The following is a 70,590-nucleotide window of genomic DNA, read 5'->3' as shown; positions in this document are numbered from 1 at the left end:
AATCCCATTTTCCATCCCCTTCAGGAAACATGGAATTAAATCCCACTGCCATTACTCAGGGGGACAGGAGGTTATAAACATTCCCTTAGGAAGGGAAGGATGAGATTTGCCAACTTCCATCTCCGAGCACCTCTTCAGTGGTGACAGCAAACAGGAACAGGTCATTCCTTGTGGTTATCCCGGCTGGAGGATGATGGATGGGTTGTCCCTTGGTGTTATCACTTTGGGATGCAGATAAAAGGGATCAGCTCTTGAGCTGGGAAAGGCAAAAAGCAAGTGTGTGCCCAAGCTCTTGTCCGAGCGTGAGCCCAAAGCAATGTCAGATGTCAGCAGGCAGCTCAAAAACTCACGGAATTCACAAATGGCAAAAAAAAAAAAAAAAAGAATAATGATGGATTTCTTTTAATATGGAAAAGTTGTGCTCGGTGTTTCCAGCAAAGCTGAAGATGAAGAAATCCCATCCTTCTGTGAAATATTCATTAAAAAAATGACAATAACAGAGTTTATTTTTAGCCTGTTGAAAGCTTTCCTCGCTTTGTACTTTCCTCGTCCAGCGACAGCCACAAACCAAACTGAAGCTTTGTTTGGAGGGGAAAAAATAAAAGCCAGGCACGGGAGATGCCAGGCTGCTCCTGGCACTGCCCTCCTGTGCCCACCTGGGGCAGAGGGAGGGGTCCCTGCCCATGCAAGGGGGCACGGGATGGTTCAAGGTCCCTTCCCACCCCACCCATCCTGGGATTCCGCAGTTCCACGATGCGATTGTGTAAAATATCTCGGGACGATCTTTTGTCTCTGAATTCTTTCAGGTGATCTCCGGGATAAATCTGAATTCCTTCCATTGATGTATTTAAATCGTTCCTTCCTCCTGTTCACCTCTCACCGTCAGATGAAGACGCTGAACTCAAAGGTGATTTTCTTCTTCCTTAAGAACAAAGTATTTGGCTCCCTCCTGTGGGCTCTGGAGTTGTGAATTCCCAGAACGCTGATCAGACACGGCAGCAGCAGCGGTTAATGCTGAATTCACCCTCCCTGGCAGGACCGGGGGCTCCCAGAGATTTTCTGAGCCCCAGGATTCCCGGGAATGCCACAGGAACGAGCCCACGGCACCACGGGGACCAGGGGGATGTGCAGGGATGGACCAGAGCACCGAAATTCCCTGGAATGACACCAGCAGTGAACCTGGGCTCCCCTCCCTGCTGACACCGCCTCGACAAGCAGCAGGCAGGGTTAATCCCGCTTTTCATGCAGAACAAGGGAGATGTTTAATAATAAGGTAATAAAAATGTAGATCCGTGAGCAGGGATCTCCTGCAGCTCTCTCTGATGAGATCACGCTCCCCTCGTTGAAGCCAGACTGGGGGAGGAGAGAACAGGGAAAATACAAAATGAAATAAATAATTCCTGCTCAGGTGGGGCAGAGGCGGCTCAGGTGTGGCTGGAGCTGCTTTGGGAGCTCTTCCCTCATTTCTGGCATTTTTAGCTCCCTGCCTTTACCTGGAACAGCCCCGGTGCAGCTCACCTGAGCAGGCTCTGGATGGCAGCAGCGCACAGCGCTCAGCTCCGGGCGGGAATTCCAGAATTCCATCCCTGCCCCGCGCCGGGACAGCCTGGAGACAACCGGGGGACAGGTACTGGGCATGGGGACAACCTGGGGACAGCCTGGGGACAACACTGGGACAGATATTGGCACGGGGACAACCTGGAAACAGCCTGGGGACAATGCTGGGATAGGTACTGGGCACGGGGACAACCTGGGGACAGCCTGGGGACATTGCTGGGACAGGTACCAGGCACGGGGACAACCTGGGGACAACACTGGGACACGCATGGGGACAACCTGGGGACAGCTCTGGGACAGGTATTGGCACGGGGACAATGATGGGACAACAACGGGACAGGTACTGGCACGGGGACAACACGTGCCTCCGGGCACGAGGGGACAACAACAGGACAGGCAGCTGGCACGGGGACAGCCTGGGGACAAGGCCAGGACAGGCACCAGGGACACGGAGGGGACACGGCTGTGCCCTGCCCCTGCACACACCCTGAGCCTTTCTGACGTGAAAGGAGAGAGGAGGTTCAACTTCGTTATTTCTCCTGGGAAATACCACCCCTTATTAATTAATCCACACCCTCATTAATTGGTCCATGCCCTCATTAATTAATTCATACCCTCAATAACTGATCCATACCCTCAATTATTGATCCGTACCCTCATTAATTAATCCATACAATATCAAACCCAGACCTTACAGTGAAGGCAGATCCCCTTCCACAGGCATCAACAGACAAAAAAAGTCATTTTCAAACCTCCTCTAACAGTACAAGCTCCAATCCTCACCTCCCAAGCACATCACCTGTCCCAATCTACCAAAAAACCCAAGGACTAACACGGAAAAATGGAATTATTTAGGTGGGAAAAGCCCTTTGAGGGGTTTGTTCTGCAATCACAGTAATTGCTCCGAGGGGATTTTCTCTGCTGTGACATCCCACGTTCCCTGAGGCAGCTGAACCAACCATGGATAAGGAATTATTTCATTTTGCACGTGGTTTCCACACGTTTCCCACGGCTGTTCCAGCTTCTGGCACGTGGGATTACCAGGAACCAGCAGTTCCTGTCTAGCCCTAATCAGCAGGTAATAAAAATTCAGTGAGGACTGGAACGGCAGTGGCGTCTCCAGCGGGGACACTGGGTGACACCGGGACAGGGCTGGGTCCTGATCTCTGCCCTGCATCCCCTTTATCTCTCATTTACGGGGCCCTTTCCCAGGGGAGCTGGCCCTGGATCCCTGGAAATGTCCAAGGTCAGCTCGGACAGGGATTGGAGCACCCCGAGATGAGATTTAAGGTCCCTCCCAACCCAAACCACTCCAGGAATCCAAGATTTTACACTTCAAGGTAAACCCGCTCTCCTCAAAACCACACAAGTTTGGAAATTCAGCTTTCTCTGCTTGAGTTTTAGGCTTTTTTGAAATTATCCAAACTTTGCTTTTGGCCAATGAATCCCTCCCTCCGTGCCTGAAATATCCCAGTGAGGAGTGACCGTTCCAAGGGGCTTTAAATCCCCCCAGGAAACCTGAAATTCCCTGAGCACCAGGGAATTTGGGAAGCGCCTTCTGTGCCATCAGCTGTCCCGAACGATGTCACCGATGTCACCATGAGATTGGTGATGCCTTTTGGGGCTGCCTAAAAACAGAGGCCAGGCAGAATTAAGGGAATAAAAAGCAGTTTATTTCTATTTATTGAAGGGCCTCCAGGTGTATTTAGGGCACAAAAAGCCCCCCAGAAATGGACCACGGCTCACGGGTTTCACACTTTGATAAGTTTGGTTCATTTTCACATTGGGGGTTTGATGCCTTTTTGGGTGTCCTAGGGTGACATTGGGGCTACCTAAAAACAGAGGCCAGGCAGAATTAAGGGAATAAAAAGCAGTTTATTTCTATTTATTGAGGGGCCTTAGGGTACATTTAGGGCACAAAAAGCCCCCCAAAATGGACCATGGTTTTTCACACTTTGATCAGTTTGGTCCATTTGCAGATTGGGGTTCATCTTCCAATTCCAGCTGCAGGGGGTGAAGTCGTTCACCCCAAGTTTGCTGCCCCCAACTCCCTTTTGTCCCCAGCCCTGGGGGCTGAGGCAGGGAGGTGTCCTTGACTGCCAGGCCTGGAGAGGAATTGCTGTGTCTGCCCCAAACGGGGAGGCAGCAGCTGCACCGTGTGTGGGGTTTGGAGCTCTGCACTGAAGAACTGCAGGGTCACAAACAGATGGAAAATAAAAACTGAAATCCTGAAGCATCATTGGGTGGCTCTGTGGGTTTTTCTAAAGGAACTTCTCACCTGAGGGCACAAATCTCCCTCGGACTGACTCACCCAGAGGAGGTGCCTCTGTTGTGTGGGATTTTTACAGCTCATTCTCAAAGCCTCACGAAAAGCTTTGAAATAATCTCTCTTTCATCTCCTCTCCTCCCACATCCTTCCTCTCTCCCGACCGTTCTATTTTTAGCAGTTTCTCAGTGTTCCTGTTTTGTTCTCTCAGCCTTGCAAGGGGTTTGGTGTCAGAAAATTTGCAATATCTGAGGGTGAGCTGTGCATGAAATCTGCTTTCCTGGAAGCACCAGGAGAAACATGAACCAAGGGTTAAAACCCTGACATCCCTTGAGAGTTATGGATCCAGTGGAGCAAAACTCCTTTTGTTCTCTCATCCTTGCAATATCCAACATTCCTAGAGTTTGCTATCAGAAAATCTGCAATATCTAAGAGTGAGATGTGCATGAAATCTGCTTTTCTGAAAGGAAAAAGATGAACCAAGGGTTAAAACTGATAAAATTACTGATAAAATTGAGCACAGTTACGCTGGCAAGCAACAGCACTGGGGTCTGCTGCATCAATAACAGCACAGACGAGTTGTCAGCAGCGGAATTTCGCACTGAAGGAGAGCAGGATGACAAAAACAAAAAAAAAAGAGAATTAAATGTCCTGCACCTCTTTCCTGCCCCTGCAGGAGAACGGGCAGCGCTGTCGGACACCCAAAATGAGGAAACCACAGACAATTGCCCAAGATGCAGGGAGGGTAAAGTAAACAAGATTCCTCTTGCCGTTAATACCTGCTGACTTCAAAGGGCATTAAAGGAGCTTTTCAAGGCCAATTCCGTGTCACCGCTCAAGAGGAACACGGAGATGCCACGGGCACAGGGTGTCCCTTGTCCCCCTCTCACCGGGGACAATCCTGCCCGGGGAGCGCAGGTGGGTGGAGGGGAGATGCTGGAATTCTGGAAGCTGAGAATTTTGGGGTTTAGTTTAGAATTTTGGGGCAAGATGGAGGAGTTTGGGCATTGTCTGGGTCCTTCTTCTTCCTTTTTCTTGGTTTCGGGTGGTTTTTTACGGTTGGGTGAGAGAGGCATTGCGGGCCTTGGGTGGTCATTATTGGGTCAAAACCATAAATAATACAGATGTCATCTCGTTATGGGGTAATTAAAACTTAAAAGACCTTGGGAAGAGTTAGAGGTACCATTTTCTGCCTTGTGAGAGCTCACAACTCGTGAGTTGTACTTTAAATAAGAATTAATAAATATCTGAGTCCCAATGTGAAAACGGCGTTGATCTGACACAGAGACAACGAGAATCCTCTCAGGAGGATTGTGAGGATTGGGAATGCGAGCAGATGAACAGAGCTGAGGGCAGGCAGAGCCTTCTCCTCGCACAGAATCTTCCAGGGAAGGTTTCAGCCGCGTTTATTCGGACTCAGCGCCTTCGGTGACGCAAATCTGGAGTCAGCGGCTCGGAACCGGCGAGGGGAATTAGTCAGCAAAGTGAAACCTGGCACGGCTCAGCCCCGCAGCCCGGGAAGCAATAAATCCTTATCTAAAGGACTTTTTAAAAAGGTTTGGAGCTGTGGAGAGCGGGGGCCTGGCTGTGTTGACTCTCTGTGGTCACTTCGGCTTCTCATTCCCCGCTTTTCCTCTGGTTTACCTCGTCCTCGGTGAACGAAGCCCTGAGTGAAAGGGACCTTGGAGTCTGCAGTGCTGTTCAAAATATTTACGAATTTCAGTTTTGAAAAACTCCTCCCAAGTGCTTCAGCCCCACTGAAATCCTCAAATTACATTAATTTCTAATTTTTTAACAGAAGCCTGAAATGCCGCTGTCACCTCGGGGCAAGAGAAGGATGATGAGGGCTCTAAATCACTCCAAATTCTCTGAATTCCTCCCCCAGCTCAGTAAAACTCGGCTTGTCCTCCTTGGCTTTTAGGCTCTGTATTCCCAGGGAAGCTGGTGAGTGATCCCTGCTGATCCTCACTCCCAAATCCCCCCTGGAATTCTGCACCAATCCCAACATTACCCCTCCAGCTCTGTCATTGCTTGGCTCTTCTGTTTCCCACCTTGTAGAACAGATTAATTAATATTTATGCAGCTTTTAAAACGGCTTGGCCAGCTTCCTGCAATTAATCATTTACTAAACTGCTAATTGAGGCAGCTCAGCCTGAGCGTTCTGGTGTCGCAGGGAAAATTTCAGCGTGTCCAAAACTGCTTTAAATGTCTTTAAAAGCTGCAGCCTCACATTTGGAGTCTCCTGGGTAAAACGTGGAGTTTGATCCTCAGCTGGTTGTTCTTGGATGAAAAACAAGAGAAATGCTCACAGAAAAGATTAAAAATGATAAAAAATGGGGTTTTTTTGTGTTTTTGCCCTAGGAATGAGAGGTTTCTGGTTGAAAAGGATGAATCCCTTTTCTGTGTGCACCTGTGCACCTCCAAGCACAGGTGAGTGTCCCTCTCCGTGTCCCTCTCCGTGTCCCTCTCTGTGTCCCCAAGGCACCTCAGCTCTGCCAGGGTGGCACCAATGCTCAGCCAGGGAAAAAATCGTTGTAATTCAGATATTTCCTGTCACAGAGTGATGAATAAATCTCATTTTATGTGAGAAACAGAGCAGGGTGTGAGTGAGGAAGGCAGGGAAGGTGCCTTGGTGTGTCCCTGCTGTACGTGGGAGCAAGGAGTGGAAAGGAAACATTCAGGAAATGCATCCCAACCCCCCAAAAATTGGATTTTTATGGCCTGCTGTTGCCATCTGGGTGGGTGTGCCCATGGGCAGTGTTGTGAGGATGAGCAGGAGCACAGGACAGCAGAGTGGAACAAAAAGTTCTTTAATGCTTCATCCTCTGCAATAACTCCACTCATTCCCTGAAGTTTTGGAAGGATAAAATCCCAAGGTTCAGTTTTAAAAGGAGGCAGAAGTGAGGGTTAAAGATTTTAATAAAAAGAATGGCAGATATTGATCTCCTGACCTCACCATTCCTTGACAAAGCTTTTCCAGGGAATTCTGAATCCAAAGAAATAACAACAATTTCTGGCCGATGCCGCTGTCGTGGTGATTTGCTCCCAGCACTGATTTTTGGAGCCGTGCTGAATAAATTTCAGATATTCCAAACAACACCTCCCGAGTCCCAGGCTTGCTGTGGTTCAAACAGGGGCACACGTGGCAGCTGGGGACACGCTGCAGGCTGTGATCCATGACCGGGATCGTTTCCCATCAAACTCATTCAGACAGGGCAATTTACGGGATGAATTGCAGCACAAACAGAGCTGTTTGGAGAAGTCGTTATCTTGGCAGTTCTCTGAGGGACCTGGCTGCTGATTTCCCTGCCATCAGAGGCTGGCTGCCGTTCCAAGAGGTTTTTTCAGGAAAAACAGGCAGTGGGAATGAGATTTCTGGGATAACTCCAGGTCTGGTGAGCTCCACTGCCTGCCCAGTACAGGCACTGGTGTCACTGGTGCCTGCTGGTGCTCTGATGCCTTCATTTTTATTTCCTGTATTTCACCCCTGCGCTGCCCAGGGTGCAGCTCTGAGCTCACACTCAGGCTCACTCAGCTCCTCACACAGCAGGGACACAAAACAAATCCTGTTCCTGCTGCACCCCAAGGACAGCTGGGACAAGGGTTCAGCCCAAAAGCACAAACAAGGGGGGCTGAGGGAGGAACGAGAAGGATGGGACTGCAGAACCTGGGGCTGCAATGGGACAGTGAAACCCCAATGTGCAAATGGACCAGAACTTAGAAAAGGGGGAGACCTCGGGACCAGTCAGCCATTCTGTGTCCAGTTTGGGTCCATTTTGTGCCCATTTTGTGCCCATTTTGTGCCCATTTTGTGCCCATTTTTGTGCCCATTTTGGGTCCATTTTGGGCCCATTTTGGGTCCACCTTGGGTGCAGCCCTGGCCAGGCTCTTGCCCTGCCCAAGGTTCACCCTAAAACCCTTTCAATAAATCTCTGCTTTATTCCCCAGCTCTGCCCAGCCTCTGTTCCAGCTCAGCCTTCCCAAGGCATCAGCTCGTGGGCAGGGATGGCCTTGCAGGGCTGCAGCATTCCCTGGAATGTCCAATCCAGCTATGCAAGGTCAAAAAATGGGGGGGAAAATGATCAATAATGCCCAATCTGCCCCAATCTGAGGTGATGATCAGGCCAGGCTGGAGCTTGGAGCACCCTGGACAGCGGGAGGTGTCCCTGCCCATGGCAGGGGTGGCACTGGATGGGCTGGAAGGAGCTGAACCATTCCAGAATTCCACATTTCTGCCCTAATCGGCGTTAAAAGGACCCAGAGCAGCCGATGCCACTGCAGGGATGTCCCTGCTTTGTTCTGCCCCGGGTTCACTCTCCAGGAGCGCGGAATTTTCTCACACCCCTCACACCAAAGCTCCAGTGGGGATTTTCCAGCTCTGGCGGAGACGCGGAGCGCAGACAGCGCTCGGCATTGTTCACCCGAGCTGCTCCTCCGAGGGGAGGCTTCTCCTCTCCCCAGGATAAACGCGGGGTGCCAGGGCAGGGATTACTCAGAACGTGACGGTGACACCAACAAAAAACTCATTATGTCAGTTTAAAGGGAAATGTTTAACCCTGGGCTCTTCCCCTTCTGTGAATAATGACGGAGAAATCAACTCTGAATTCAGGTTCATCCACCACCCCCTGGGATCAGGAACGTCCTGAGAGCTCTGGATTGATCCAGGACACTCTCTGCTACCAGATTTGGTGCTGAGGAGGGGGTCAGGGTCTTCTAGGAGAGGGTGGGACAAGGAGAAGCAGCCTCGGGCTGTGCCAGGGCAGTTCAGGTTGGATATTAGGAAAAATGGATATTAGGAAAAATGGATATTAGGAAAAATGGATATTACAAAAAATGGGTATTAGAAAAAATCTCTTCCCTGAGGAGGGGTTAAAGCTGGTCCAGGGCGGTGCTGGAGTCACCAAAAGGAGCAGATGTGGAGCTTTGGGGCAGGGATTTGGGCACAGGTTGGACTGGATGACCCTGGAGGTCTTTTCCAGCCTTGGTGACTCTGCAGCACCAAACTCCTCCTCCAGCAGTGACTAAAACCCTCCAAAAAGCGGAAACCAGCGATTTTAGAGAACTCTGTGTTTGGGAATGACACGTCTGGCTGTTGAGAAAGGAGCTGGGGATTAAAAACCCCACCAGTTTTCCCAAACATGGATATAAATCACCCAGGAAATTCACCTTTTCCACCATCCCTCAGCTTTTCCCTCTTCAATTCCATCCTGGCCTCTCCTCTCCAGCTCCAGCCCCTTTTCCAACTTGACCAAAGCCCCGTTCCTGGTGCCTGTGTCCACTCTGAGCCCGGCCACAGCGATTCCCTTGAAGGATCCCAGAGCCACATCCCAGTTTCCAAGGAATTGCCAAAACAGATTGCAAAATCTCCTGCATGGTGGTCAAACACACACACAGGAACTTCTGACACTGCTTCATCACATGCAGCAGAATCTCATACTCAGGAGATTTTAAAAGGGTTTGTTTTCCTTTTAAAATGCAATAAAAATTTTAAAAAATTTAAATGCAATATAAATATAAAATAAAGTGCAAAATAAAGCCTGAATTGAGGAATAAAGTCCTAGGAGTTATTTATGTATTATTGAGCAAGAACTCATTGCAATTCAATAAAACAGAATTTCCTCTGATAGTTTTCCACTTTTGTTCACATCCTCATTGGACTCACCTTGGAATCCTTCATGAAATTGGGTGCTTGTAACATGAATAAACAATATAAAATTTTTATTATTTTTTTTTTAGTGTTCTATAGCTGACAAGAGTCCTTAAAAGTTACAGGGTTCATTTAGTAAGAACTTGGGCAGCTGCATTTCCAAACATCTTCCTTAATATTTTGTCCTCATTAATTCTGTTTTACCACTTCATGGCACCAGTAAATGTGGAAATAGAGCAAAATCAGCTTTTCTTGGAGCATTCTGGCACCTTTTAGGCCAGGACTGCCCAAGACCAAGGTGCTCAGAAGAAAACCAAATTATTTTTAAAAGAAATATTTGCCTGAAGTTTTATGAAATTTTAAAAAAATTTAAAAATCTGGCTTCAGATTTGTAACTTAAAAAGCTTTCAAGGTCACCTCGCCCTTCTCACGTTTTTATGGTTGAAAACAAGAGGAAAGAAACCACATTAATATTCCTGGGAATCAGATCTGAGCTCAGAAATATCTCTCAGATTTATTTTAAGAAAGGAGCTTGGAAATGTTTAACCCAGAACGGCCACAGGCACAAAGCAGAGACTGCCCGGGGTATTTGCTCACGGGTTTAATCCTCTCTGGGCCGTTCTCCTCCTCTCTTATCAACACAGACACACCAGGAAGGCTCCAAATGTTGGCTCTGGATTCCAGCGAAATGAAGACTCAGGTGAGGAGCCACAAGTTCAAGTTCCCAGCAGAATTTCAGGGGTTTTTTTTGGGTGTTGTTTCAAAGTTTGTTTGTTTGGTTTTGATATTTCTTTGGTTTCTTTTGATATTTCTTTGGTTCCTTTTGATATTTCTTTGGTTCCTTTTGATATTTCTTTGGTTTCTTTCGATATTTCTTTGGTTTCTTTTGATATTTCTTTGGTTTCTTTTGATATTTCTTTGGTTTCTTTTGATATTTCATTCTGTTCTTCACAGGTCAAAGCCCATTGAATCACGGAATTGTTGAGGCTGGGAAAGACCTTTAAGATCATCAAGTCCAGCCACACTTCCCCCAGTGCCACGTCCACGCATTTCTGGAACTTTTCCAGGGATGGGGACCCCATTCCAGGAATTTTTCCCTAATATCCAACCTAAGCCTCTCCTGGGGCAACCTGAGGCCATTTCCTCTCATCCTGACTCTGTGTCCTAGAAAAGAGCCTGATCCCCCCCTGGCTCCACCCTTCTGGAATGTTCTCCAGAATCCTCCCCCTGAGGGTGGCAATGCCAACAGGACCAGTTCATAGGCTGGGTGTGAAAAATCCCTGTGCTTTGTGGATGTGAGAAATTCATCCCTGGCAGCAGGAAACCCTTAAAAATCTCAATTTAGGCACGGTGGGGCCAGGAGTTGGTGGCACCAAGGGAACAAGTGTCCAAAAAGTGTCTGAAAAGTGTCCAAAAAGTGTCCAAAAAGTGTCCAAAACTCAGGCAAAGCTCACAGGAATGGTGGGATTTGGTTGAAGGTTGGATTTGATGACCTTGGAGGTCTTTTCCAACCTTTTTGATCCGATTCAAAGTTCCAAACCCAGGACAGCCTCTGCCATTCCTCCATCAGAGCAGTGCAAATTCAAAGCCAGCCCCGCTTTGGACTGGAAGCAGCAGGAAAGGAATTCCTGAGGTTTTCTCTCTGGTTTTTCTTAAAGCTTTTGTGGCTGTGTTTGAGTGGGGTTAGCAAACACCCTGAGATCTCTGTTTGCCAAACCGAGTGATTGCTGACAGCACCTTCCCTCCACAGCAGGGATTTGGGAATCTTTCCTGCTTCAGAACCTCAAACAAACGAGCTGAGGGAGAGTGGTGGCTTCACAAAGCCACAGCCACGAGCTGGAATAAAACAAGGAATGACCACTGGAATTGGAATTCCTGCACATGGAATATCTCCTGCAGAGCTGGGGAGTTGTGTGAAGCTGGAGTGAAATTCCTGCTGTGCTCTGCCTTCTCTACCAAATCCTTCATTAACTCTGCCCTGTGAAAATGGTGTTTATTGTTTTCCCCAATTGAACAGCAAAAATAACAGGAAAAAACGGGTTTGCAGCTCAAAAGCAGCCACATCATAAATGTGGTGTTCTGTAAAATGGACCAAATTCAGCTAAAAGCTTTTGGAAGTTTGTTTTACTCCATTTAATTTTCAGAATTTGGCCTTCTGCAGGTAATAACTGGGGAGGAGGTTTTCTTTGGAATGTCCCTGTGCACACTTGGGCAGGCTGCTTAAAAACTGCTCCTGTACCCACAGCACTTTAAAGCAGTCTTTGCTTTGCCTCCAGTTAAAATACTCCAGCGGGCCAGAAGTCACAGGGAAAGCAGGAAAAGCTGGTAAATATATTTTGGCTGAATGACATCCATTAAATTCTGGCTTTGTTCCAGCTTAGAAAGCAAAATAAAGGCAAGCTGGGAAGGTTTTATTCTCTGACAGGGCAGGCCAGTGGAATAACCTCCTGCTCCTCTCTGGACATGTGGAGATGCACCACAGGATTTTGCCACCTGCCAGTCCCCAAAGTGTCCCCCCAGGGCTGGCTCCTGTCACCTGCAGCCCTCCCACGTCTCCTGCTGTGGCAGCTCCAGAGCCACAACCCAGGCACGACAGGGCAAGGGCAGCTTTTCCTTCCAGCATCTGATTCCTGCAACCCCCTTTGGCAGCTTCACAGGATCAGAATCACAGAGTCACAGGGTTGGAAGAGATCTTTTAGATCTCTTTCTTTTCTTCTTTCCTTCTTCCTTTCCTTTTTAGATCATCGAGTCCACCCCAGCCCTGACACCACCTCAGCTAAACCACGGCACCGAGTGCCACATCCAATCTTTTATTAAACACATCCAGGGATGGGGACTCCGCCACCGCCCCATGGTGGAGCAGACCCTTCCAGTACTTTATCCCTCTTCCAATAAAACACTTTTTCCTGACATCCAACCTGAATTTCCCTCGCTGTTTCCCTTGCTTGTGCTGTCTCGTGGGTAAAATCCACCTGCAGCAAGAGGCGCAGCCCGGAGCAGGATGGAACCAGTGCCTGGGAATGGCAGCCTGGTCCCCATCATATGACAGGAACATTCCTCAGACAGATGAAACTCGAGAGCTCGGCTGTTTGTCTGGAAGCCTCACTTCTTTTCTGGCTGATTTGGATCTGGAAATATTCCATCCTCTGGCCAGGGGCTTATCTGATGGAAGACAGCAGTGCGTGGAGTGAGCAAACAGGGCTGAGCTTGCCCTTTGTTCCTCCTGCGGTGCCCGGGGCCTGTCCTGCTCCCAGGGCACGGGGGGTGGCCCGGGAACGTGATCCACACGAAACCAGTTCTGATCACAAGGCCAGGGATCACTTCTGGTGGGTGTTTGGAGTGCAGGAGCTGTCCCCGTAGAGCTGAGCCCTCCATGGCCAAATCACTGTGCTCTACTCTCATTACTCATCAATTCCAGTCAAAGTCAAATAGTCAAAGGACTATCTGCAGTCCGTCCGTCCGTCCTTCCGTCCTTTCCTTCTTTCTTCCCTTCTTCCTTTCACTCTCACTGTCTTTCATTCGTGGCCAGGGACAGTTTCCACCATCCCAGGGTTCTCCAAGCCCTGTCCAGTCCGGCCTTTGACACTTCCAGGGATGGGGCAGCCACGGATTCTTTAGGAAAGCTGTTCCCAAAATCTCACAGGAGGGTGTCAGGGAACCCTTGGGGCCACTCAGGTGCTGTCCCAGCCCTCCATGGACACCTGGAACTGTAGGGTTGTCTTCATCCAGCCCTTTCTCTCTGCTGGTGGCTCCCTGACCACGCTGGGGGATTTTGATCGCTGATTTTGGTCCCTGATTTTGGGCACTGATTTTGGTCATCGATTTTGATCGCTGATTTTGATCCCTGATTTTGCTCCCTGATTTTGCTCCCCGATGGAAAGCCTCGTGCTGCAGAGGGAGCTGGGGCCCGACAGTCGCGCCTTTGTTCGTGCCCTGGCCTCGAGCGCGGGCCGCGATGACTCAATGAAATGATCTCTGTTTGCTCTCGCTGTGTGGGAAGAGCCGAGTCCATCAGCCGGAGACTGAGACAGATTATCCAGGTGAGAGGGTTCTGCTTCCCCTTTCTTGTTTGCCAGGACAGAAAACCCCGCGTGCCCTTGGCTGCTCTGCCCAAATTCCTGTCAGGGATCACAGACAGCTCAGGGGCCTGAGGCAGGTGAGCAAAAAGCAGGTGCAAAACCTTCCTTGCTGTTCTGAGGTGATTTTTTGGTCCAAACTTGTCCAAAACTGGGACACATGGGAAATATGGGGATGAAAGAGGGAGAGGATGGGCAGAATCGTGGGATAATTTGGGTTGGAGTGACATCAAAGCCCACCCAGTGCCACCCACGGTGTGGCCTGGCCAGGTTCACCCCATGGATCCGCTCAGGTGAGGTCTCACCTGCAGAGCTGCCCCAGCCCCGGCCCGGCACAGGAGGGACCTGGAGCTGCTGAGAGAGCCCAGAGAGGCTCCAGGATGGGCAGAGGGATGGAGCAGCTCACAGGGGGAAAGGCTGGCACAGCTGGGATTGTCCAGCATGGAGAGGAGAGGCCTCGGGGTGGCCTCGTTGTGGCCTTCCGTGAGTAACTGTAGGGCCTACAGACAGAGGAGACACTGCTGACAAGGCAGGAGAAGGGGAGATGACTCCAAGCTGACAAAAAGTAGGTTCAGATGGGATATTTGGAAGAGATTCCTGCCTGGGATGGTGTGAGCCTGGTGATATTTCTGGGCCTTAGAGATTTTAGCCTGGTGGTAGCTCCTAACTCCTTTCTCAAGGGGAAAGTTCCTTAGGAAAGCTTCTTCCCAAAACAATCTTGGCAAAACAATTATCCTTCCCCAAAATCACCTTCCCCAGCAGTGTCATAGCCAAAATCCCTGCCTGGGCAGACCCAAGTTTGATTCTCTCTGAGAACCAGAAAGGCCAACACCAACTGGAGAAGATCCTTTTGGTTTTGCCAAGATTGTTTTGGGAAGAAGCTTTCCTAAGAAACTTTTCCTTTGGGAAAGGAGTTAGCAGTTACCAGCAGGCTGAAATCTCTAAATAATCTCAAAAATATCAGGATGGAATTCCCAGAGGAGCTGTGGCTGCTCCATCCCTGGAAGTGTCCAAGGCTGGGTTGGAGTAGGAGCTGTCCCTGCCTGTGGCAGGGGGTTTGGAGCAGGAAAATGTTTAAAATCCCTTCCAGTCCAGGCCATTCCACGATTCTGGGTCTGCCCAAATCTCTCTGGACTCTGAGCACGGAGCCCTCGTGCGTGGCCAGCACAGCCCTGGTGGAGCCCAGCCAGCAGAGGATTGTGCTCAGCCCCACGTAGGAGCAGGCAGAATTCCCTGTCCCTGGGGAAAAGGGAGCCAGCCCTCACGTAGGAGCAGGATAAACAACACCAAAAGCAACACCTGCAAAAAGAAAAAAAGGAAAAAAAAGTCTCCTTAATTCACAATGATCTGCTTTGTCACTCGTGCCGTGGAGAACATTAAACAGCTCGGACGTGTGCACACAATTACACAACAGGGGCCACGGCCAGAAATGGGGCTGCAGGTGTGATCTGAGGAGAATTAACAGTCAAAAAAATCACTTTAATCGAGTTAAGAACTTACAAGAAGGTCACGGCTCTTGAGAAATGCATGGCAAGGTCCCGTGCCCTCAGTTAACTCCTCACAGCCTGCAGTGGCTGGAGCTGCACAGCCTCCATCACCCTGGGACAGGATAATTAAGCAGAACATAACTAATGAAGGAGGAAGATGAAGTAACTGGTTTTTTGGCCCTACATTTCAAAGAAAAGGGAAGGAAGGAAGGAAGGCACACGCTTGTAACACCAAATATGTCTATGATCTTCTCGGGGCAAAAAAGCACCGCCGAGATGTAAAATATTTGTGATGAAGTTTTGTTAGTCAGGCTCAGATGACAGACTGTGACCTGATTAAATACACAGCAAAAATAACTCAGCTGGCACTTACTGAGGTAGTTTCAATCATCATTTCAGTGAGAAAATATTGTATTTACTTTACATTAAAGCCTGGTAGTACAAAGAGAGCCAGTGCTGCTCTGAAGCTGAGGAGCAGGTAATGAGCAGCTGGAAGGGAGGGAACTTTTCCAAACACTGAGATCTAAAGCAATAATTGGATCATTTCCTTCTACAAAACCCCAGAAAGTGAAATACTGAGGGCCAGTGGTTGAGGAAAAGGAGGATTATTCACTTTGGGAACGTGTGAGACAACAGAGGCAAACACAAGGAAGAGTTTTGTGTGGAGAAGGGGTTTGAATGAGGAATGGAGCTCATCCAAGAGCGGATCCAAGGTCCTGGAAGGCCACAGAGAGTGTTCTGTGACTCCAGTGGGGTTTGGATGGCTCTGGAAGGGGCTCCAGGCTGTGGGGACACTGGAATGCAGCTGGGAATGGGTGGAGGAAGCCAAGAGGAGCCAAGGGCTGGGACACAGAGGTGAAGCCGTGCACTTTTATTTGTATTCCTGAGAAAAATAACCTGCGGAGGGCTCGGGATGGAGCTTGGGAGAAGGGATGGAGGCAGAGGGGGCAGGTGACTGGGCAGTGATGCAGCGGAGCCGTGGGTGGCTGTGCAAGCCCAAATCCCTGCCCTGGTTCCCAGAGGAACAGGATGTGGTGTTGGGGTAGAGCTGCTGAGCTGGGCTGGGGTGGATGGGGGCAGCAGGACCAGGAACAGAACCAGGAATGGAACCAGGAACAGAACAAAGCACAGAGCCAGGAATGGAACCAGGAACAGAATCAGGAATGGAACCAGGAATGGAACCAGGAACAGAACAAAGCACAGAGCCAGGAATGGAACCAGGAACAGAATCAGGAATGGAACCAGGAATGGAACCAGGAACAGAACAAAGCACAGAGCCAGGAATGGAACCAGGAACAGAACCAGGAATGGAACCAGGAATGGAACCAGGAACAGAATCAGGAATGGAACCAGGAATGGAACCAGGAACGGAACCAGGAATGGAAGGGACAGAACCAGGAACGGAACCAGGAACGGAACCAGGCACGGAAGGGACAGAACCAGGAATGGAACCAGGAATGGAAGGGACAGAACCAGGAACGGAACCAGGAATGGAACCAGGCACAGAACCAGGCACAGAACCAGGCACAGAACCAGGAATGGAACCAGGCACAGAGCCAGAAGAGAACCAGGCATGGAACCAGGATCTGAACCAGGCACAGAACCAGGAATGAAACCAGGCACGATCCTGGCCCTCAGCTGCTCAGCCCTGTCTCAGGGGTTCAGGGTGAACATGGGTCTGCTGGAGGAGACTTTGTTTACTCCAGAAAATCCCTGTTTGGTGCCTCAGCACCTTTCCAAACCTGGTTCAGGACGAGATTCAGGACAAGGCAGAAGCAGAGAAGTGATTCACACCTGATTTTTTCCTGAACTCTGCTAGGTTCTTCACATCCAACTCTCCTTTTGACCTTCAGTCCAGGCGGGACTTGTGCAGATCCCCAGTGTAGGGGTGAAATCCACCCTTTGCTGCTTCTTTCTTTTAATTGCTCAGAGAGCACCTGGGTTAAAAACACCAATATTCAGTAAATAAGAGTTGAGACAAACTCGCCACCCAATTTTACCCCCTTAGGAACACGAAAACTGCTCGCTTGGACTTTGCCCAGTTATTTAGTGGATTCAAAAAAAACCCCCAAGCCAGCCGAGGCCTGAGGAGCTCCTCTGTGAGCACCTCCAGGGGAAGAAGCCACGATCAGATTATCCGGGAATCGCTGAACCGAGAGCAGGAACATCAAAAGCTTCTCCAGCCACAGAGGAAATTACATCCCGTGCCCTTTCAAGCCTCCCTCAGGCCTTCATCGCCTCTCATTCCCTTCCTCCCGCCAGCCCTTTGTCGGGATGGAGCTCTCCCTTCCATCTTAATAAGAGAATTAACTCTGGAGATGGAGGCGGGGGTCACACATCATTTTCACGTGCGTCATGCACAGAGAACGAGCTGAGATCAATGCTTGGCCAGCAGCCATTTGTTTTTAAAACCAGTTGTTCACAGTTATTTCTCTTAATTATTTATTTTTTTTTTTTTTTTGCGAGAGGCGAGGATGCAGTCCAAGAATGCCCAGCTGATTTTTATTTGTAGAACATTTAAAACACTGAATTGTCTGCCCTTCATCTCCACAGAATTTAAAAGGCACCAACCTAAATTTAATGGCACAGGTCCTGTCTGATTTTGAGCAACTCAAATGAGCACCTGGGCAGGGAGATGTCCAAATCCCTCACGAGTTCTTTCCCTGGAGGCTCTTTCCCAACCTGGGATGGCAACAGGAGTTGAAATATTTGACTGAAGTGTCCCAAACAAGCAGCTGCCAAAAATTGTTATCAATTAGCACCATCCTACACTTAATAAGAGCCCAAACCCATCTGTTTGCAGCTCCCAATCTGTCCCAGAACGTCTGGAGACGCGGCAAAAATCTCAGGGGAAAGTTTGGCTTAAAAATGTTCAAAAAATCAGAACTTTTCAACAGAGAAGCAGTTATTTATTAATGCTTATATGAGAAGGGCAACGGCAGTAAAATTCCAGTAAAAATCTGTAGATTTTTAATAGATATATTGATTCATTTATAAATTAACATAAATTATGAATATATAAACTACTGTGCCATGCGTATTGCTGACACTGCCATATATGAATATTAATTTACACCCAGATGATTCATTCCAGTTCTCTGTGCTCTGTTTTAACCAGTGAAAATTCACCTTCTGTATTGACACTGAGCAATTTTATTACTCCTTTCTTACAGCTGAGTCAATGGAGTCATTTTCTGGCGGGGGATTTTGGAGTATTATTGGATGGAGCTCACCTGGATCCTTCACTGCTCTGCCTCCTTTATTTAATCACCTGAGCCCGGAGCAAACATTACTAACAGGGATGACAGGGCAGCCAGGGCTCTGCTCAGTGTTTATTCTGCCAGTGATTCAGGGGTAAATACCCAGAATTAAAGCTTCGCCCCCAGCCCTGCTGACCCGTTTTTACCCCAAACTTCCCGGGAACTCTCCCATTCCCTGGCATCCCACTGGTTTTATTCCAGCTTTTATCAGCCGGACCATGAATGGATGGAATTAGGACCAGCCCAACCGTTCTGTAACTCAGTGACAGCTCCAGTCTCCATGTTTATTGATTTATGGATTTACTGATTTATTGATATATTGATTTATTGGTGTAATTCATCCTCTTTTGGCCGTTTTTAGAGAAGCCAACCCCGAGCAGCCGCCGATCCCCATCCCGACGTTCGTTTGGGGGCACGACCCAAGCAGCAGGAACACCCCTTGCTGTAACTCGCTGTGACTTGGGAGTTGTGCAACACCTTGAGCAAACACTTCCTCCTGCAGGAGCAGGAATAAAACTGAGCCCGTCCCAGCCTCTCGCTCACAGCCCGGCCAGGGAACGTCACATTCCCACCCCACGGAGCCTGGGCCTCCCCAGCACAGCCCAGAGCATGAAAATCCTCCTCGTTCCTGCCCTTGTGCTGCATTTCCTCCAACAAGGTACTGCACTCCTTTTGTTTTAGCCCTTTACCTATGGACAGTCCCTTTGTTTTAGTCCTTTACCTATGGATAGTCCCTTTGTTTTAGCCCTTTACCTGTGGATAGTCCCTTTCTTTTAGCCCTTTACCTATGGATAATCCTTTTGTTTTAGCCCTTTACCTGTGGATAATCATTTTGTTTTAGTCCTTTACCTATGGACAGTCCCTTTAAGTCCTTTACCTATGGACAGTCCTTTTGTTTTAGCCCTTTACCTATGGATAATCCTTTTCTTTTAGTCCTTTACCTGTGGATAATCCTTTTCTTTTAGTCCTTTACCTATGGATAATCCCTTTGTTTTAGTCCTTTACCTATGGATAATCCTTTTCTTTTGGTCCTTTACCTGTGGATAATCCTTTTCTTTTAGCCCTTTACCTATGGATAATCCTTTTCTTTTAGCCCTTTACCTATGGATAATCCTTTTCTTTTAGCCCTTTACCTATGGACAGTCCTTTTCTTTTAGTCCTTTACCTATGGACAGTCCTTTTCTTTTAGTCCTTTACCTATGGACAGTCCTTTTCTTTTAGTCCTTTACCTGTAGTTTTGCTATGGATAAGGCTGTGTGAATTTTTAATTATTAACTGGTAGATAACAGGGAGGAACAGTGAGTTGAAGCCATTGGGAAATGGAGTTAGGGATAATTGGGGTTTTCTGTTCAAAGCAATTCTCTGTGATTGTGGCGTTAGAGCAGCATTTACTTGTTTGAAAAGTGGCCGTAAATTGCTTAAAGACCCACGAGTGGTTGCTTTTGTGAGCCACCAAAGCAATATTTATTCTGCAATTTACCCAGTCACACCAATTGATCAGCATTTTGGCCATAAAATAACAGATTTCTGTATGAATTCTATGCAATCACCTGATTTCAAGCATTGAGCACCCTTTATTTATCTGCATGATGCTTCAGGTTAAATTCAAGTGACTCCACCTCAGCAGACCCCACTTTTTTCTCCCCAAATTTTTTTCAATTCCTGTCAACAGAGAACAGGATTCTTCAGGGCTTGGCCTGCATAAACATGCACAGGATTTATATCCATAATTAAACATATAATTAGCATTCAGGCACAAATCTATAATTTGTTTCTTTGCACAAAATATCTAAAAATGTGCACACCATTAAGGTATTATCCTTTTTTTTACCTTGACAAAACCACAACTTCATTGTCAATAAAATCCTCCCTAATGATTTTTTTTTTGCTGGTTGAGACCTTTGGAAAAAGCACACAATTATTTGTTCCTTATTACAAATTGTTGTACGAGGCCCAAGGAATTTCTTTCCTCCTCCAAACTCGACACAAAGCCTGAAGGTAGCAAAGAAAATGCACTGATCAAAAACCTCCCTCGGAGAAAGGATCCATTCCAAATAAAACCAACCAATTTTCCTCAAAATTCTGTCTGGATCAGGCTGCAGGGAAGGGACGAGCTTAGCCCTGAGCCGCCCTTTAAACCTCGCCTTAACTTGAACTCTCCAGGCTGGAGTTGCACAAAGGGTGTGGAGAGATAAAATTGGTGATCTCTGCTCCAAGAGCCCTGAAATATTCCTGGGATTGCTACACAAGGACACACTTGAGGCCTGTGCAGACAAATCTGAAAAACAGCAGGTTTCTTTTGGAGAATAAACATAATTAGCTGCTTTAAAAAATCATAAAGCACCGTTGTGAGTGGCGGTAGTAAAGTTACACTGGGTGCTGCTCCCAGCACGTGTTTGGTGTAACAGCTCAGCTGACACAGGCTCCCCTGCACCACTAAATCAACATCTTTATCAAGATACAGCCAGCTCTGCTCTGCAATTACTTTTGGAAAGGGTTGAGGCAAATAAATCAGCGGCAAAAAGAATGGATCTGTTTGTTTTACTGCGACAGTTTGCATGAGGATGTGCTCTCCTGCTCCAGAGAGAAAATTACAGTAATTGGAGGCCTCTCTCCTGGAAAAACCTGGCCCTGGGGCAGGAATTCCCGAGGGAGGTGCTTCGGTCCTTTGTTTTTGGGGAGTTTTGTTGGCTTTCTGGGCAGCTTAGGGTTTTTTTTTTTTGGTTGTTGTTCATTTATTTGTCAAGTACGGGCCCCCCAAAATTCACCAATTCAGATGAAATTCCTTTTTATAGCAGATTAAAATGTTCAGGGGTATCTAAACCTGCTGTTTTAGATACCAGCACATCCCTTGTCCCACCCTGTTTTCCCAAAACCTGGCCCCAGCTGCCAGGATGAACCCCAGGGAGCTCCCACCCCTGCAGGGCAGGTCCCAAATTAACTTTGCTCCTCCTCTGCTGAGCTTCAGAGCAGAAAACAAAAAGAAATTCTTTTTATCAGCCTTGCATTTCCTCACCCAGCTCTTTCCACCCACTGCAGACCTTCTGAGACCACTCAAAAAGGGTTCTGAGAATTAAGAAACCTCCTGGATTCCCTGCACCTACAAGATTTTCCTCATTCCCTGCCTATCTCCCATTATTTTTTACCTGCCAGTGCCCAGATACCTCTCCCACCCTTCTGTGTCCCTCCTCCAGCCCAACTCACGAGGTAAAAGTCGTAATTATTTATTACCCCCCTCTCTTCAAGTCCTGCCACAATCATTGACGTCGCAGGCCCTCCAAGGCAGGACTCTCGTTGCAGAGAGTAAATTTGTGTAAATTTGTGTAAATTTGTTTGCTGCTGCAGTCTGGGCCTGTCTGTCACGTGAGGAGCTCTGCAGATCTCTCATTCCACAGCCCCAAATCCATTAATTCGTGTCAGAGAGAATGGCTGGGCTGGCCTGTTGGGGCTTGAGCTGCTCAGAGCCGGGGGAAGGAACAGAAATGGAGTTTCAGGAAATGTTTGGACACCTGGGAGCAGCCAGGGAAGGCAGCTCCTCCAAAATCCAGGGGGTGAAAACCTCTGGTGTTGGGTCACACGGTGGAGGCAAAGCAGGGGAGCTGCAAGAACCCCAAAGAATCACCTGGCCAGCCATGAAAATGGGGGTTAAAATTAAATTAAATTAAAATTAAAATTAAAATTGTGTTTTCATCAATCCCCGTGGTTTGTCCCCAGGGAGCAGCAGAGGGAGGTTCCATGGAGCTGAGGAATATGAAATCGTTTACCCACAGAAGCTGCACGCCCTGCACAGGAGAGCTGCAGGAACAGGCTCGGAGGTAGGAAAGGAGATCAGTCCTGGGGTGATTCTGGGAGATGGGGAGGGATTTCTGGAGCTAAAACACCCTGGGGCTTCAAGGGTAGGAGAATTTGGACAAACGTTTGCTCTCCCAAAATTAAAAACTGTGGAGAAGAGATGCTGTGTTCAGTGAAGAGGAGCTGAGGTGTGCTCAGGGTGCAGAGAATCCCTCAGGCCACCACCCGTGGCTCTCCTGAACGTGTGTCCCTGCAAAGATGTGAGGTTTGACACTACTCAGAGGTTTAATAACCTGTGGATGCTTTAATTTGGATCAAATAAAACCAATAATCAAGAGCAGCCGTGGTCTGTGCGGTCCCAGAGGGTGTTATGGAAGTGTCTGAACCCAAAAATCCCCTCAGCACGCAGGACTTGTGCTTGTGGAGGTAAAAGTGAATTTGCCAAGCCAAAGTTTCTCCTCTGATTAAAACCCCTCAAACACAGCGACCTCCTGCTTATCCTGCTGCTGCCAGAATCCTCGTTTTTGGTGAGGAGAGGAGGAAAAGGACGCGGCAGGAGCTCCAATAACACCCCTGGCGAGGCCAGGAGCTGCGGCAGGGCATTTTGTGACTCTTAAATCTGTTTGCAGAGCAAATACGACGAGAGGGTGAAGTACGGGATCAAAGCCAACGGAGAGGAGGTGGTGCTGCAGCTCCGGAAAAATCGGTGGGTCCAGCTCAGCCCTGATTCCTGCCTGGGAGCCACTGCAGGGTGCTCAGGATGCCAAAATCCAGGAGTCAGAGCCCTGTGGGGGAAAGAAAATTAGAGCCCAATGGCAAGGAAGGAAAAGGGAGAGAAGGGATCCTGTCACTGCTTTGGGAATGTGGAATAAGGGCTTGGGATGTGACATTGCCATGAGGGAGGGGCTTCCCCTCCTGCCACCTCTGCTTCCCCATTTCTATCCCAAATTGTTAAATCCAATGCATGTTTAATAATTTTCTCTTATTTCACGAGTTTTCTGTGACCATGAAGAGGCTAGGGGTTACAGAATAGTAGCCTGGAGTGACAGGACAAGGGGGATGGCTTTAAACTGAGCAAGAGAGGGTTTAAATTAAAGATCAGGAAGAAATTCCTCCCTGTGAGGGTGGGGAGGGGCTGGGCTGGAATTCCCAGAGGAGCTGTGGCTGCCCCTGAATCCCTGGAAGTGCCCAGGGCCAGGCTGGAGCAATATGGGACAGTGGGAGCTGTCCCTGTTTGTGGAATTGGAAGAGTTTTCAGGTCCCTTCCCACCCAAACTATTCCATGATTCCAGGACAGACTCGATGATCTTGGAGGTATTTTCCAACCTTAATCATTCTGTGGCTCTATATTTATATATTCCTGTATTACAGACAGATATAGAGACAGATAAATGATAAATAGATAGAGAAATAGATAAACTGATACAGATATTTACCTTAGCACTGCTTCTCCTGAACCTGGAGTAACCAAATACAAACCTGGCATTGACAAAAACTTCCTGGAAATTGCAATTCTGGCTGCAGCAGCACATTAACACACGCTCCAGCAAGCCTGGGTTAATGGGTGCTTTTCCAGAGGCTGTGCAAATACACTCGTGCCATAATCAATTCGTGTTAAATATAGGCTGTAATTAACTGCTTTAATCTAATCCAAATATTTGGAGTGGGGGGAGGGAAATGGTGTTGTACTCAATGTTATTCTTGGAAGAGAAATGGGATTGTGGCAGTGGAAGAGGTGCCCAAACAGGAGTCACTGCAGATGTGCTGCTTTCAGGAAGATGTAAAAAAAATATCAATATGTAATTATACATTTGCATCCAGATCTGCCAGGGGATGAGTTCATCCCAGTGAAATCAGCAGATTTTAATTGCTGTCTTCTTCTAGGAAAGCCTCTTTGTTTGAGTAAGACTTGTGAGCAAGCAGAATTCCCCTCCCCGCAGCGTTTTCTCCCCGAGTTTCATTAAGAATAACCTGAGTAATTGTTTGAATTCCCCGCATACCCCGTGTGCTGTGTCACCACCTCATTTCCACACAATTCCCTGGGATAATGGCTGTGCTTGGCTCCTGCAGGGATCTCCTGGCCAAGGATTATTCCGAAACTCTTTATTCTCCTGAAGGACAGCGGATAACAACAACTCCTGGCATCAAGGTAATGCGGGAAGGGTTTTTCCTTTTTCCTTCCAGTCCTGAGGTCCGCAGGGCGTTCATGGATCCGTGATATATAATGAATAAATGAAATAATGGGAGATGAGAGACAGAAAGGAAAGGGGTGAAATTCAAAGCTGTTTAGGGCGGCTCTGAAGGGATGGAGAAGTTGGGGTTGGTCACTCGTTCCTGTCGGGAATCAGCTCCAGGGTTTGGCTTCACCTCAGTGGTGCTGAACAATTCCTGGGTCGAATTCCAGCTTTTTGTGGGGAGCCAGGGCCATCCCAAAGCCATCACGCCTTTGGCCGTGTAGACTTTGCCCAGCCCCGTGAGCTGATCCCTGCCCTGATCCCAGGGAGATCCCGAGTCTGATAAAGTCCCATTTCCTCCTGGATCACCTTTCCAGCTCTGGACACCTGAGCCCAGCTCCTCCTCGGAGCCCTGACAGATCAGTCGGACCTGCAGCAGAAGGGATTTGGGAATTTTTAATTCGCTCTGCGCTGATCTTCCTCAAAGCTCCCACCTGCAGTTCTCCTCCAGGCCCATGAGATGTGTTCTAACAACACAAGCTGGAATTCGAAGCCAAATTTTCTTTGTTAGGAGCAATTGGGAGGATTCTGAATGAAATGAATGTGCATAAATAACTCTGGGTTGGTTGTTTGGTTGGGGTTTTTTTTCCTCTCTCTCTCTTTTTGTTTTGTTTTGTTTTTGTTTTGTTTTTGTTTTGTTTTTGTTTTGTTTTTGTTTTGTTTTTGTTTTGTTTTTGTTTTGTTTTTGTTTTTCCTGATTGCTCCAAACATTTCCACTCCCTGGATGAATCCTGTGAAAAACCTGGACAAATACAAACTCGAATTTACCTATGCTGAACAGGGAATTCCCACCCTGGCGTTATTGTACTGTGATCTGGAGTCTTTCCTCTTGTATCCCAAAGGATGGAGATAAATCCTCCACTTTCCCTTTGTGGGTGTCTTTTCCCCTGTAACAAAGTTGGCATTTGGTGGTGGAAGAGAAATAAATGATAAAGTTTAACCAAAATCCACAGGAAAACAAAAGGCACAGGGAATGAAGGATTGGATAGAGATTCTTAAGAATTCCATTCAGGAAAATCTGTGGGTAAAATTTTCCACAACCCTTCAGTGACTTTGAAATCTCCGTGAACACAGAAACAGAAACGTTAAATCCTTAAGCCAATTAAGTCTCCAAAGTGTTTTCCCTACCCATGTTTAATATAATACCTGTATTTTAATCTCACTGAAATTAATGCATTTAATTGTTGGGTAATTAAAGAGCCTTTCCTTGAAATTTGGGCTGAAGGAAACCATTTGGTGTGGACTTTAATGAGCCCAGCAGTGTGTGCTTAATTTGGAGCAGGGAGTGGGAATATTCTTATTTTTCTGTGCTGTGCATTGACCAGAGCCTGGAATTTTTTGGTTTTGCCACAATTTGTGTGTTGAAGGATAAAAACAATGTGTCCACAGCAAACACAAAAATGGCCATGAACCTTTAAAATTCCTTTTAAGCACCTCCTAATGAGAGACGTCCTCAAGTAATGCAATTTATTGTAATTTGTACCTAGTTTAATTTGTTTTCTGGACTCTGTGGTTCAAATGGAGATCATTGACACTGAATTTTTTTATTTATTTTCCCCACCAGGATCACTGTTACTACGGGGGCCACGTGGAGGGTGATGCTGAGTCTGTGGCGAGCATCAGCACCTGCACAGGGCTGAGGTGAGACAGGGCTGGGTCCCAAGAGCAGAATTTTGGGATGAATGATCCAACAGGGAGGGATCAGGATGGAAAGAAGTCATGAGATCTTTTATTCAGGCTTGTTTCCCAAAGAAAAACAGAGGGAGAAGGGAGAAAAATAGTTACTCTTAGTTCCTTACAATATTTCAGCTTTTCACCTCAAATCGGGATGGAAACATCTCTGAATTTCCCACTAGAATAAAATCCAGTTTTCAACCACAACCCCCCCAAATTTAAATCAAATTAATTCCTAACCCAGCTTTTCTTTGACTGAGAACACCCAAATCTTCCGACTGGCTCTGTAATTAATTAATTTCTGCTTCTAAATGGTCCGTATGCTGGTAAACGCTGCCTTGACCCAAAACCTCACATCCCAACCCATTTTTTAGTGGCTATTTTGAGACCCGTGGCCAGAAGTTCCTCATCGAGCCCCTGGGAGCCTCGGACAGGGCCGAGCACGTGGTTTATAAATACGAGGCCCTGAAACAGGAGCCCATCAAAACCTGTGGGCTGCTCAACAACTCGTGGGAGCAGGACTCCAGTGACCCCACCGAGGACATCTTCAAATCCAGCAACAGCCCCGAGGTAAGGACGTGGCTGTCCCGTCACAAAAGGGGATTTTTTGCCACTGGAAAAATCTAAATAGCACAAATCCTACCTGGTCTGGTGGCATCTTCACTAAGGAGCTGTTTAAACACAGGGAAGTGGGGTCAGATCTTAAAAATCTGAATAAAATCTTCCAGGTCTGAGGTGTCAGAGTCACCAGCTGAGTTAAACCCTCCTGCCTTGATTAACAGGGTCCCAGTGAACCTTTAACACCTAAATACCCTTTAATATATATTTTACATTCCATATCTCAATAAAAATTTAAATATCCAGCCGAATTCTTATCATTTAAACCCAAACCAGCCCATCTGAATGGCCTGGCCAAAGAAATCCCCTCAATAATGAATAAACAGCTTTGAAACTGCAGAGGTTGGGGTTGGAAAAGCTCTTAAAAGTCATTTTAAATAAATTATTCCTTTAGATGAAATCCTACCTGAAAGCAAAGAAGTACCTGGAGCTCTACATCGTTGCAGACAACGCTTTGGTGAGTTTTGGAATTATTATTTCTGCTTGAGCAGCTCCACAGGAGCTTCCCAGGGTATCCCAACTCGTATTCCTCGAGGTTACTCTGAGCCTGGCTGGGAAATGGGATTCCCAAAGGGGATTTAATTGGAAATTCCCACCTGGAGATGAAAAGAATTCAGAAAAGAATTCTTGTTGGAATATGCTGAATATCCTGTTGGAATATCCTGATTTGGAAGGGAATATCCTGATTTGGAATATCCTGGATTGGAAGGGAATATCCTAATTTTGAAGGGAATATCCTGAGTTGGAAGGGATAATCCTGAGTTGGAAGGGATAATCCTGATTTGGAAGGGACCCACAGGGATCATTGAACCCAATTTCTTCTCTCCACCCCACACAGAAATTCACATTTTGGAAGGGGCTGATATTGAAACCCAGTGTCTGATAAAATCCTACATCAAATATAATTTTCTATATAAAGTATAATTTTCTATATAAAGTATAATTTTGTATATAAGTATGATTTTAATATAAAATATGATTTTTAATATAAATAATATTTTATATAAATATTATTTTTATATTAAATATGATTTTTAAATACCTGGCATGGGTTTCAAGCCAATGTTGCTGTGAGTTATTTATTTCCTGATAAATCCTCTTTTCCCTCTCCCTTTCCTGACACGCTGCATTTGCCTTTTCAGTACAAGAAATACGATGAAGATGTTAAAAAGATAAGACAAAGGATATTTGGGATAGTCAACTACATCAACACGGTGAGAGCAAACAAGTGGCAATGAAATCCAAGTGTTTCATAATTTTTTTCTATTGAAAATTATTGAAATCCAAATTATTTAATTTTTTTTTTCCTATTGAAAACCATGGAAATCCAAGTGATTTCTAATTTTTTCTATTTAAAGCCATTGAAATCCAAGTGATTTATAAATTCTTCCTATTGCAAACATCATAAATTTTCATTATTATGATGGAATGAATGAAAACTCAACTTCATGGTAATTTGTTCTCCTGTTCTTTGCCTTCCAACATGAGATTTTTAATAACAGTTATTTCTACTTTTACTTTAATTATTTATACTCATACTTTAATTATTTCTACCAACATTTTAAGATATTTTATAATCACTTGCCAAGTGAGTGATTGCTTCAACAATAATAAATTAGTTCTTGTTTTCTTTGGCAAGTCAAACTTATTCCAAAATTGCTGGAATTTTCCAGTATTTTTACCCCATTTTAAAGGTGTGTGAAATGTGGTGGGAAATCAGATTTCCTGCTTTATTTGGTGAGACTTCCCTGCAGGAAAAGCTTTGTTAGGTCTGGAGTGGATATTGGAGTGGAAAAGTGACCCAAGTCAGGATGAGGCTTTGTTTAATTGTTATAAATTCTTAATTGACTGATTTTTAATTAATTCTCCACCGCAGGTTTACAAAGCCATCCACACCCACGTGGCTCTGGTGGGCCTGGAGGTGTGGACGGATGGGGACAAATGTCCCCTGAGCAGGAGCGCCGGCTTCACCCTGGACACCTTCTCCAGGTGGCGCCGGGAGGAGCTGCTGAAGAGGAAACGCAACGACAATGCCCAGCTCATCACGTGAGCCTTCCCTTCCCTTCCCTTCCCTTCCCTTCCCTTCCCTTCCCTTCCCTTCCCTTCCCTTCCCTTCCCTTCCCTTCCCTTCCCTTCCCTTCCCTTCCCTTCCCTTCCCTTCCCTTCCCTTCCCTTCCCTTCCCTTCCCTTCCCTTCCCTTCCCTTCCCTTCCCTTCCCTTCCCTTCCCTTCCCTTCCCTTCCCTTCCCTTCCCTTCCCTTCCCTTCCCTTCCCTTCCCTTCCCTTCCCTTCCCTTCCCTCCCCCATTTTTTATTCTTTAAAAATTGCTCCCCAATCATTCAAGGTCTTTTTTATCCCTTAAAAATTTGCCACCAATGAGTGGCACAATCCTGACCTGAATTCCACCCATTCCAAGACCGGCTTGTACCAATTCCAGGACAAGAAAAAGAAATCCATGCTTGGGTGCTTTTGGGATTTTTGGGGTTTTTTTGGGGGATATTTTGGTTTGGTTTTTTTTTTTTTTTTTTTTTTTTTTTTTTTTTTTTTTTTTTTTTTTTGGTTGCACAAATAAATTCCTGCCAGGACACAGCATCCAATCTTTCCAGCTGAACCCCTGCAAAAACAGGAGATGGGAACTTTTCCCTTATTTAAGACACTTCTTCTGGTTTTGCTCACTGAATTTGAGTGTCCTGGGGACTGCAGCAAACTGTGACAACTTCAAGAGTCATAGCATGAAGTTTCACAGGGAAATGATGAATTAAATTTCCCTAAAAATGTGGGAAATGCCAAATTAAACCAGCACTGACCTCACTTCTCTGTCTCGTGTCCGGAGGCCCTGACTCATCCCAGCCCTGTGCTGCATTTGGAGCTCTTTACACTCCAACAAATGCTTTAAATCTGATGAACCACCATGGAATTTCAGTAAATATTAAAATAAAAAGTGCTGCAATTGTTTTTTTGATTTGCAGGGATCTTGAAATTAAATATTTTATTAGATGTGAGATTCCATCCAGAGCTGGGGATGAAATCTTTGAGGATTTCTGAGTTCAGAGGATCTCACTGTGGCTTTGTGCTTCCTTCCAGGGGCCTGGACTTCGAGGGGACCACGATTGGCTTGGCCTTCCTCAAATCCATATGCAGTGATTCATACTCTGCAGGTATTATTCAGGTCTGATCCATTTTTTATTTCATTTTTTAAAGGCTTTCTGGTGTTTTTTTCACTCTGCCAGTGAAGAACCTTTGTGAATTCTGTTGGGTTTAGGGCACTTTCAGTTCTCTGGTTCATTATTGGACTGTAAAAATTCCCAATCAAGGCTCTGGAAGTGTCCAAGGCCAGGCTGGGAAGGGTTTGGAGCAACCTGGGATGGGGGAAGGTGTCCCTGCCCTGGAACTGGGTGGGATTTCAGGTCCCCCCCAACCCAAACCATTCTGGGATTTTATTTTAATTTTTATTTCAAATGAAGTGCAGGGGGGTAAAGAAAGCAAACACGTGATATACACACCCCCATGGTGTCTATTTAATAAACATCTTTATTAAACAATAAAATAGAATCCAAACAGATGCACAGAGGGATTGAGCACCACGTGACCCCTCGTGCATCATGAGGATAATTTCACTTGAAGAAAAATCATCTTTTTTCGTTGTTTTCTCTGTTGTTGCTGCTTGTTCTAAAGCAGTGTTGGAATTTTGGGGCACTGACCCCCAAGCAAACTCTGCATTGACCTGAGGGTGTGGAACAGCTCCCAAAATTGAGTGACAGCTCTGGGACTGTGGGTGTGGGGTTTGGATAGAAGTGTGTGAAATCACAGGGTGCAAAACTCAGAGTTTAAGGGTTTAGAATACAGTAATGGATATAAAACAAGGTGGGGGATTTAGGGTGTAGGCTCAGTTCTTCTTTTTCACCTTCTTCTCCATGGCTCTGGGTGGTTTTTTGTAAGTGGGTAGAAAAATCCACACTGCAGGCCAGGGGTGTTTGGTTATTGGGTTAAAAGTAAAAATAATTTAGCTGTCATTTCATAATTGGACAATTTGTGCTTAAAAGACCTTGTAAAAAGTTAGAGATGGGGCCATTTTCTACTTTGTTGGGTAGAACTCACAGCTTGTGAGACTGTAACATAGATAGGAATTAATAAACATCTGAATCCAGACAAAATCCATCTCTTGAGCATTTAATCCTGACTCTAACAGAAAAGAAGATAAGAATCCCACACACCTGGAAATAACAAAAACTCTCCTTGCCTCCCCAGGACCACAACAGGAACCAGATTGCGGTGGCAGCCACGATGGCCCACGAGATGGGGCACAACCTGGGCATGAGCCACGACACCGCGGCCTGCTCGTGCAGCGACAACGTCTGCATCATGACAGACACTGTCAGGTGGGGCTGGGGGCAAAAACGGGGCTGGAAACGGGGTCTGGAGCAGCTGATAACATCCAAACTGGGCCAGTGGGTTTGGTCCAGTGAGGTGATTGCTTTCAAATTATTAAAAAAAAAATAAATTAAAAAATGGATGGTAATCCCAGGCCGTTGTCAGATATTTCCGGACAGAAACCCCACAAAAAACCCAACCCCAAACTACTTTAGTCCCTAGACTAGTACATAGTCAGTATTTCTGTATAAATGCATATTCAGTGCATATTTAGAAAAATGTTTACACCCAAGAGCTGTGGGCTCAGTCACCTGTCCCAATTCTCTCCAAAGGGTGTTTCTCCTCCTTGCCTATCCCAATCCTCCCATAAATCCCCTTTTTTCCTGACACAGCTCCGTGATTCCCAAGGAGTTCAGCTCCTGCAGCCTGCAGAGCTTTGAGAAGTACATGCTGGCCGACATGCCCAAGTGCCTGACCAACGTCCCGGAGCTGAGCAGCATCATTGCCCCTCCGTCCTGCGGAAACGGATTCGTGGAGAAGGGAGAGGAATGCGACTGTGGCACTCCTGAGGTACCCAAAAATGACAGAATCCTTGGAAAAAGCAAAGGGTTCTGTCCAGGCTGCTTTCTGTTGGGCCCTGGGGTGGACAGAGATTTTGCTGAAGTGGAAATTGTGGTCATCAGTGCTGAGCTGGGGCGGCTGGGGACGTGCGGAGTGTGCTGGGAACGACGGAGCCCTGCTCTGTCAGGAGGGGTGACAGAGGAAGCGAGAGTGGGACAAAGCCACCCGCAGCTCACCCCAAACCCCCAGTTCCCTGCACAACTTCCACCTCCAAACCCACGGATTTTAGGGAACGTGGATCCCAACAAAGCCAAGGGCACGTCCCAGACTCCCATCCCAGCCAGGGACAGTGGTCTGGTGTCCCTGTCCCCAGCCCTGACTGCTGCTTCTGTCCCAGGAGTGCACGAACGAGTGCTGTGACCCCGAGAGCTGCAAGCTGAGCTCGGGAGCTGCCTGTGCACACGGGGAATGCTGTGAGAACTGCCAGGTGAGACCTTCCCTTCCCTTCCCTTCCCTTCCCTTCCCTTCCCTTCCCTTCCCTTCCCTTCCCTTCCCTTCCCTTCCCTTCCCTTCCCTTCCCTTCCCTTCCCTTCCCTTCCCTTCCCTTCCCTTCCCTTCCCTTCCCTTCCCTTCCCTTCCCTTCCCTTCCCTTCCCTTCCCTTCCCTTCCCTTCCCTTCCCTTCCCTTCCCTTCCCCTCATTCCCACTGGGATAAGGCAGGATCTCACCCCAGGACTGCTCCCCCGTGTTTAACAGCTCTGACAAGGGCACTGCCATGGAATCCTGGAATGTCCTGGGCTGGGAGGGACCCCAGGGATCACTGATCCGGCTCCTGCCCTGCACAGACACCCCAAAATCCCACCCTGGGCATCCCTGGAGTGGTGTCCAAACCATCCCGGAGCTGTGGCAGCCTCGGGGCTGTGCCCATTCCCAGGGGAGCCTGGGCAGTGCCAGCACCTCTGGGGGAAGAGCCTTTCCCAAAATCCAACCTGAACCTGCTCTCCAGCCTGGCCCTCCCTGAGCTCCAGCTATTCCCACCAGTCCATCCCAAACCACCACCAGCAATCCCTCACCCTCCCACCACCCTGGAGCAGCGAGCCCTTTGCTTGCCCCTTTTCTCCTGGGAACAAAACCCGCGGCACAGGAGGCCAAACCCCAAAGCTCCACACCCAGCGTGGGGCGACACACGGGGAGGAGATTCCCAAAGCCCAGCCGGGTGTTTTTGGGGCAGTGTGGAGGAGCTGGGTGCTGAGCTTGGCGTTTCTCCCCAGTACAAGGAGCCGGGCTCGGTGTGCCGGGCGGTGAGGCACGACTGCGACCTGGCCGAGATGTGCACGGGGCGCTCGCCCAGCTGCCCCGAGGATCGCTTCAGGGTCAACGGGCACCCCTGCGCCTTCGGGGAGGGCTACTGCTACATGGGCACCTGCCCCACCCGCGACAGCCAGTGCAAGGCCGCCTTCGGGCCCCGTGAGTACCCTGCGGGCAGGAGAACGGGCTGGAGCTGCTCACAGCACTGAGAGAGAGGGGATTCTGCATCGCCAAACCCCGAGAGAGAGAGCTCTGCATCTCCAAACCCTCCGGGAGAGAGAGAAGGAGATTCTGCATCCCCAAACCCTCAGGGAGAGAAAAGGGGATTCTGCATCTCCAAACCCTCAGAAAGAGAGAGAGAAGGGAACTGTGCATCCCCAAACCCTCAGGGAGAGAAAAGGGGATCCTGCATCCCCAAACCCTCAGGGAGAGAAAAGGGGATCCTGCATCCCCAAACCCTCAGGGAAAGAAGGGAATTCTGCATCTCCTCAGATAGAGAAAAGTGGATTCTGCATCTCCAAACCCTCAGAGACAGAGAAGGAGATTCTGCATGTCCAAACTCTCAGGGAGAGAAGGGAATTCTGCATCTCCTCAGATAGAGAAAAGTGGATTCTGCATCCCCAAACCCTTAGGGAAAGAAGGGAATTCTGCATGTCCAAACTCTCAGGGAGAGAAGGGAATTCTGCATCTCCTCAGATAGAGAAAAGGGGATTCTGCATCTCCAAACCCTCAGATCCATGTAAAATCCCAGCCAGATAAATCACAGGTTTTTAGGGTGGGATTCACCTTTTTTGGCCCAAGCTGCACCAAAGTTCCTCCTCAGCCAGGGGCTCCTCCAGGGCATCACAGGCACAGCTCAGGAGCTGCAGTTTAAATCAGGAGGGGTTTCAGGTGTAAACAGGATTTAAATGAGGAGGAACTTTGCTGCTGCAGGTGCCTGTGAGGGTCCCTGCATGGCAGAGATGTGCTGGGTCTTACACCTGTAAGAACCCAGGGGAACGGTTCTATTTGTCATTAACAAATGAAACCATCCTCATTAGAAGAAAATACCTGCCTCAAATATTCACCACCTCAGCATTTGAGCCCCTACCCCCTGCTATGAGGGTATAAAATCCATTTTCACTCTGGTGACAAAACTGCAGGGTGCTGCTTGCATGAACACTGAGCCAGGACAGTGTAAAATGTAAAATGTAAAACCCAAAACCTAAAATCTAAATTCTAAATGTACCTCAGGAGTAGCCCATTCATAACAATCCCCTTCGTTTGGTAGCATAATTAATGCTGGTTTTCCTGTTTCCCACTGTCTGTGGTTGTGACTCGTGAGTGGAGCTCAGGGCTCTTCCAGAGAAATGGGAAGTGGGGAGCGCCTTCCTCTTTTGCAGAACGTGTCTGAGGTGGCTGGAGTGGATCTGGGGAAGTGATTTGGGCCAGATGGGAAGAGGAAATGTCTGTGCTTCAAATTCACAGCCGAATTTGGCACGTCTGGTGCTTCTGAAAGCAGATCTTAGAGCTGGGGGATGGTTTGGGCTGAAAGGGACCTTAAATCCCACCAGTGCCACCCCTGCCATGGGCAGGGACAGCTCCCACTGTCCCAGGGGGCTCCAGCCTGGCCTTGGGCACTGCCAGGGATCCAGGGACAACCACAGCAAATCTGGGAATTCCAGCCCAGCCAGGAATTCCTTCCCAAAATCCCACCCCAATCTCTCCTTTCCCAGTGGAAGCCATTCCCTGTGTCCTGTCCCTCCATCCCTTGTCCCAGCCCCTCTCCAGGCCCTGCAGGGACTCTCAGCTCTCCCTGGAGCTTTCCCTCCCCCAGGCTGCAGTGCCAAGGACCCATTTGTGCCCCTTGGCTGGGAAAGGCCATTCCCAGAGCCGAGGAAGGAGTGGGACATTCCCAGAGCCGAGGAAGGAGTGGGACATTCCCAGAGCCAAGGAAGGAGGAGTGGGACATTCCCAGAGCCAGGGAAGGAGTGGGACATTCCCAGAGCCCAGGAAGGAGGAGTGGGACATTCCCAGAGCCAAGGAAGGAGGAGTGGGACATTCCCAGAGCCGAGGAAGGAGTGGGACATTCCCAGAGCCAAGGAAGGAGTGGGACATTCCCAGAGCCGAGGAAGGAGTGGGACATTCCCAGAGCCCAGGAAGGAGTGGGACATTCCTAGAGCCAAGGAAGGAGTGGGACATTCCTAGAGCCAAGGAAGGAGTGGGACATTCCCAGAGCCAAGGAAGGAGGAGTGGGACATTCCCAGAGCCAAGGAAGGAGTGGGACATTCCCAGAGCCCAGGAAGGAGGAGTGGGACATTCCCAGAGCCAAGGAAGGAGGAGTGGGACATTCCCAGAGCCCAGGAAGGAGTGGGACATTCCCAGAGCCCAGGAAGGAGGAGTGGGACATTCCCAGAGCCGAGGAAGGAGTGGGACATTCCCAGAGCCTAGGAAGGAGGAGTGGGACATTCCCAGAGCCCAGGAAGGAGGAGTGGGACATTCCCAGAGCCAAGGAAGGAGGAGTGGGACATTCCCAGAGCCGAGGAAGGAGTGGGACATTCCCAGAGCCTAGGAAGGAGGAGTGGGACATTCCCAGAGCCCAGGAAGGAGGAGTGGGACATTCCCAGAGCCAAGGAAGGAGGAGTGGGACATTCCCAGAGCCGAGGAAGGAGTGGGACATTCCCAGAGCCAAGGAAGGAGGAGTGGGACATTCCCAGAGCCGAGGAAGGAGTGGGACATTCCCAGAGCCCAGGAAGGAGTGGGACATTCCCAGAGCCCAGGAAGGAGTGGGACATTCCCAGAGCCGAGGAAGGAGTGGGACATTCCCAGAGCCAAGGAAGGAGGAGTGGGACATTCCCAGAGCCAGGGAAGGAGTGGGACATTCCCAGGTGTCCCAGGCAGAGCTCCAAGCTGATCCTGCTGCCCTTTCCCCCGCAGAGGCCACGGAGGGCGCAGCCTCCTGCTACCGCATGAACGAGAGGGGGACGTACTTTGGATACTGCAGGAAGGAGCAGGGCACTCACCTCCCCTGCAAGAAAAAGTAAGCACTGGGCAAAGAAAACGTGCTGGGGTTTGGGAGGAGAAGCCAGGAACACCCAATTTTAGTGGCACAGTTCCTTCTTGTTCTGTCTGAAAACTGTGGGGAATAATCTCTAAGAAAATTTGATTTAAATCATGAGGGGAGAGAGCGAAGGTGTGCACTGAGATCTGTGCAAGCCTGCTGGAGAGGGTGTGAGTGTGCAGAGAACTCGAAGGAGTTTTGGGAATTTGAACCTCAGAAGTGAAGGAATAGCAGTTAAATTCTCATTTCTGTGAGTGAATTTGTGTTCCCTGAGAAGCTCAGCAGGATTTAAGGACCTGTCACCTCAAACCAAGCACTCCCTGCTGCAGCCCCTTCCTTGGGCATCTTTAAAAACTTTAAAAGTTTTTGTGAAAACACATCTCACCTGAGGTAACATCGATATTTTTGCCCAGGGGATGGACACAGCCATGGTATCACAGCTCTTCTCCTTTAGGTTATTTTTGGTTTGGGGAAGAGAATTCTGCTCATTTTTGACCATTCAGATAAACAGATTCCAAGGAATTTCCTTGGAATTCAGGCTGCAGGAGAGACCAGCTCGGAGGGGTTTGCTGGGCCAGGTCCTTGGGGTAATGACACCATGAGATTTCCTGGTTTTCTGAGCCTTCATATTAAAGTAGAAGCCTTTCACCTTCTGTCAAGTAAATTGTGGAGATAACAGGAGATGGTTTGTAAATATTCCCATTGTTTTCACATTCTTCTCCAAGGAGAGGAAGATGCTGCTGTTTGCCACGGACTCGGAATTTGGGAGAGCAGCAGCAGCAGCGAAAAAATCTCTGCCCTTTGTTTATTAATTCCTATTCTGTACTTTTTGAAGATGACCACGGATTGGAGAGTGGAATCCCCACCTCTCAACCACGTTGGTCAAAGGGGCTGTCACAATCTCTCCTCTCCTTGGAGAAGAATGTGAAAACAATGGGAATATTTATAAAACACGATCTCCTGTTTACTTGACAGAGTGTGAGAAGGTGAAAAATTTTTACTTTAATATCAATGCTCAGAAAATGAGGAAATCTCGTGGTGACAGATTGCTGTCCTCTCCTTAAATTACAAACCCATGGATGCCCTCGTGGAGCCCTCAGTGGGGGATAAATGGGAATTTGTCATTTCTTCAACTCCTCATCGACCAAAGGAGCTGCCAGGAGCCTCCAGGGGGAACGAGGAGCTCCGGCCAGGCTGGTTTAGATTATGGCAGCAATTTTCTGGCCCAGTGGAACTCAAAACTCCTCATTGCTCATCCCTGCTGCTCCTGGGATCAATCAATCAATAAATAAATAAATAACATGGCCAATCAATGCCTGTCCCTAATGGATCCTGTCACTGTTCACCATGCTCAAATGACCACACTGAGAGTTGGGAGTTGTGAGAGAAAAGCAGGGCAGAGAAAAAGTCTCCCTTTTTTTATCACCTCTCAACCACGCTGGTCAAAGGGGCTGTCACAACCTCTCCTCTCCTTGGAGAGGAATGTGAAAACAATGGGAATATTTATAAAACACAATCTCCTTTTTACTTGACAGAAGTTGAAAGGCTTCTACTTTAATATGAACGCTCAAAAAACCAGGAAATCTCGTGGTGACAGGGTAACATCTGCTCTCCTCCTTCCAGGGATAAGATGTGTGGAAAGCTGTACTGCTCTGGGGGCAGGGAGATGCCTCGGGAGGGGAGCCTGCTCACCTTCAGCTCCTGCAAGGGCAGCTTCCCCCGGGGCGGGGAGCAGGACCCGGGGATGATCCTGGATGGAACCAAGTGTGGCAACGGGATGGTGAGTGCAGAATAACTTTGTCAGAATTATTTATACAATTCTATCTTGGACAAGGAAGGTTTTAAGCAAAGAGGATTGAGTGGACTCCAAACTTCTGCTCATCTCTTTTCCCAGCTTTTATCCCAAACCAGCACAAAGCAAACAGGAGTTGGCCCCATTCCCATTTCCTCGGGCTTGGCTGCTGTCTCACCCCATTTTCTGATATGAAGATGTGTGGCAGCAGGAGCACAGCTTCGTGTGAGGGGTTAGGAGATCATTAACGTGTAATTACATTTAATTATCTCCATAATGGATGCCCCTCATCACTGTTCCAAATCACTTCCCTGAATATTCCTGCCTGGAAGGGCAGGATTAGGGACTGGGGAGGGAAGCAGTGATGTCTGTTTGAAAACACCCAAATGGAAAATGAACTCCTAAAGGGGCTCTGAGGGGTTCCCAGAGCTGTTCCTGTGTCTCCTGCTGCTCTCCCTGCCCTCACAGGATAAAATCCAAACCCTGTGTTTGCTCTCGTTCCAGGTGTGCAGCCACGGGGAGTGTGTCCACGCTGAGGAGGTCTTCAGATCCACCAACTGCTCTGCCAAGTGCTCTGGCCATGCTGTAAGACACCAGAATTTGGTGTTATTCACTTTAAAACCCCCCCAAAAATAATGCAGATTTGCCTCAGACCTCTTTGCTGACAGTGTTTAAGTCATTGATATGAATCTGTCAAATTTGGGGGGTCAGAAACTTGACAAGTTTTTATGAAAACACATCTCACCTGATGGAACATGGATATTATACCCAGGGGATGGACACAGCCCCTGAGCCATGGCATCACAGCTCTTCTCCTTTAGGTTATTTTTGTTTTGGGGAAGAGAATTTTGCTCATTTTTGACCATTCAGAGCCCTACAGATAAACAGATCAACTCTGTAGTGACGCTTTCACTGCAGAAACAAAAAGTGCATGACATCAAGACTGTCCCTTAACACCCAAAAACTTCTTTTTGTGCTAAATTTTAGCCCAAATAAGCAGAGAGATTAAAAAAACCTCCTCACCCAGACATTTCTGGGCCCTGGGGTGGCTGGTGTCCCAGCTGAGGGTGTCCCTGCTTTGTGTCCCCAGGTGTGTGACCACGAGCTGAAGTGCCAGTGTGAGGAGGGCTGGGCTCCCCCGAACTGTGACAGCTCCTCAGCCCTCACCAGTAAGTGCCACACAGGGGGGAACTGTTCTGTCCCTGTCCTCGATGATTCCCAGATTTAGGAATGATTTCTGTCCCTGTCCTCAGCGATTCCCTGATTTTAGGAACTGTTTCTGTCTCTGCCCTCAATGGTTCCCAGATTTAAAGAATGGCTTCTGTTGCTGCCCTCGGTGATTCCCTGGTGTTTCAGGACTGTTTTTGTTCAGGAATTATTTCTGTCCCTATCCTCAGTAATTCCCTGATTTTAGGAACTGTTTCTGTTCCTGTCCTCAGTGATTCCCTGATTTTAGGAGTGTTTCTCCCTTCCCTCGGTGCTCCCCTGGTGTTCCAGGACTCTCTCTCCCATTCCCTCGGTGATTCCCTGATTTTAGGGGTGTTTCTCCCCTTCCCTCGGTGATTCCCTGATTTTAGGAGTGATTTTAGGAGTGTTTCTCCCTTCCCTCGGTGATTCCCTGATTTTAGGGGTGATTTTAGGACTGTTTCTCCCTTCCCTCGGTGCTCCCCCGGTGTTCAGGCTCTCTCTCCCCGCAGGCATCGCCGTGGCTGTGGGCGTGCTGGCTGTCCTGGCTGTCACCGCGGTGGCAGCCGTGCTGCTCACTCGCTTCCGAGGCTCCCACAAGAGGTGAATCCTCCCCACACCCCCCTAAAACCACAAATCCAACCCAGGAAAGCCCTGCAGAGCTCTGAGCAGGGTTTGAGTGGGGTGGGGGGAGTTAGACTCTGGAGAGGAGGGAAAGATGGTCCATGAGATTCGTGTTTCAGAAATCCCATGGTTGGGAGGGGATGGAAGAATTGAAATGGAGCCCTTGATAAATCTTTAATAATCCCAAATGAATAAAGGGAAAAAAGAAATCGAGGGCATGGGTACAAAACAGGAGAAGGAGAAGGAGAAGGAGAAGGAGAAGGAGAAGGAGAAGGAGAAGGAGAAGGAGAAGGAGAAGGAGAAGGAGAAGGAGAAGGAGAAGGAGAAGGAGAAGGAGAAGGAGAAGGAGAAGGAGAAGGAGAAGGAGAAGGAGAAGGAGAAGGGTTTCAGCTGTGAGGTTTTTGCCTCAGTCATCTCAAACTGACCACGATGTGAAATCTTTGACAGCCGCCAGAACAGGAGGGGACCCGGAGCCACCAACCAGGTGTTTGTGGATCAGGAGCAGAGCTGCAGAGAGCAGCCCGTGCAGAAGGTGAGAGCAGGGACAGCTGGGGACTGTCCCCAGGGCTCAAACAGCACCAAGAGGGGCTGCACTGCCACGGGATTCCCAAAACATGGGGGGACAGCGCTGGGCGTCCCAGAACATTCCCAAAACGCTGAGGGAACAGTGCTGGGGATCCCAGAACATTGCCAAAATGCTGAGGGGAGGGATAGTGCCGACAATCCCAGCACATTCCCAGATTTCTGAAGGGACAGCGCTGGGAATTCGGGCCCGGGGAGGGCTCTGGGCAGGGACACCCACAGATAAGGGGCTGAGATAAGGGGCTGAGATAAGGAGATAAATTCGTGTTATCTGTTCTCAGGTCACGGATAAGAAAGTTCTTCCCGTGCCCCCACCTCAGGAGAACAAACCCCAGCGCCAGAGTGTGAGTATTGCTGGGAATGTCTCTGTGTCCCTGAGCATTCCCAGGAATGTCTCTGTGTCCCTGAGCATTCCCGGGAATGTCTCTGTGTCCCTGAGCATTCCCGGGAATGTCTCTGTGTCCCCGAGCATTCCCGGGAATGTCTCTGTGTCCTTGAGCATTCCCGGGAATGTCTCTGTGTCCCTGAGCATTCCCGGGAATGTCTCTGTGTCCCTGAGCATTCCCGGGAATGTCTCTGCTCCCCTGAGCATTCCCGGGAATGTCTCTGTGTCCCCGAGCATTCCCGGGGATGTCTCTGTGTCCCTGAGCATTCCCGGGAATGTCTCTGTGTCCCTGAGCATTCCCGGGAATGTCTCTGCTCCCCTGAGCATTCCCGGGAATGTCTCTGTGTCCCTGAATATTCCCGGGAATGTCTCTGTGTCCCCGCTGGCTTTGGGGAACATCTCAGAGCCCTGGGGACAGTCCGATCCCACGGGGACATCCCTGAGCTCCTCTCCTGCAGCATCCCTGCATCCCCCAGCCCCCTGCAGCCCTTTTATCCCCTGCACTCTCCCAGGGAACGCCTGGATGCACACACAGAGGGTAAAGTTTTTTATATTCTGATTTTTTCCAGCCTGCCCTGAGGCCCAAGGGGCCCCCACCTCCCGTTCCTGCTGCCAAACCCGGCTCTTCCCACCCGGAGGAGAAGTTTGTGAGTCCAACCCTGCAGCTCCCACACCCCTGTCCCATTCCAGTTCACCTTTGCAGCTTCTGAGTGTGATTTCGAGTAAAAATTTCAAATCCCAGCCAGATAAATCACAGGTTTTTAGGTTTTTAAATCAGATTTTTAGGGTGGGATTCACCTTTTTTGGCCCAAGCTGCACCAAAGTTCCTCCTCAGCCAGGGGCTCCTCCAGGGCATCACAGGCACAGCTCAGGAGCTGCAGTTTAAATCAGGAGGGGTTTCAGGTGTAAACAGGATTTAAATGAGGAGGAACTTTGCTGCTGCAGGTGCCTGTGAGGGTATAAAATCCATTTTCACTCTGGTGACAAAACTGCAGGGAGCTGCCTGCACAAACACTGGGCCAGGACAGTGCAAAATGTAAAAGGTAAAATAATGTAAAATAATGCAAAATACAAAATTTAAAATACAAAATTGAAAATATAGAAAGCGGAGTATAAAATATAAAGTATAATATATAGAATACAAAATAAAAATATAAAACACAAAATGCAAAGCAGAAAAAAATAGAAAACATAAATTATAAAAATAAAAATCATAAATATAAATTAAAAATAAAAATAAAAAATACAAAATATCCCCATGTATCAATTGTAAACCACGTTCAAATCCCACTGTGTGAGCTTGGATATCTCCATTTAAATATTGGGAATAGCTCAGTGTCTTCTGGAACAGACCTGGACCCCTGGTGTTTGTGTTTTGTTGCCCCCTTGTGCATGCAGAGGTGGAAATTCCTGGAAATTCCTGGGATTTCCTGGCAGGAAAAGGCTGCAGGGAGAGGGGGGGCTGGGGAGGTTCTGCTCTGACTTTTAAACATTTAAACATTGAACCCCTGTTCTGTTCCAGGCTCCAGAGAGGAAAGCTCCCCCTGTGGCCCTTGCCAAGGGCAGACCCCCGCCTCCCCCCCAGGTAACTCCGGTGGGAAGGAGAATTCCGGGCTGGGAGTGCTGGGAACGGCTGGGACTGAGCTGAGCTGAGCTGGGCTGAGCTGGGCTGGGCTGAGCTGAGCTGAGCTGAGCTGAGCTGGGCTGGGCTGGGCTGAGCTGAGCTGAGCTGAGCTGGGCTGAGCTGAGCTGAGCTGGGCTGAGCTGAGCTGCTCCTTCTCCTGCAGGCCTTGAAACCCCCGATGAACCCCCGAGTCTGAGCTGGGAGAGACCCCAGGAGAGACCCAGAGCTGGGAGAGACACCTGGGGACACCTGGAGAGACACCTGGGGACACCTGGAGCTGGGAGAGACGTGGGACAGACACCCAGAGCTGGGTGGGACACCTGGGGGACACCTGGACAGACACCCAGAGCTGTGTGGGACACCTGGGGACACCTGGACAGACACCCAGAGCTGTGTGGGACACCCGAAGCTCCCAGGGACCGTTCATCCCTCAATTCCTCCGCTTTTCCCAAGGCCTCCCTCTCCTCCTCGAGGGCTGCCCGAGCGCTGCTGGGGAAGCTCCGGGCACTGAGGAGCTCTGGTGACATCCAGCAGGGCAGGGCCACCGCCTGCACCGAGGTGTAAACCAGGAGTAACTCCCAAAAGCTGCTGAGCACCCCCAGCCCTGTGGGGTGAGGCTGCTCCTCCTCTGCCCCTCTGCGACCACAGGGGGATTGCAAACTTGGTTTTGTTTTAGTTTTATTTTTTTGGCTCCATTTCTGGATCTTTTCCAGCCCTCTCTGTCCTCAGCAAGACAAAAATTTCTCCTTCAAGTGCAAGTCCTGGAGAAAAACAAACCCTTCCTGCCTTTGGGAGAGAAGTTGTGTCCTCGGGCTCTGAGCTGGACATGGAATAAAGAACAGGACACGCAGGAATGGTTCTGGGAAGGTCCTTTGGGACTGGGTTCTCTCCACAATCCTTAAATTCCCTGTTGAGGGTGCCATTCCCTGCAGAGATGGAATTTCAGTGCTCAGAGTGAGGATCAGGATGGACATTACTGGAGAGCAGAGCTTCCCTCCTCTTTGGATAAATGCTGCTTTTTTTGTTTGTGTTTTTTTTGTTGTTGTTGTTTTGGTTTTTTTGTTTGTTGGTTGTTTTGTTTGTTTGTTTGTTTGAGCCAGGAACAGATTGGAATCCCCACCTGCGTTTGACTGGGGTGTAAAAACCCAGAAGTTTTTTTATGAGCTGTCATGAATGCATTTACAGAGGTTTCTGTATTAAAGTTCTGTCTGTACAGGAAGTAATTGTCGTGTTCTTTAAAACCCATCACGAAACGCAGGAAAACCAGGGTGAAGTGGGGTCATTTCTGGCACTGCCAGAGTCCTGAAACTCCCAATTTACAGGAAAAAAAAAAAAAAAAAAAAAAAAAAAAAAAAAAAAAAAAAAAAAAAAAAAAAAAATTCCAGGTGTTTCAGACCTGCCAAGCAGGAAAGCAAAATTCCATTTATAATGAGGCCTGACAGGATATTCATCACGGCTTTTCTGCCGCCTCCAAATCTATTTCTTCCTGATTTCCAACCTTTGGAGCACTCCAGAATTTCCTAGGGAGAGTGAGATTTGAAGCAAATCCAGAGAATTGGTTTTGTCCTGATTCCCTTCTGAGATTCAGCTTCAACCAGCAGCCTGGGTTGTTTTCCTGCAGAAAAGCAGGTCCCGACCTGCTCACACCCGAACTGCTCCCGTTCCCTGAGCAGAGGGCGAGCCCCGGGCTGAGATCAAAAATCCTCCCTCAGAGTGTCCAGGAGTAGAAAAAATCAGGAAAATATCCCATTTTCTCTGTGGTTGATACATAATTTTATATCTGATTTGTTCCCACCCAGGGCAGGTTGTGATTTCCAGCCCCTCCTGCCGCGGGACTCGCGTGGTTACTCCGTGTGTAGCTACAACCTCTCGTTGTGCTGTACAAACGTGACCTCTGCTGCTCGGAAGGCTCCACTGCAGGAGGAAAAATCCCCAAAGCACCTGGAATTTGCTGTGGGCTGCACCTTTCCCTGCTCCCAGCCCCCCAAAAAGCCATTTATTGCTGGGATTTTCTGGTATGAGTGAATGTTCCACTCCTCCTTCCCCCTCACTCCAAGGGGAAAACAAAAATGTCTTTTTTATTTTCTCTTTTCTCTTTTTTCTTTCTATTTCTCCTTTCCTTTCCTTTTCCTTTCCTTTCCTTTCCTTTCCTTTCCTTTCCTTTCCTTTCCTTTCCTTTCCTTTCCTTTCCTTTCCTTTCCTTTCCTTTCCTTTCCTTTCCTTTCCTTTCCTTTCCTTTCCTTTCCTTTCCTTTCCTTTCCTTTCTTTCCTTTCCTTTCCTTTCCTTTCCTTTCCTTTCCTTTCCTTTCCTTTCCTTTCCTTTCCTTTCCTTTCCTTTCCCAGAGCTCCCCAGAACAGAGGATTTGTGATTTCCTAGAGAAACGTGGTTTATAAATCCATGGATTTATCAATGAGAAGGGAAGCCTGGTGATGTCTGGATGGATGCTGAGATTTAGTGATAAATGCACCATTAAATCCCCCTCCCTTCCCATTCCCTGTGTGCTTTGTCCTGCCAGACCCACAGGAAATGTGGGAATGAAATCCAGGAATAAAGGAATAAAATCCCTTTTGGCACAGGGCTGCTGATCCAGGACAAATCCACCCTGGGAGGTTCAGCTCACCCAAGCTCCTGATGTGTCCCTAAATCTCTGGACACCCCAAAACCCGGAATTCCGCGTTTTTCCCAGGGTATTTTGCCCCAAAAAAGGGAGGAGTTTCTCCCCGGGGCTGCCTGAGGTTCCCTGTCCTCGTTTGCAGCTCTCTGGCTCTGCAGTCATGAATATTTCAGGATTCTCCTCCCTCCTCCAGCACGCAGCTGGTCCCGGCATGAAAATTCACAGCCCAGTGAAACCAGCAGCGATCCCGAGCTGGGCTGACTGGGAAACGGCCTCGAGCTGTGCCACTGTGCAGATTTTTGGGGAAAATTCATCCTGGGAAGGTTTGTCCAGCCCCAGCAGTGCAGTGACCACTCCTGGAGGGATTTCAGCCCCCTGGAAGTGGCACTGGGGAGGCTGGGTGGGTTTGGAGCCTTTTCCAGCCTCACTGAGTTCAGAGTTCTCTTTCTTTTGCCCCTTTTTGGGGGCTGGGCTCTGCAGAGTCCTTGGAGCTGTGCAGGTTCTTGGTTTTCCTTTGTGGGGATCATTTCAGGGCTGGTCAAAAATTGAGCCCAGCAAAGTGTCAGGTCCTGGAGGAGAGGGGGGGACAGGCAGGGTCCCCTGGGCAGGGGGGTCCTGCTGCTCCCAGGGGTGTTTGGGGAGGGAAAGGTGTCCTGGAGGGAGGGAATCGTGTCCTGAAAGGATGGAAAGGTGCCCTGAAAAAAGGGAAAGGTGTCCTGGAGGGAGGGAATCGTGCCCTAAATGAAGGGAATCATATCCTGAAGGGAATCCTGTCCTGTCCCAGCACTTCTCTGGGAGACCCCACTACATTTTTTTTAATTCTCTGTGAATTCCTCCCATGCTCTGGAGCCCCATCCACCCTGAAAAGGTTTATTGTGAAGAAACAGAGCGTGCCCAAGGCAAGTGGATGAAAAGGTTTTGAAGGACAAGGGGATGTGAATCTTTGGGGGTTTTGTGTGCTTTGAATAATGGAAAATGGGAAAATTTGGGGTGATTTTTCTTCCTCCTCAGGTGCTGTTTGCTGCTGATTTGTGCCCATTAACGCCACTGAGAGTTCTAAAATCAGTTTTAAATTCTCTCACTGGGAGACCCCACCCCACAGGGTTTTTTTAATCCTCTGCTAAATCATCTCGTGCTCCAAAGCCCCCCACGCTCTGATGATGATGATGATGATGAATTAGGGTGACCTAATTTAGGAGCACGTTCAGGAATTCTCAGCAGCATTTTACCCTGCCTTTCCCACCGCTGGGATCCTGAGATGCGCCTCTGCAAAATGGAACATGGAAAACTCATTACTGCAGAGCACTCCAGGCCAGGCAAAAATAGATCCCAGCTCTGGAGCGGCTCATCCCTGTCTCCATGTAGGAACAGCTGTAAAAGAGATTTTTTTGTGTGGCTGCAGCCCCCAGCAAACACTCCTGAGCTCTGTCCTTGCGTGTCCTGGCTGGGAAATATTGAATTTCCCCAAGAGCCAGGGGTGTTTGTTTCTGTGACGGCTCCAGCACCTCACAGAAAAAGGTTTAAAATAATGAGTGAGATGTGATTATCTTGAAAAAGCAAAAAAAGGTTTTAATAAAAAGGAAAATAATAGGAAAGCAAAGAACAAAGCTGTTCACAGTGCAGGGACAGGTCCCACACAGGGACAGGTCCCAGAAAATGCGCTGAGAAGCCTCGTGCTCGTCCTTAAATATGGAATAATTTAGGTGGATAATAAACAGAAAATAACAACATTTCTGAGGAACAGCTAAAGAGCCCTATCGGTGTTTTTATCTTGCCATGGAGCCAATCACTCTCAGGAGAGCAAAGAAACTTGTGGTGTTTTTCTCTTAGAAACCCTAAGGTGAAACTGGAACCCTTTTCTCTGTACAGAATTCTCCACCTGCTGCAGTGGAACACGGAAATTCCTCCAGCCTTTCCCAGCACTTTTCTTTTTTTTTTTTCCCCTGCTGGAGGGGCGATTTTTTTGCCTCCATTTCCGAATTCCTGCTGGAATTGTGAGGGGTTGATGATTCCTGCTGAGCACTCAGCGCTGTTCTGGCAGGGCGTGACCCAGCTCAGCCCGGCCCCACTTCCCCTTCCCTAATGGCTCCTGCAGACACATCCATCAATATTTTTTTTTCTTTTTTTTTTTTGCCCTGAGACCTCCTAAAGGCCGGGGCCAGGCTTTTTGTGGAATTATTATGGCCCTGGTGTCAGGAGCAGCCCGTTAATCTCTGCCACTTCCCTGGGGGTGGCTTCAGAGGGAGCCAGACAAGCGCTGGGGGCTCCTGTTTGTCAGCCCCAGAGCAGGGCTGGAAGCATCCAGCAATGCCACACTTGGGAAATTCTCATTAAAATGAGGATTAATGGCTCTTCTCAGCCATTATTAGAGAAATGGAAGTGGCTGAGGCTCCCATCTCAGCACAGGGTGGGGTTCCTGGGGTGTCTGTGCTGGGCCAGGGGTTGGTTGGTGATCCTGGGGGTCCTTTCCAACCACAGAATATTCCACGATTCTCTGGCTCCTGATGTCCTTATGACTGATGTTATTATTGCTGTTGTTGTTATTACTGATATTAATATTGCTGATATTATTATTAGCGATGTCATTAGGGATATTATTACTGATTTTGCCACCAGTGGCACAGGCTGGCGTGGTTGGAACTTTTTTTTTGGGCAGGTCAGGTTGGTGGCAGAAACCAGCAAGGAGTGAGCTCAGCTGGGAAACTTCAATGTGAATTTCCACCTGAATTTTCACATTTGTGGCTTCACCCTGCAGCCTTTTACCTCTTCCCTCGTGGAGAAAGGAAAAGGAAAAGGAAAAGGAAAAGGAAAAGGAAAAGGAAAAGGAAAAGGAAAAGGAAAAGGAAAAGGAAAAAGGAAAAAGGAAAAGGAAAAGGAAAAGGAAAAGGAAAAGGAAAAGAACCCTGGGGTTTTCTGGGATACTCCAGTGCAGGGAGATGAAGGAGCTCCCTGTGTCACACACAGCGATTGCCCAGCCAGGAAAACCTCATGAGGAGAGGGAAAAATCCCCTCCACGTCCCCATTTCCCAGAATCAGGAGAGGGGCGTGGGGAGAACACCGGGGTTTGTTCCACACCCACCTCAGCCAGCAGCAGCAATATCTGCAGCATCCCCTCGCTCCTTGCCTGGCCACATCCACCCCCAGCCCATCCCTCTGGAGCCACAATTCCATGGATTTATGGATTTTTGTGCCCTTCACCATCCCTGCTCATCCCCCAGCCTGTTTTCTATTTTTACCGGAACACTAAAATTCCATTTTCTGCCCGTGCTTGTGTGCAGCTGCCTGATGGCCAATAAATACAATCCCACTTAACAGGATGGGCAGGACACCAAACCCCAAAGCTTTTATTTTCATTAAGCATCGTTAGCAGTGGCATGTCTTTTATCAAATCCGCCTCTGATACTCACTTATTAAAGAGTCCATCAGCCCCAGACTGCTTAATTCAATCTGCAAGGACAGACAGGGAATTTGTATTAAACCCCTGAGCAGGTGGGGACGGAACCTCCTGAAAAATAAATAAATTCCACCTTTCCTGAGAAAGGAACTTGAAAGGACACAAAGAGGGATTAATAATTCAAAGTGCGGGGGGAATTTTTTTTGTGAACAGTAAGGAGAAATGTCCTATTTTAGCTGAAAAACAAAAATACTAAATTCTTACAAAATCCAAATCAAAGGAGTTTGGATGAATCAGAATATTTAGGATGGTGTGGAATCATTGAGGTGTTTTTGAGTGCCTGACCAGAGTGAGGAGGGTTCGGTTTGGAAAGCAGCACCCACCACAGGCACATCCCAGGGAATTCTCAGGAGTTATGGAAACAGGGAAAGGAAAAAGGTTTATTTACTTTGAACTGAACTCGTGTTTGGAGGGTTCAAACTGAGGAAAGGAAAGGTGGGAATTTAGGATTGTACATGAATTTGAGACTGTGAATTTGGGACTGTGAGAATTTGGGATTTCACAGGAATTGGAATCTGTGTGAATTTGGGACTGTCTGGGTGTGATTTTGGGAATGAGTGTGAATTTGGGACTGTCTCTGTGTGAATTTGGGACTGTCTGTGAGTGAATTTGGGACTGTCTGGGTGTGAATTTGGGATTTCACATGAATTGGAATCTGTGTGAATTTGGGACTGGGTGTGAATTTGGGACTGTCTGTGTGTGAATTTGGGACTGTCTGAGTGTGAATTTGGGACTGGGTGTGAATTTGGGATTTCACATGAATTGGAATCTGTGTGAATTTGGGACTGGGTGTGAATTTGGGACTGAGTGTGAATTTGGGACTGTCTCTGTGTGAATTTGGGACTGTCTGAGTGTGAATTCGGGACTGGGTGTGAATTTGGGATTTCACATGAATTGGAATCTGTGTGAATTTGGTATTGTGTGTGTGATTTTGGGGCAGTTCCTGACTCTCAGGACTGTGAACGATCCCGGACAGGAGCAGAGGAGGTCCCGGCTGCTCCCCAGGCTGGATTTGGAATTATTCCCGGTACCCTTTGTGAATTCCTTTTCCTGGCGAGGCAGAAGTGCCGAGCTGGGCTGTGCCCGGTGTTGTGTTCACCTGCAAGGAGGGATTTTTCCACAGGCTCAGCTTTTCTGGGAATTGCTGACCTGCAGCAGGGCCCTGTGTGACCTCTGCAGCCCCTGGAGGAAAATGAGATTTTCTGTACCTGCAGCTCTTGCAGTTCTTCCTCCTGGAATCTTTACAGGATTATTTTCACAAGGAATGGTGATTTAATGTATCCAAATAGGGTAAAAACATTTCTTCTTCATGTAAAAATCAGGATTTGAGGTCAAACCTGTGATTATTCCACAAGGTTATTATTATTATCACTATTATCATTACTTTCATGTATTATCACTTTAGGAAAAAAATCAGATTCAAATAGCTGAGCAATTCTTTCAGATCATTTTCTTCTCCAGGCACACAGGGAAGGATTCAGGGTTTCAAGGCAATCTCGTCCTTCCTGCAGGCAGAGAACATAAAAAACCCCTCCCAAAGTGACCTCCAGGCTCCTCTCCTGCTCACCTCGGGATCTGCTTTATTTTCAGAAGGGCTGACTCTGCACAAGGCTCTGCTGGAACCTTCCCAGAGGGGATTGGAGATTACACCGGGCCAGCTGAAACGTCCTGCTGCCAAGACAGGCAATTAACAAAAACCAACAGAAGGAAAAAAAAAATTAAAAAAAAAAAGGAGAGGAGGAGGGAAAGCGTCATCAAGAAACTTCATGTCAAGGTTAAAAAGCGTGGCAGGATTAAATGGAAGCACACTCCAATTACCTCGCTGGAAAATTGATGGTGCCGATTCCAGGGGAGATGGATGGAAAAGCAGCCAGGAAAAACCAGCAGGAGCCTCCTCCCCTAACATTTGTTCTGTTTTTGCATCAATCAAAGGCAGAGCTGGCAAATGGAAACGTTTCCCAATTGTTTTTTTTTATTTTTTGTCCTGATACCACCCAAGAGCCCCTTCCCTTCCTCCTTTCCTTTCCTTTCCTTTCCTTTCCTTTCCTTTCCTTTCCTTTCCTTTCCTTTCCTTTCCTTTCCTTTCCTTTCCTTTCCTTTCCTTTCCTTTCCTTTCCTTTCCTTTCCTTTCCTTTCCTTTCCTTTCCTTTCCTTTCCTTTCCTTTCCTTTCCTTTCCTTTCCTTTCCTTTCCTTTCCTTTCCTTTCCTTTCCTTTCCTTTCCTTTCCTTTCCTTTCCTTTCCTTTCCTTTCCTTCCCTTCCCTTCCCTTCCCTTCCCTTCCCTTCCCAAACCTTCCCAAACCTTCCCAAACCTTCCCAAACCTTCCCAAACCTTCCCTCCCACATCTTTATTTTTCCATTATTAAAAACCCTTCTCTGCCATTAAAACTCTTCCCACTGACACTTGGATTTCACAGAATCGTGAAGGCTGGAAAAAAAAAAAAAAAGAAAAAAAAAATTTAAAAGTGGAAAAGAGGGAGATGGGCAGCATCCTAATAAAAATAAAAATAAAAATAAAAATAAAAATAAAAATAAAAATAAAAATAAAAATAAAAATAAAAATAAAAATAAAAATAAAAATAAAAATAAAAATAAAAATAAAAATAAAAATAAAAATTGAAATTAAAAAATAAAATAAAAAATGCACAAAGACTTCCTAGCACGGCTCGAAGCTCCAGGTGAGCCCAGGCACTCTGCTATAATAAATTAGATGCTGCAAAATTAAATTAAATAATCTGTTTTTATTGTGGGACAAACTCACCCCAGGCCTGAGAACCCCAGGATTCCTATTTAAATTTTAAAAACCCCAAAACTCTTTTACAATGATAGTCGAAGCTTTTACTTCCCCCCATAATCAGAAATAAAGGGAGGTGGAAGGTTTGGAATAATTCCCAGCTGATCTTTACCTTCCACCTTTCTCAGGTCACGCTGCAATTTCCAGAAGAGAGAAAAAAAAACCAAGACCAAAAATCAGTTTGTCACATTTATAGACACAGAGAAACTTTATAACATTTGTGTTCTCACAGCAGCGAAATTTTATGACTTTTAAAAGAACATTTAATCATTTTTTTTTCGCCCTGCCCTTCCACAGAGCTCTCTGTTCCAGGAGGCTTCAGAACCCCCGAGTTCTGTCCCAATTTGCTTCCCAAATGTCATTTTTGCTGCATTCGAGCGCTGGAAGGGGTTCAAGTCTGAAAAATAAGAAAGGAAATCACTCCCAGCATCTCCAGGAGCAAACGGAGCTGCAGCGGCTCCTCCCAGGCAGGGGCTCTGCCCAAGGGGGCTCGGGGGGCTCTGCAGGGGACAGGGCCCCTCTGGGTGCCACCCCCGGCAGGTGACACCGGGGTCTGGGGTCACGGCAAAGGCGGGAGCCCCCCGAGCTCCCCAGGAACGGGAACCACGGGATGGGAGGGACTGGGAGGGACTGGGAGGGATGGGATGGGATGGGATGGGATGGGATTGGGAGGGACTGGGAGGGACTGGGAGGGATTTAAATCCCACCAGTGCCACCCCTGCCATGGCAGGGACAGCTCCAGTGATCCCAGGGTGCCCCAGCCTGGCCCTGGGCACTGCCAGGGATCCAGGGGCAGCCACAGCAAATCTGGGAATTCCATCCCAGCCCCTCCCCACCCTCACATTGGGAATTCCTTCCACAGATTTCCCCCTTTTCCTTCCTAAATTTCCCCTTTTCCAGCTGAGCCCGTCACTCCGTGTCCTGTCATTCCAGTCCCTGAGGACCAATCCCTCTCCACTTCCCAGATTTTCCTTTCCCTTCCCACACTGGAAGCGCTGTGAGCTCCCCACACAATATCCAGGATCATTCTCATCATTCCCATCTTTCCAGGGACACCTCCCACTGCCCCAGGGTGCTCCAACCTGGCCTTGGGCACTCCCTAATTAACGCCTGGATTAATGAGGTTTTCCCAGGATCATTCCCATCTTTCCAGGACCTCCTCCCACTGTCCCAGGGTGCTCCAACCTGACCCTGGGCACTGCCAGGGATCCAGGGGCAGCCACAGCAAATCTGGGAATTCCAGCCCAGCCCCTCCCAGGCAGGAATTCCCTCCTCATTCCCTTTTCGGGTGTCCCATCCTGCAGTTCTGACCCAATTCCCATCCCCAGGGAGCACGGAAATCTCAAAGGTTTCCACCTCACCTCAAACCTTTCCCTGCTCCTCCGACATTTATTTATTTTTAATATAAAAATAAAAATAAAAATAAAAATAAAAATAAAAATAAAAATAAAAATAAAAATAAAAATAAAAATAAAAATAAAAATAAAAATAAAAATAATAATCCCGAGGGTTCAGTGCTGTCCCGAGGCACAGCGTGGGAAATCCAGGTTAATTTTAGGGAATTCCACCAGTGATTAATTGGGCCTGGAGTTGGGGGAGCTGGAGTTCAGCTTTACCCCGGGACACATCAGGAATTCCAAGGGGACATGGAATAATGAGGATAATTGGAGTGCTGCAAAAATAGCACTGGGAGGCAGGAGACGAGGTGGGGAAAGCACAGGAAATTGGAGAATTCAGAATATATCTTAATATCCAGGCCTGGGAGGGAAAGAGAATTAAAATGTGGGCAGGGAGGAGACGGAGCAGGATTGGTGCAGATTTAGGGATTCGGGGCAAATTCTGTGCTGGGGAACCTGGGCAGGCAGCAAAGCCCCAAAACTCCGAGCCTGGCCCTGCTCTGCTGCTGAAAATTCTGATTATCCTCTGTGTTCTTCCTCTCTGCATCATCCTCATCATCCTCATCATCCTCATCATCCTCAGCTCCACCTCCCTGTGTTATCAGCTTTGTTCTTCCTCTCTGCATCCTCCTCCTCTTCATCCTCATCATCCTCAGCTCCACCTCTCAGCTCTGTTCTTCCTCTCTGCATCATCTTCCTCATCATCCTCAGCTCCCATCTCCTTTTCCACCCTGAGTTATCCTCTTTGTTCTTCCTCTCTGCATCCTCCTCTTCTTCATCCTCATCATCCTCATCGTCCTCAGCTCCCATCTTCCTCCTCTGAGTTATCAACTTTGTTCTTCCTCTCTCCATCCTCCTCCTCTTCATCCTCATCATCCTCAGCTCCCATCTCCTTTTCCACCCTGAGTTATCCTCTTTGTTCTTCCTCTCTGCATCCTCCTCCTCTTCATCACCCTCAGCTTTCATTTCCTTCCTCTTGCACCCCTGAATGATCACCCTTGTCCTTCCTCTCTGCACCATCCTCATCCTCAGCTCCCACCTCCCTCCCCCAATCCCTTTTTCTTCTTTCAAACCAGGGTTTGGTTCGGGTTTTCTTTTTTCCTTTCAAACCAGGGTTTGGTTTGGGTTTTCTTTCTTTATTTTTTTCTTTCAAACCAGGGTTTGGTTTTTCTTTCTTTTTTTTTTTTTCTTTCGAACCATCTTTTTTTTTCTTTCTTTCTTTTTTTTTTCCTTTCCTGGTACAAAGAGGGGGAGGAAAGAAAGAAAAAACAACTGCAGCAGTGCTGGTGCTGGGCATCATCTGCAGGCTGATGTCAGATCTGCTCATGCTGACCTAGATGTCCCCACGGACTCTCTAATTCCTGCTGCAGATACTGCAGAGAGATGGGTGGGGTTTGTGGAGGGGGAAAAAAAAAAACCCTGGTGGAGAATAAAGAGATTTAAAGATATAATCACACCCTGCCCGGCCAGAGAGAGGCCGTGGCTTTGGAGAAATGCGCTTCAGGGGGAGAATATGCAGATTATTTTTATATTTCTGTTGTGCAGATGGATTTTAAAAGTTCTTCTGGAGACAATTTTCTATTTGTGTTTGAGAGTTCCAAACTGAGCAAACAAGAGAAGGAGATTGAGGTTCAGCAGCCCCAAATGCTCTTCCCACAGAAGAAAAACTTATTTTTCTTCAACTTAATTTGTTTTCACTATTAATACATTTTTAGTAGGTTTTTTTTTGGTTTTTTAGGACAAATGAGGCTTCGTGGTGGGCAATGGCAAATTCCCATTTCTCACTCCCTGCTTTGGGGTGCCCAGAAGGATTTTGTCCCTTTTTTTATGCTCCCACTGGCACCTCACCCCAAAAATGAGAGAATTTACCCCGAAATTTAAAGCAGAAATCCCCACCCTGCCTGCAGAAGCAGCACCTGGCCCCAAGCTGGGCTTTATTTCACCAAAACCCCCAAATTTCTCGCTGATATTGGGGCTCAGCCCAGCCCACGAGGGTTTCCTGGCAGGGCTCTGCTGTGCTAATTAGGATAATTAATGGGCTGCCACCACGCAGCTCATTAATTATGGAATAACATAAAAATATTAGAATATAGAAAATATAGGACAAAATATAAAATATTAGAACATAGAAAATACAGAATAATATATTTAAAAAAATAGAATAAGACATGAATACAGAACCTCTGTGTTCCCACTCCATCCTACCCCCATTGAGTGCTTTAGCATAAATATATATATAATATATATATAAATATATATATAAATATATATATTTTGTTATTTATTTATGTTTATTTATGGGAATGCTCACACTGCAGTTTGGCTTCAGAAAACAAAATGTGAGCAGAGAAACAGGCCCAGGCTGAGCAGGGATGAGGGGGATTTGGAGAGGGAACAGCAGCATTTAAATATTCATTTAATTCATTTTATTCAAGAGGCAGCAGAAGCTGCAGCTGGAGCCGTGCAGGAGCAGGGTGGGGATTTAGGCTCTTCTTGTTCTGCTGCAGAAAAAACTCTGCTGCTGCTGCTGGAGGGATGCAGGAGGTGCAGAATGAGCTGCAGCTCCTGCACTGCAGCTCCTGCACTGCAGCTCTGCCACTGCAGCTCCTGCACTGCAGCTCCTGCACTGCAGCTCCTGCACTGCAGCTCTGCCACTGCAGCTCCTCCACTGCAGCTCCTGCACTGCAGCTCCTGCACTGCAGCTCCTGCACTGCAGCTCTGCCACTGCAGCTCCTCCACTGCAGCTCCTGCACTGCAGCTCTGCCACTGCAGCTCCTGCACTGCAGCTCCTGCACTGCAGCTCTGTCACTGCAGCTCCTGCACTGCAGCTCTGCCACTGCAGCTCTGCCACTGCAGCTCCTGCACTGCAGCGCCTGCACTGCAGCTCTGCCACTGCAGCTCTGCCACTGCAGCTCTGCCACTGCAGCTCCTGCACTGCAGCTCTGCCACTGCAGCTCCTACACTGCAGCTCCTGCACTGCAGCTCCTGCACTGCAGCTCCTGCACTGCAGCTCCTGCACTGCAGCGCCTGCACTGCAGCTCCTGCACTGCAGCCCCTGCACCGCAGCTCCTCCACTGCAGCTCCTGCACTGCAGCCCCTGCACTGCAGCTCTGCCACTGCAGCTCCTGCACTGCAGCTCCTGCACTGCAGCTCTGCCACTGCAGCTCCTGCACTGCAGCCCCTGCACTGCAGCTCTGCCACTGCAGCTCCTGCACTGCAGCCCCTGCACTGCAGCTCTGCCACTGCAGCTCCTGCACTGCAGCCCCTGCACTGCAGCTCCTCCGCTGCAGCTCCTCCTGCATCCCCTGCCCTCAACCAGGCCATTAAAAATCCCAGCGTGGTGATTACTGCAATTAACGCTGCTGGAATCGTGTGCAGTGCCTGGGCGTCCTTACGGAGCTGCAGGAGGGGAGATTGGGGTGGGATTTTGGGAAGGAATTCCTGGCTGGGATGGAATTCCCTGATTTGCTGTGGCTGCCCCTGGATCCCTGGCAGTGCCCAAGGCCAGGCTGGGATAATCTGGGACAGGGGAGGTGTCCCTGGACATGGCAGGGGTGGCACTGGTGGGATTTAAATCCCTCCCAACCCAACCCAACCCATTCCATCCTGAGTGTGTGAAAAAACCAGGCAGACACATGAAAAACACCAAGCTTGCTGCTTTCCTTGCCTTTTTTTTTTTTTTTTTTTTTTTTGGTGTATCCAAACCCCAGTTGGCCAAGAGAAAAGGGTTTTGTTGTTTTTTTCTTTTTCTTTTTTTCCCAACCCGTCCCCACGTTCTAGCCCAGCGTGCAAAATTGCCACCCAAAACATACGGAGGGAACAGATGGGAGGGAACTTCCTGCAAGCCATGGGAGAGAGAGGAGAAAATGAAGAAAAAAAACACAGCTAAAGACAGAAAAAAATTAAAAACACTTAGTGACAATTTACACTTACAAACCAGTGAAAAAAAAATCTATAAAAAATATTAAAAAATAGGAGCAGGCAAGAAAAAATCCATCTAGATGGAGAGATGGGATTCAGGAAGGGCATGGAGGGGATGGGGTGAGTCCAGGGAAGGGAACGGAGCTGGGAAGGGGCTGGGGAAGCCCCAGGAGGGGCTGAGGGAACTGGGAAGGGGCTGGAGAATTCCTGAGGGAGCTGGGAAGGGGCTGGAGAATTCCTGAGGGAGCTGGGAAGGGGCTGGAGAATTCTTGAGGGAGCTGGGAAGGGGCTGGAGAATTCCTGAGGGAGCTGGGAAGGGGCTGGAGAATTCCTGAGGGAGCTGGGAAGGGGCTGGAGAATTCCTGAGGGAGCTGGGAAGGGGCTGGAGAATTCCTGAGGGAGCTGGGAAGGGGCTGGAGAATTCCTGAGGGAGCTGGGGAGGGGCTCAGCCTGCAGAAAAGGAGGCTCAGGGGGACCCTGTGGCCCTGCACAGTCCCTGACAGGAGGGGACAGCCAGGGGGATTTGGGATCTGCTCCAGGAACAGGGACAGGAGGAGAGGGAACGGCCCCAGGCTGGGCCAGGGGAGGCTCAGGGGGGACAGCAGCAGGAATTTCTCCATGGAAAGGGTGGCCAGAGACTGGAACTGCCCAGGGGGGTTTGGATCCCCATCCCTGGAGGTGTCCAAGGGATTCCTGGAGGTGTCCAAGGGTTCCTGGATGTGGCTCTCTGTGACAATGTGAGGATCGGGCACAGGTTGGATTCCATAATTTGGGAGAATTTTCCCAACCCGAATTCTGTGGTTCCATGAAAAGCCAGCCATGGCCAGGCTGGAATTTGCTGTTGCCCAGAGCAGGAGGCTCCTGGAATTCGCTGCCCCCAGGAGCAGCAGGAGCCCCCAAACCTCCAGCAGAGCTGGTTCTGACCCTGCCACAAACCACTGCCTCCAGCCTCTCTTGCTTTTCCTGGTCCTAAACTTCAGCTGGATAAAACCCTCAAGGTTCTTCCGGCAGATTTATCATCCCTCCTGTTGGCTGATCCCCTGAAAGCTCTGTGAGCCCAACCCTGGTCCCAGAACAAACCGAATTAATTATGCAAAAGCTCAGGAAACCTCTCATGCTGGGGCCAGGAGGAGTGCCAGGACTCAAGGACGCAGGTTGGGACCGCTGCTGGCTCTGCAGGGGGGTTTGTCACATCTCAGGGACAGGGAAAGAGCAAAAAGTGAGGTAATCACAAAGAAGGTGACTTCCCTGAGTGCCAGGATTGGGAATGAACAGATTCCCTCATCCCTGAACCCCCTGCTCCAGCCAGAGCTCCCCAAACTCAGGTTCATTTATCTGCACAGCCAAATTAGAAAAAAAATCCCCAAAAAACCCCCCCCCAAAAAAAAACAAAACAAAAGAAACAAACAAACAAAAAAAAGCCCCCAAAACCACACAAACACCAACCTCCCCCCCAGAAAACCAAAAAACCCAAAAAAAACCCCCCAAAAATCAAACCAAAAAACCACAAAAAAACAAAAAACAAAAACCCCTTTGAACCCCAGGGCTGGCAGATCTCCTGAGAAAATAACCGCATTTCACAAACGGGGTTTCTAAAGATATCCACGCACGTGATGGAAGGACTGAGTCTGCCTTACCACAAAATAAAACCAGGCTTAAAACCTGCTCGGGAGTCTTTGCACGTCTCGTCCTGTTGGCAGCTCCCATCCAGGAGGGGATGACATCACCTGTCTGGATCCTGGATGCATCAGCATCCCAAAACCTGCAGTGCCTCCCCAAAAACGCCTGGACGCGCCTCCCGTGCCCTGGGAGCGGGATTAGCAAAGCCGCGTTCCAGGATGACTCAGGGAGCTGGAGCTGGGCTCGGGCTCAGCTCCCTGCATTGGCAATGAGATTCCCCTGATTTATTTTATCTGCAGTAATTAAGGCAGCTTCTCCCTCACCGCCGCGACGCCGGGAAGGTTTAAAAATAACACCAGGAACGGCAGCGGGGATGGGAGAGAAAAGTGCTCTGCGTGGGTAAAATTGCGCTGGGGTGTGCACGGAACAGTTTCTGCTGCTCGGGGGCCAAACCTGCGAGAGAAACCCGATTTTATTTTGGGGTTTCACCCTCAGCACCCCCTCGGAATGAGCCAGCAGCCCCCAAACCCCAGCGCTGGTGCAACAATTGCAGGATCAGCGAGAGCTCCGAGGTTTGTCCCGGCAGGAGCCGCTCCCAGGCTGGAATTCCTGCAGCTCTGCAGGAGTTTTGTCCTTGCACACACCCGAGTCACTCCCTGGGGCGGCTGCAGGTGCTGCAGTCACTGCGCTGCCCTGGGCTGTGGGGGGATCCCTCCGGGAGACCCCAGCCCTGCCTGGGATGGGAACGGGGCTGGAGCATCCCTGGGGATGAGGGGATGAGGGGCTCAGGAGCAGCCCCAGCCCTGCCTGGGACGGGAATGGGGCTGGCTGCAGATCCCTGGGGATGAGGGATGAGGGGAGAGGGGATGAAAGGATGAGAGGATGAGGGGATGAGGGATGAGGGATGAGGGGAGAGGGGATGAAGGGATGAGGGGATGAGGGGATGAGGAACAGCCAAAATCCTGCCCAGAACAGGAATGGGGCTGCAGCATCCCTGGGGATGAGGGGATGAGGGAAGAGGGGCTCAGGAGCAGCCCCAGCCCTGCAGGATCCTCCTTCTCCAGAGCCTCTCCCAGCTCATCCCAGCCCAGGGGGGAAAAAAAGGAGCTTCAGCTTCCCCCCTCTCAGATTTCCAGGAAAGGGAGGAAAAGCAAAACCAGTGCAGGATCCTCAGGGGACTGGAATCTGGCTATTTTGCACTTCCAGCAGGAATTTTAGCCCTCCCTGTGCTTCCATCTCCTGAGCATTTAATCCTGGCTCCAACAGAAAAAAAAAAAAAAAAAAAAAAAAAAAAAAAAAAAAAAAAAGCCCCACAATAAAAGTCTCAAGTGAGAGCAAACACAGACTGGAATGACTGCAGCAGGAAAAGAGAACTTCACACCTTGCAGCCTCCCCTGACTCAGCACCGCTCCCTTGAAGTCGGGTTTTACTCCCGGGGCCATCACTCCTCCTGCACAGGCAGGAAGGAAATGTCATTTTAATGGAATTACTGCCCGAATTACCTCCAGTGCCTGCAGGGCTGCCTCGCCCCGGAGCTGGAGCAGCTTTCTGGGGGCACGAGGGGAGTCTGACCCTGTCTGGGCCGTTCCCCTGGGGCCAGAACGGGGATTTCTGGCTGGGGTGGTTTCTATTCCGTGATTTCCATCTGTGCCTGGAGCCAAGATTCAAACTCATATTTCTCCTCTAAACACCCAGACAGCACAAAGGAATTGGGGAAAAAAAAAATCAAACAAAGCAGAAACTGGGGAATAAATTGTTATCTGAGGGAAATGATCCCAATAAAAGGCAGACAGAGCTCTGGGTTGTGTCTCCTTTGTCATCACCTGAACATGGATTAAAGAGTGGCGAGCTGAACGATGCTTGGTGTGCCCTCACAGGCTGCTGGAGGATGGTGCCGATTATTTTTCATTACAGAAATGAGTTTGATAAGTAGAACAATTCAATATCTGCATGTGTCTGACAGCTGTGGGAGATAAGTGTCTGCCTTTCCCCTCTTTTCTCTTCGCTCTACGGGTGCCTTCCCTCGTTAATTTATGGGTTAATAAATCCAGAAGTTGTCACAGGGAAGCATTTTGGGCAGCATCTGCTTTGTGTCTCAGAGGATTTGACTTTCTTGCAGAGGCAGATTCAGCTGCAGCAGAGCTGCGGCCTCCCCAGCACTGCACAAAAATGAGGATTTGGCCAGGAGAGACCCCAAAATGGTGGGAATTCAGCCCAGAATTCAGGATTCATGGAATGGTTTGGGTTGGAGGGACCTTAAATTCATCCCTTAAATTCATCCCATCCCACCCCTGCCATGGGCAGGGACAGCTCCTGCTTCACCAGGGTGCCCCAGCCTGGCCTTGGGCACTGCAGGGATCCAGGGAATTCCCAGGGAATTCCAGCCCAGCCAGGAATTCCCTCCCAAAATCCCACCCATGCCTGTCCTCTGGCAGTGGGATCCTCTCTGACCCCACACAGGGGAGCAGGAGCTGCTCAGGGCCGGCTGTGATTCCAAAGCAATTCAAACTTCACTGATTCCAAAGGAATTCAAACCCCACAGATTCCTTAGGAATTCAAACTTCACTGATTCCAAAGGATTTCAAACCCCACAGATTCCAAAGGAATTCAAACCCCCCTGAATCCAAAGGAATTCAAACTTCACTGATTCCAAAGGAATTCAAACCCCACAGATTCCTTAGGAATTCAAACTTCACTGATTCCAAAGGAATTCAAACCCCACAGATTCCGAAGGAAGTTTGCATTTTTGAGGGTGGTTCTTGACAGGCTCTTGGGTAATAAAAACATCATTCCCCACTGTGGTGTGCAGCTCACACCTCTTTAAATCCAAATCAATCAAAGTTAATATTGATAAGCAAAGTTAAGACCATGCCTGATTATTTTATGCAGATGAAGTGAAAGCGTTAATTTGGCTATTTAATTGCAAAATGCCAATTAATTCTGTCTGCTGTTTCACCCACAGCTGGGACCCCACACACAGAAGAAATAAGAATTAAGAAATAAGAATTAAGGTTGTCTGACGTCTGCTGTGCCTTTAACATGGAAAGTGGAGGTTCCTGGGACAAAGTGACACTGAAGTTGTTAAAAGGCAAGATTTGTGTCTCCAATTTTCATGCATTTGAACAAAAAAATGGTTTTGTTTATTCGTGAGCCTCAAAAAAACCCAAGGGATAAAGACACCCCTGGCGTTTTGTTGTGTATCTTTTCCTGGCCAAAATGGAATCACACTGAAATTCCTATTTATTTCCAGGATGTGCTTTATCCACAGCAGCTATTTATTATCCTAATTACAGCAGGGCTTGCAGAACAACGGATCCTGTGCATTATTAAAGCCTGGAGGTTGCAATTTCCGTGGACAAACATCATCCCAGGGAAGAGCAGGGACATCCTTGGGGATGCCACCACACTTTAAACCAGAAACAGCCCAGTGCATCAACAGCCTTGAAAAATCTGAGAGAAGAAGGAAAAAAACGATGCTTAGGTGCAAAATCGTGATTTCCATTAGGAAATATCTGCTTTTTCGGGTTTTTTTTGTCTTAAAAATGTCCCCAGTGGGGTTTGGGAAGAAATGACCCCCGAACTCCCAGTCCCTGCTCCGTGGCCAGCTGGGGATGCTGTTAATGGATTTTTGAGAGGTGAGGGTCAGGGCAGCCCAGGGAGGCTCCTAAAAGGCTCTTAAAGATGGGTTGGAAGCACAAAAACCTCCCCCAAACCCCTCAGCCAGGGAATAAAATCCCTTTTTGTGGAATTATGGGCAGGAGAGGGGAAGGGCTGAGCTCAGGATCCCGCATCCAGCACCAGGTGGAGGAGGTGTCATGTCCAGAAAACAGAGGGGAAATGGAGCATGAGACAGATAAAAACAGGATTTAAACACCACAAAGTTGAATTAATTTCCTGTGGATTATGCTGAAAAATTCCAGGCTAGTGCAAACTTAGAACTGCACCAATATCCAACATTTTCCTGCATTCGCCATAGGAGAATTCAACATGATCCTGGATTATAAATAAATCAAATGAAGTGTGGGTGACCACAAAAAAGAGTGTAGTATTATTATTACCATCATCATTATTATTATCATTATTATGATTATTATTAGATTAAATATTAAATATTAATGTGTTTTTCCCTTTTAAATAAAGCTGTTTTTGAAGAGCCCTAACAATCACCACCCCCCACATTTTGGCTCTCCTCTGTGGGTTCTGAGTGCCAGACCTGATCTCCCAAAAAATCTCAAAGAGAACAGAACAAAAGCAGATTAAACCTCGATTTTTTTTCCCTTTAAAATCCAATTTGACCCAAAGGCCTCCGGTTTGCTGCCAATTCCAGCCACACCTGAGGCATCCAGGGGGAGTTTGGATCCCTGGGCCTCAGAGCTCCTCCAGGAATTCCTGGTTTGGATCCCCCCGTGGAATTTCTTGTCACATTTTAGCATTTCAGTCTGATTGATGGTGTTTGCTTTGGTTTAATGAGGCCTCAGCTGGGATAAAAGGATGGAAAAGCCCAGCTGAATATTGATATTTCAGATATTTCAGTCACAGCAGCCCTTGAGGCCCACAGCCAGGTGGGTTCAGAAATGAGCGTGCAGAGCTCCACATCTGAGCAGAACTAAAAAAAAGAATTAAAAAGCTGCAATTTCTTCCTCCTGGAATAAACTGGGAGATCAGGATCCATTTTTTATGTGTGCTGTGGCTGCTGTCACATTTCCCTGCCATAATCAGGTTTTTGCATCCTCCGATTTCATGCCCGTCTCTGACTGAAATGAAAGATTTCATCAACAAAAACACAGACCCTCAGTGGAAAAACAGATTTATTCTTATTTCTGGATGGAAATATCAGTGAGGGATCAAACGCTGTCCTTTGGAGCAGATCTCCAAAGCCATGCTCAGCACCCAGAAAACCAAATCACAAATAAATCAGGTAATTTATGGCAGCATCCACAACTTTCCCTCCCTAATGCTAATTGGATCGATACAGAAAAACACTGGAGGGATTTTTTTTCTTGCCCAATGATCAGCTCATCAGCAAAGCGTTCATCAATAGCTGACATTTGCTTTAGCAGGAGGAAATGGCTCCAGGAGATAATTAAACCTCGCTGCTCTCTGGTTTGGGGGAGCCTTTCCCCTCTCCCTTCTCCATTTCCAATTAAGGAATTCCTGATATGAGCAGGTGGAATTTCCTGCTGGTGGATGAGCAAAAATGAGATTTATCAGAGAAATCCCAGCTCTGCCACCGTGGGATTAGAGGGAACAGCCCCAGGTAACCTCTTTTTGTGCGGTGCCCCCAAATTTTGTGCAGTGCCCTCAATTTTTGTGTAATGTTCCCAGATTTTTGTGCAATGTCCTCAAATCTTTGTGCATTGCCCCCAATTTTTGTGCAGTGCCCCCAATTTTTGCACAGTGCCTCCCAGTTTTTGCACAATGACCCCCAGTTTTTGTGCAGTGTCCCCCAGTTTTTGTGCAATGGCCCCAAATTTTGTGCAATGTCTCCAAATTTTTGTGCAGTGCCCTCCAACTTGGCACAATGCCTCCCAATTTTTGTGCAATGTCTCCAGTTTTTGTGCAATGTCCTCAAATTTTTGTGCAGTGCTTCCTAATTTTTGCACAATGCCTCTCAATTTTTGTGCAGCGCCCCCAAATTTTTGTGCAGTGCCCCCCAAATTTTGTGCAGTGCCCCCCAATTTCTGTGCAGTGCCCCCCAAATTGCAGCTCCTGTCCCTGGCACAGCCTCAGCTGCACGGGGACGTTCAGGTGCCAAACCCCGGAGGGACAGGACAGGTTTGGGTGGGTGGGAGCCCCAAATGCTCTGGGACACCTCCCCTGTCCCAGATTGCTCCAAGCCTGGATCCTGAGGACACCACCCCTGCCGTGCTCGCTCTTCACGCATCCCCAGCCACAACAACAACTGTTTTACTACAGAGAGCAAGAGGAAAGGAGAAAAGCTGCTCCCTCCCACCCCGCTGCAGCAGAATCATGCCAGAAGCGCTGACAGGACACATTTACCCCACACAACCCCCACGGAGCTCCCGAGGGCTGGGGAGGGGCTGCGTTAACGTGGGGGATTGTGAGAGCAGCACCTGGGCCGGCACAAACCCGGCCCTGATTCTCCTCAGGTGTCCCTGCGGAGCTCCCACACGCGGATTCGCCGCTGCTCCGCCCCGGCTGCTGCTGGGGGACATCAATATTTCAGGAGTGGGAGCTGCAGGGAGCGGCAGTCACGCAATGTGTCAGAGGCACTCAGTGCAGGGCAGCGCCTGCGCTCACCCGAGGAGACCCCACTGCTGCCGGGGGTCCCGCTCCGAGCGGATTTCAGGTTTGTCCCCCGGGGAGATGTGGCTCAGCCCTAAAAGACCAAGGCAAATGGAGAAATATTTAGATCATGGTGAGGAAAACCTTCCTCCCTTGGGCCTTTGCAGCCATGTGTTAATAATTCTTGGGTTTTGTTGTTCCATCGCTTTGTTCAGTTTATGTCAGCCCCTGTTCACCATGGATGCACCCCCTGGAATGTTCTTCCTTCCCTTGGACCCCGCTGGGTTGATTTTGCCCCCGTGTTCCCCCCCTGTGTCCCCATTTGTCCCCCCTGGTTCGTATTTGCCCCTCTGCACCATTTTCCCCATCCCCATTGGACCCTGACCCTCAGAACCGCCCAATTGTCTCCCAAAGAGAATCACATTTACAAACGTCACAAGGTGGCCTTGGACATGGCAGGGGTGACACTGCACAATTTAAGGTCCCTTCCAACCCAACCCCTCCCAACCCAAAAAATCCAAACCAAACCAAACCAACCCAACCCAACCCAACCCAACCCAACCCAAACCAAACCAAACCAAACCAACACAAAACAACCCAACCCAACCCAACCCAACCCAAACCAAACCAAACCAAACCAAACCAAACCCACCAAACCCAAACCAACCAAACCAAACCAAACCAAACCAAACCAAACCAAACCAAACCAAACCATCCCAACCAAAACCAAACCATCCCAACCAAACCATCCCAACCAAAACCAAACCATCCCAACCAAAACCAAACCAACCCAACCCAACCCCTCCCAACCCCTCCCATGTTTCCACGATTCTGAGTTTAGGGAAGAGCTCCTGGCGTTCCACAGGGCAGGAACTGGCACGGGAAAGTGACGGAGGGAAAACCAAGCCCAGAACAGGCCAAAGTCATCAGAAATCCGCCCCAGAGCCAGGAACACCGCGCTGGCAGGAGCAGCCACGTCCAGCCGAGGAGGAGCTCTTCCAAGAGCAATTTCCATTTGTGTTATTAATAAAAACCTCTCAGCCAGGAGGAAAATTGATCCCATCCTCAGCAGAGTAAAATCCAATCAAGCTCCACAAGGTGACATCTCCAAAGGCCTTCATTAAGAGGGTGGTGTTTAATTAAAGGCCTGTGCACTGCAGCTGGAAGAGGAAGCTCCTGATTAGGACAAAATGATGTCACTTTTGGGGGTGTTTCTCCCAAGAGAAACACAAAGTGTTCGTCATGGAAACCACGGGGAAGGACAGAGGGTTCAGGGAACCTCTGGCTTTGTTTCCATCTGGAAAACCTTGGATTGTCTGCTCAGAAACCAAGGGAGAGGATCTGGGGGTGGTTGATTCATAGCAACAGGGACACTCCTGTACCTGTAACTACAGCACCCAGGGGTGCAGGGATGGGAGAGGAATCATCTCCCAGTGCTCCTTCCCAAAATACCACCCACCAACACCATGGAGGGCGGAAAATACTTTTTTATGTATATTTTATTCATCTAAAAAGCAGCAAAAAAATGAAGTTATTGGAACAAACCACAAGCCTGGTGCTGTTTTTTCTCACGCTTCACATCCAAGGAGCGAGTCTGAGGGTTTGGAAGATCAGGAATCATTGTGGGAAAGGCATTTTGCTGTTCCCAACTCAGGAGGAAGAGGAGGAACAGCGCCAAATTTGCTCCCAGCCCCAGGGAGTTCCTTGTCTGAGCAGGGGAAGAGGAAAAACTCCCCAGGATTGCACTTGGAAAAAACCTTTACCACGGCTCCTCTGAAGGAAAAAAAAGAGGATAAAACAAAGGATGGGAAACATTTCCCAACAGCAGCAGCAGGACCAGGATTGCTCAGCCCTGAGTGGGCACCGGGTCCCTCAGGATGGGAAATCAAAGGCAGCCAAAAGCAGCCCCAGCCTCATCCCTGGCAGCTATAAAAAGCCCCGTGCTTTAATCAGCCTCCCCAAAGGTTGCTGCTCGACTGGAGGACTCCAAAGCTTTTGATCAAAACAAAAAACCCAACCAGAGCCTCACGGAAAAACCTCGGGGCTGCCTCGGTTCTGCCTCAGCTGTGACATCTTGACCCAAATAATCCCTTCCCTGTGGAGCTCAGCAGGATTTCGTTTTCTCCTGGGCAGAGGCAGCAGAGTGAGGCTGGGGAGAGGCAGAAATGCCGGGCCCCAGGCTGGAGCTGATGCAGGAACGGCCCCCAGGGGCTGGATATGGATTTTTGTTTTGTTTTATGGATAATCCCGAGTTTCTCCAATGATTCCCCCCAAATGTTCAGAATAAAAGCAGCATTTCCTCTGGAAATAAAGCAGCAGAGCAGGTTTTGATTGGAAATGAGGATTTATAGAAACATGGAGTGGTTTGGGTTGGAAAGGAGCTGAAAATCATCTTTTTCCACCCCTGCCCTGAACAGGGAACCTTCGCACTGTCCCAGGGTGCTCCAGCCTGGCCTTGGACACTTCCAGGGATCCAGGGGCAGCCACAGCTCCTCTGGGAAAACCTCATTAATCCAGGTGTTAATTAGGGAGTGTCCAAGGCCAGGTTGGAGCACCCTGGGACAGTGGGAGGTGTCCCTGAAAAGATGGGAATGATGAGAATGATCCTGGATATTGTGTGGGGAGCTCACAGCACTTCCAGTGTGGGAAGGGAAAGGAAAATCTGGGAAGTGGAGAGGGATTGGTCCTCAGGGACTGGAATGACAGGACAAGGAGTGACGGGCTCAGCTGGAAAAGGGGAAATTTAGGAAGGAAAAGGAGGAAATCTGTGGAAGGAATTCCCAATGTGAGGGTGGGGCTGGAATTCCCAGATTTTCTGTGGCTGCCCCTGGATCCCTGGCAGTGCCCAAGGCCAGGCTGGAGCCCCCTGGGATCACTGAAGGTGTCCCTGCCCATGGATTTAAGGTCTGCTGGGATTTAAGGTCCCTCCCAACCCAAACCATTCAGGACCCCTCAGGTCCTGAACTTCCAGGGCCACATCCCTGCCCCAAATCCCCCCTGGAGGTGCCGTGGTGAAATCGGAGCTCCTTTACCCAAAGGTCAGCGAAGCTGCCTGAGACTTCCTCCCACACTGAGGCACTGCAAACTCCAATTATTATTTGGAGAGAGTGATATTCTCATTTTTCAGATGAAGGAAATAAATCAGTCTGGTGCCTCTCCAGGGGGAAAAAAAAAAGATCATAATTGAGCTGCTTTTGCAAATCCTGCTTTAATTGTCTTAAGTGGCTCATCCTGACTGTGGATCTCGTCTTCCAAACTGCTCTGCTCCTTCTAGAATTGCCCAAACAAAAAGGATTTTGTCCAAACCTGCTCCTGCACTGGGGTGATCACAGGATTTTGCTGCAGCTGAGATGTTCAGCATCCCACATTTCCCAGAGCAAGGAGTAGAGGAATCAGGATCTGTCCCTCCCCTACACAACCCAAACCCTCCCTGGTGCTCAGGAAATTTGTGTTTCACCCTCCTAATTACCCTTGATGGGGGGAACCACCCAATTAATTTAAGGGAGAGGGCTCAGCACCTTTCCCACAGGATGTCCTGGGCACCAGCAGCACCCAGAACAATATTTAATTAAAGGAATTTAACGAAGCCTGATGAATGATTAATGAGCCTGTGCTGGGATGGAGAAACAATTTGTGGCTCACGTAACAAATCCCCTGCGAGGACACGGCCCTGGCTCGCAGGACACCGACGGGTGACTCTGCTTTTCCTCCTCATCAGCAGAACCCGCTCCTGCAGCTCTGGCTCCTCATGAATTTTTAAAAGCTTCCGTGTCTGTCCTCCCGTGCTCCACACGGCTCCCAAATCGCTCTCCGAATGTCATTAACACGCGCGTTAATTGAGCTGTGATTGGGATTGGCGGTGCTTGCTCAGGTCTGTAAAACCGGCGGGGTTTTTGTGGTCCCCAAAGCAGAACCTCTGGGCTCTGCTCTGCTCCCTCAAAGAGGGAAAACAAAAAATTCCTGCTCTTTTTTCCAAGCTTAAATTCTTTGTTCTGTCTCTCTGTGAGATCATTTGCAGCCCTGAAGATCTTTAATTTCTCCTTTTAATTTACAGCAGTGGCTGCAAAAGCAGAAATGCACAAAAAAACGTTGTTCAAATTCTATAACAGCAACACTGACTTCAAAAAAAATTCAATTTTCCTGCCACATCCATGCCAATCTCCTCTGGGGACAAGTGGGATCATTTCCTACAGGTCAGAAATATTTTGGTTAAGCCGACTCAGGTGCTGAAGTGCAGCAGCTCCAAACTTCAGGTATTACAAAAGGTGATTTTTTTTTTGGAAATAACTCTGCTTTCTCACCTCAATTTAGGTATTTTTCTGCTTTTTGAGTAACTGAGCGTGCTGCAAAGGAAAATCCAGCTTGACCTGGGCCTTCATGGGACCGAAATTAAGCTCAGGTTAATTTGGCTCAGGTTGGAAGGAGCCACTTCTCAAAGCTGCAGCATTTCCCTGGGCTGGGAGAGTGACTCAGAAAAGGACTCATCCCCCAAGTGCTCTCTGCTTTTGGGCTGCTCTGGAACCTTTCTCTTTGTAATTAAAGGAAAAAGAGAGTTTAGAGCTGCCTTGCGAGATCACACAGATCCTGTGTCCTCACCTTTGATTTTCCCTTTTGCTCTTTGCCAGCCAGGAGAATATTCAGGATTAAGTTCCATCCCTGGTTGCTGACACACACTCCAGGCTTGAGAACACAAAATCGATCTCCAGCCCTGCTGAGCCCTTCCTGAGGGCTTTGCAAAGCCTTGCACAGGTAAGAATGGATTCTGCTGGCTTGGGTTGTCCAGGGAGAAGGGCAGAAAATTAAAAAAAAAAAAAAAAAAAAAAAAAAAAATATAAATAACAGCTTATTGAAGAGCACACTGCTTTTAATAATGAGTTTAGAGGAATTTATCAAGGATTTCCTTCCCTGCTGCTCATCTGGTGTTCAACCCAGCCAGGACAGGATCAGTGTCCCTCCAAACCCAAATTGCAGCTGCTGGTTTGGGGACAGGAATCCTCAATAAACAGGGACAGCCCAGCCTGGTTTTTCCCTTTCTCATGAACACGAGGGGATGTGGAAATGGATTTTGTTGAGTGCTGGGAGTTTGGGGCAGCCCTGGTCCAGCACAGCCTGACCTGAGGAGTGACAGCGTGAGGGGGAATGGTTTTAATGGGAAAGAACACTGGGCTAGGGGGGATACTGGGGAGGAATTCCCAGTTTGAGGGTGGGCAGGGATGGAATTCCCAGATTTGCTGTGGCTGCTCCATCCCTGGAAGTGCCCAAGGCCAGGCTGGAGCGCCCTGGGATGGTGGAAGGTGTCCCTGTCCGTGGCAGAGGGTGGAAAAAGAAGATTTTTAGCTCCTTTCCCACCCAAACCATCCCCAAATTCCACGAATGCTCATTCCCAATTGCCCACTGCCAGGGGATGGGCAGCAAATCCCTCCCAGCCAACGCCACGATTCCATCAAGGACAGGTTCCCATTCCATTCCTGGGCATGGAATTCTCCACCACACAACCCCCTCACGTACCCACGGCAGTTTTCCTGTGATTTTTTGAGGCCTCTGCTCTGTTTCCCAGCAGACAAGGCCGTTCCTGGTGATTAACAGGTATTGTTTTGTCAGCTCTCAAACCGGGCTGAGATTTCAGCCGGGCAAAACTCCAAGTGCTGGAGCCTCCAGGCAAAGGCAGCACTCAGCAGAGTGAGGAAGAGCTCCCAGAATCCTGAACTGAGCTCTTTTTTTAATGCTGAATTAAAGGCTTTTATTTATATTTCAGGCTTCTCTTTGCAAGATAATCTCTCAAGTCTGTGTTCTTCCCCCCAAATCCGTGACAAAACCCTGAACTCTGCTCGCTCCGTGCAGACGGGGGAGCAGGGGGCTGGAATTGCCATTGGAAGCTGTAAAGTCACATTTATTTTCAGCTGACTCCGACCTTTCTGCAATCAAACCTCCCTTTTTTCGCTGGTTTTAATACTCGGTGGCTGAGCTTTTATTATCAATAATGCAAAAGGTGTGAGGGAAGCAGGAGCTGGACAAGAGCTGATGGAGGAAATCTGGAGATTTGCTGCACCCCTGACACTCACACATCACCTTTTACAAACATTTCGTGGGCTTAGGTCAAAAAAAAAAAAAAGATATAAAAATTGTTCTCAAGTAACCTAACCCTAACCCTAACCTGAACCCTCTTTGCCATCACCTCCACTCCTTTCCCAGCACTTGAACCCCCCTTTCCCAGAACCTGAACCCCTTTTCCATAACCTGCACCCCTGTTCCATCACTTCCACCCCTTTTCCATCACCTGCACCCCCTTTTCCATCACTTCCCCCCTTTCCCCTCCCCTGCCCCCCTTTCCCATCACCTGCTCCCCTTTCCCAGAATCTGAACCCCTTTTCTATCACCTGCACCCCCTTTTCCATGACTTCCCCCCCTTTCCCCTCCCCTGCCCTCCTTTCCCAGCAGCTGCACCCCTGTTCCATCACCTGAA

At 48.4% G+C, this 70,590-nt stretch overlaps 1 protein-coding gene across 1 annotated transcript; it reads left to right on the top strand.

Moving 5' to 3' along the window:
* The first annotated feature begins 18,752 nt into the window (after positions 1-18,752).
* ADAM28 (ADAM metallopeptidase domain 28) lies at positions 18,753-43,300 on the top strand. The gene is made up of 24 exons (XM_063420093.1): positions 18,753-18,951; positions 22,008-22,108; positions 22,715-22,791; positions 24,156-24,234; positions 25,884-25,960; positions 26,368-26,563; positions 27,006-27,068; positions 27,754-27,825; positions 28,488-28,657; positions 29,695-29,779; positions 30,859-30,989; positions 31,374-31,551; positions 31,940-32,029; positions 32,813-33,008; positions 35,766-35,868; positions 37,513-37,669; positions 38,186-38,266; positions 38,772-38,850; positions 39,379-39,469; positions 39,938-40,022; positions 40,354-40,416; positions 41,027-41,104; positions 41,980-42,042; positions 42,245-43,300. Exons 1-24 carry the CDS (start codon positions 18,903-18,905, stop codon positions 42,275-42,277), a joined length of 2,397 nt encoding a protein of 798 aa, XP_063276163.1. The 5' UTR covers positions 18,753-18,902; the 3' UTR covers positions 42,278-43,300.
* The last annotated feature ends 27,290 nt before the right edge of the window (positions 43,301-70,590 follow it).

The sequence above is a fragment of the Prinia subflava genome, chromosome 29, assembly GCF_021018805.1.
Source record: "Prinia subflava isolate CZ2003 ecotype Zambia chromosome 29, Cam_Psub_1.2, whole genome shotgun sequence".
NCBI classification, from domain to species: domain Eukaryota; kingdom Metazoa; phylum Chordata; class Aves; order Passeriformes; family Cisticolidae; genus Prinia; species Prinia subflava.
Note: the sequence above shows the minus strand (reverse complement) of the source record. Positions and strands in the feature narration are given on the sequence as shown.

Excerpts from the sequence above, each read along its gene's own strand:
- ADAM28 (XM_063420093.1), top strand. The coding sequence starts at position 18,903 with ATGAAAATCCTCCTCGTTCCTGCCCTTGTGCTGCATTTCCTCCAACAA. Across the intron at positions 24,235-25,883 it reads CAACAACTCCTGGCATCAAG|GATCACTGTTACTACGGGGG; the intron begins GTAATGCGGGAA and ends TTTCCCCACCAG. Across the intron at positions 32,030-32,812 it reads AATGCTGTGAGAACTGCCAG|TACAAGGAGCCGGGCTCGGT; the intron begins GTGAGACCTTCC and ends GTTTCTCCCCAG.